Consider the following 72,089-nt stretch of genomic DNA (forward strand, 5'->3'; position numbering starts at 1 on the left):
TACTAACAATTTAGTAGTGTATATAGAGGTGTGTGTGTGTGGGTGTTGCTGCTACCGCAACTCCCTAGACGCTGCATGCACGCGCTTGTCTTTTGTGGCGCTTAGTTGTGGTGACCACCCACTCCCTATTCTCCCACTCCCTCACTCTCTCTTTCGCGCTCTCCCCGCTATACTAAATGTCTTCCCAAACTCCTGACAGCCTGTCACTGTCACAGCGAAATTTTCGCTGCTGTCAATTTACTGTTTCGCTGGCCGCCGTCGCCGCGTGCAACGTGTAGTGAAAATTAAACAGCAGCTGCAAGTGAAAAGAGAAATAAAATGTGTGCGGCAAAATGTTTCTAAGAAATGTGTGCGCTGTCAAGCAGTTGAAAAGTGTTTCGTTGAAGTTTTTGCGGCCCCCATTTACTACCCGCTGCCACACCCTCTGACGTGCCTCTGATGTGCTGCTGATGTGGAGAGGAGCGGCAAAACAAGCTTTTCATATATACATAGATATAAACACATTTTTACATACAGCTGCATATATAATACTTTCTTAGAAATTTTGTTTGCCGCCGAAAGTGAAAGTTATTTCCTTTTCAAGGCTCTCGGTGGGTGGCGACACACTTGCGTTGCTGCAATGTTTTTGCGGTTTTTGAGAAACCTTCTGCGTTTACATTCTTTTCGGTTCAGTTCGCCAGTCAATTGCTCCGCTCCGCACCGTTTGCAAGGTGTTGTGCATGGCAACTTTCACACATACATAGCTCTATAATATATATTTTTGCTAACCTAGTATTTCATATTTCCCTGGTAAGGACACACAAACACACTCTCATATATACATATTTCGACATTTATACATATTTTCTAAGTGGCACAATTGTCGTGACAATGCATTCCCTGATGTGCTGTGCGCATAAAAATGCTCAAAAATGTGTGATAAGCGAAAATGGCGAATGTCAGGAGAGGTGAGAATAAGAAATTGTCACAATTTCGTCGCCAATGCTGCGGCTGTAAGTGGCGCGTTGAAAGCGAAAATGAGCAGTTTTCAGTTTGAATTTATGATGCTTTAAATTTTTTTGGTGCGCATATACACATACATACATAAAAAAAATTGTCAATTTAATACAAAATATTAGCGCTTTTTACTTTTTGTAAAGTTTTAAGAGCAAAAGCGAGAAAATACAAACTTTAGAAACATACGACCTTCATAAAAATAAGTCATTCTCTTAATAACATTGGCTTAATTTTTTTAATAAAAATATTTTACACTAAAATTTTTCTATAATTAAAAAATTTTTCTAATTGCATCTTTTTTTTCAAAACGTAAATTTTTTTTGATAAATTAATTTAGTTTAATTTTATAATTTTAAAATATTAATTATAATAATTTTTTTTTTAATTTTGTAATTAAATTTTTTAGGATTAAATTTTCTTTTATAAAAATGCAAATTTTTTATTTGCAAATTAAAGAAAATTTCAAAACGTATTTTTTTTAATAAATTAATTTAGTTTAATTTTATAATTTTAAAATATTAATTATAATTATTTTTTTTTTAAATTGTATAATTAAATTTTTTTATGATTAAATTTTCTTTTATAAAAATGCAAATTTTTTATTTATAAATTAAAGAAAATTTCATACAAAATTTCAATAAACATTTATGAAACAATTTAATTTGAAAAAAGTTTATAAAAATATAAAAAAATAATAAAAAAAATATTATAATAAAAAAATAAGTTATTACTTTAATAACATCGGTTTAATTTTTTTATGAAAATAATATAAACTAAAATTTTTATATAATTAAAAAAATGTTTCTATTAATTTTTTTTTTGTTTCAAAATAAAAAAAAATGTATTTAATAAATTCATTTAATTTTATAACTTTAAAATTTTAATTATTATTATTATTTTTATAAAAAGGAATTTATTTATTTATAAATTAAAGAAAATTTCACACAAAATTTTAATAAACATATATGTATGTATGTATAAAACTTTTTAATTGAAAACAAATTAATAAAAATAAAAAAAATTATTAAAATAATTTTATAAGAAAAATATAATAAAAAAATTTACATTAAATGATGATTTGATAATTAAAATTTTATTTTAATAATTTAAATTTTTTTTCTAATGAACATTTTTTTTATAAAAACTGGAAATTTTTTTTATTTGTAAGTTTAAGAAAATTTCACACAAAAATTTTAATAAAAAAGTATAAAAATTGGTAAAAATGAACTATGTATTGGGTGCCAAATTCATTGCCTACATTTCGGATGATGTTGCATAACCGTTCTAAATAAATGGTCAAACCAGTAGAAGTTAAAAATAAAAATCCTAAAACACATTTGTATGGCTTTTACTAAATAATAAACTTCTTAACCAACAAACATTGCCTACATTTAGGGTGCCACTTGTAAAAATATAGATGACTGCCGTTTATGAATAATAAATCAGCATTTTTGCCAACCTTACAATATATTATTTCCTAATTTTAGGCGAAAAAATCAATTAAAGAACCAATTTTAAAAGAATTAGGCAAATATGTATATCCTAAATGAGAAAGGTACTAAGTGGAAATAATGCCAAAAAGGCATGCGCAAATCTGTTCTTAATGGGACACAACAACAACATACAGCACAATACTGTTCTTAGTTAAATTACTCACAGTATTGAGAGAGCTTAGAATTATTTTGGATTACAAATTTATGATTTTATATTAGATTTAGAGTCGACTTACCGATCGATTGTCATTAATTATGCGAATTTTGCTGTTTTAACATCGCACTGAAAGAAATAAATAAAGTAAATTAAAGATTATTATAATTTTATATAAACAAAAACATAAATTATTTATTAAAAAATATTGCGTTTGTTAAATAAAACACGAAACAAATTTTACCAGTTAAAATACTTTTCACAAATAAAAAAGTTTCCATACAAGAACTTGGTTTTGATCGTTCAGTTTGTATGGCAGCTATTTGCTATAGTCGTCCGATTTGAAAATTTTTTTTTGGGAGATTGTACCGTTGCCTTGGACAATATTCTATGTCAATTCAAGCGCAGATATTTTGTCAAATAAAAAAGTTTTCCTTACAAGAGCTTGATTTTGATCAGTCAGTTTGTAAGGCTTCGTCAAATAAACAGCTTCTTGGGGGAGCAAAAACGTTTTCTTAACTAGGTTATGTATATTCTTAGTTTTAACAAAAAAAAACGAATGGTTTCACGTTACAGTTCCGTATAAAAATTGTACAAGAGAAGTACATACATATATATTACTCATAAAGCTAAGCTCTTAAGGAATTTACATTTACAAAAGCAAAAAATTAAAGAGGAATGCAAACAACAATTGTCATTGTAAGTTATGAAAAGCTTGCTGCGCACATCTCAGGAATTCAGGTGTGTTTATTATCCTTTCATAGCCTTCATTTAGTATATAGAATGGAAATAGACTGAAAGCACCCTATTGCAACTGGAAATTCTACGGCGTAGTTTTTGCTTTACGGCTAGACAATTGCAAAGAAAAGACAGCACAGGAATTACACAAAGAAGGAATAGAACTAAGTCATATAAATTACTATCCAAAGGTGCACATGCTTATGCAAAAGTGTCTAGATATATAATATGTATATATGCTTGAATAAAATTATAACAATAGGACAGCGTTGAAAAAATGAGGTTAAGTCTTTGAAATGGGGTGAGAAAATAGCAGATATGACCCTTTTCGGAAAGTTTATGTGCAAAGCATATATAAGTATGTATATAAGTACATACATAGATGATATTACATAACAACAATAAAGATGCCGCGTTTATAGGAGAAAAGCTTGTGCGTACTTAGACACATTTAATTATATATCTATCCATATAAATATGTATTTGAGGAAGTGCATACAATTACGTGTGGCTGTGCATATGCTTACGCACCCTAGTTTATAAGTCAAGACTTTATTTGACGTCATAACTATATGTTTTTAAATACGCAATAAGACTTTATTTTGTATTTAAATAGCATACTTAAAAAAACTATAAAATTGTGGTACAGGTTTATTTAAATTTCTATAAAAACGAGGAAAATGCGTTAACTAAGGTTGTGACCTGCTATTATACCCTTCACAGTTGCATTTTTATAGCAAGAAGCGTATAAAAAATCTTTATCTTAATTTTAGACAATCAGTTTGTATGGCAGCTATATGCTATAGTGGTGCGATCTGAAAAAATTTTTAGCAGAATGTAGCTATGCTTTGGGTAATAATTTTCCTCAAATTTCGTGACGATATTTTGTAAAATAAAATACTTTTCCATACAAGGATTCCAGTTTGATCGGTCAATTTGTATGGCAGCTATATGCTATAGTGGTCCAATCCAAAAACACATTTCGGAGATTGTAGCATTGTCTTGGATAATAATTTTCCCCAAATTTCATTAAGATATCTTGTAAAATGCAATAGTATTCCATACAAGCACTCCAGCTTGAATGGTAAAATTGTATGGCAGCTATATGCTATAGTGGTCCGATCTGCACAATTTCTTCGGAGGTTGCAGGGTTGCCTTGGATAATATCATACCCCAAATTTCATGAAGATATCTTGTAAAATATAATAGTTTTCCATACAAGGACTCGATTTTGATCGATCAATTTGTATGGCAGCTATATGCTATAGAGGTCCGATATCGGTAGTTCCGACAAATAAGCAGCTTCAGTGGAAGCAAAGAATGTGTGCAAGATTACAGATCGGTAACTCAGAAACTAAGGGACTTATAGCCTCTCTGTATATCACAGAGCGACAAACACGCAGATCATTTACAAATATATTTCATAGGGTAACCGAGGTTTCCTACAAAATTTGTAAAAAAAATCAGCGCATAAATATACACTATTCCCACAACTTCGAAATTTTTAGACTTATCCGGCTGATTTCTGTCCATTTTTTATGCATCCCAACCATTGCACCCCCATTGACCAATTAGACAACGGTTGCAAACAGTTGTAATTCTATCTTTTGGCCGTTTTAAAATTTATTGCTGACAAATTGCACACAGCAAGTAAGCAGCAATATAGCCTTTACTCAACATAGACACCGGCGCATGCGCGCTTTCAATACAGCCCCCAAAGCATGGTGGGGGGCAACCAATCCATACATATGTACATATTTGTATATCAGGCATTTCCGTGTGCAAAATTTATTAGCAACTAATCGAGCGCATTTGCTAGCAGCAACTATGCGTGAACGCAGCGGCAACATATTGAAACTGAAAACCCAAATAAAAGCGAAACCCTCGCTTCGGCTGCCAAGCAGTAGAGATATTCGATTTAATTCCTGGAAACGCCTCGAGTTGAGCGCATGAAAAAAAGAAGACTGGAACAGCGCTGAGAAGCGCAGCATGAGGATCTAAACAAAAAGCCGCCGCAACAAGCAAAACCCACCAGCAAAAGAAGACTCCGAAGCAAATCAAAAATAAATAAGCGCAACAAAAATGATATACATACATACATATGTACATAAATATGTGTGTAAACAAAAACAAAAAAAGTTTTCGAAAAAGTGTGTCCGAACAGCAGTTGCATTCACACAGCAGCAGCAACACTGACGTTGGCACCGTAAGCCAACAACAACAACGAGTTGACTTTTGGGCGAAAAGGAAACTGTTGTTGTATTATTGCCTAATGCTTTTGCTTTAATTTAGATTGCTTGCGATGCGCTTTAACCTTGACAATTTTTTGCAGCATCTCCACCAGTTTTTGTTTGTTGTTTGCTTTTGGTCCACTTCTTTTTAGGGCACGCACGCATCTTAGAGCGGCTTATGTTGCTGTGATGCTCTATGCTCCATCGCGCCGCAATTCCAGGAAATTGCAGGTGACTCCATTCAAATGCTTTTTACTGTTGCTTTTATTGCCAGCACTGTTGTTTTAGTTGTTGTTGTTATTATGCCATGTTGCATACCTGTGCAAGCGAGCGGTTTCGTTGACGCTTGCGCTCTGTTGCGGCTGAAACTGAAGTTGAATTCAACCGTTTCGCCTAGAGGGGCGTGCGCAGGGGCGAGTGGCATGTTGCGGATGCGTTTCCGCGAATTTGTTCAATCATTAGAAAGCAAATTCTCAAATTCGTAATTCATAGCTTGCTGTTGTGTGCCAAGTGAAGTCAGTCGAATGCGGTGCGGCCAATTGGAAGTTGTTGCAGTTTTTATCGTCAGTGTGCAAGTGATAGGAATAAGGCAAAGAATTTCTACTTCAGTACAGGGTGATTTAGGGAATATGAAATTTTTTATAAATAGTTGTAGTGACATTTGAAGAAAATTATCAAGGAATTACTGTATAATTATAATAAATATATGCAAATGTATGTATGTATATACAATTCTTCCAAAAAAAAATCGAGAAAAACTAAATTTTTTAATTATTTTTTTTTTTTAATTTATTTTTTTTTAATTAATTTTTCAAAAACATTTTTTATATTATTTGTTTTAATTAATTTTTTTTTTATTATTTTTTTTTTATTAATTTTTTTTTAATTAATTTTTTTTTAATAATTTTTTTTATTAATTTTTTTAATTATTTTATTTTTAATTTAATTTTTTTTAAACTAATTTTATTTTTAATTATTATAATTTTTTTTATTATTTTTTGTGCTCTTCGTTTATAATTAGTTTAACCCCACAACCAGTTGAGCTGCTGTATTGATTAATAAATCTATTTCTATACTCTTTTATTTATAATAACAATTTTGCCATGGCTTGCATCAAGCCAAATGCCATCAGAAGCATTTTAAACGTGAAATAAATTCAAAACCAAACAACCCGTAAATATAAATAACATTAGTCAAACGCGAAAAGCGCCAACAGAACTGCGCTCATGGCATCATTGCAATGCGAAGCGTAGCTAAAAACTAAGCGAGAGTGCGCGCGAGTGAAGCAAAAATTTATGAATTCACTTTAATTGTTTGCCAACGCCATTCCGAGTATAAATCATATAGAATAATTCAAATTTGCCGCCATTCATTGTTGTTTAACGAGTTTAAGTCAAATGCGCGGCGTCGAAATAAAATCTCGAATTTTATTATTTCAACACTTTGTCACGCCAGCCAATACAAATAATCGTAATAGATACAAGTGCATGTGTGTGTGTAAACAAATATTTATGCATTTTCAGAATTTATTAAATAAACATGCAAATTGCGGTTATAGACAGACATGTATATATGCATTAGTTCTTTCATTTTTCCCGGAATCCCAAGTCATCCGCACTGACCTCAGATTGCATTCACTCAAAATAACATTAAGGTATTGATTTTGTTATTGTTTTTGTATTCGTAATTGCCAAATTCTGCATAAAATACAAATACCAAGCAATAAAACTATGCAGTGACAGATTGAGAGAGAGAAAGAGTAAAATTTATATGCAGCAACATTTTAAAACAACGATACTACTCTTGTCTCTAATATTTCGGGATTTGGTGCCTCTAGTATTACAACCTGGCAACTGACAACTTTGACGTAAAGTTTGACATTTTTGACATACGGGCGCTATTTCTGTTATTTACAGTAATTTAAAATTTTCATCTCAGTCAAAAGATTGAATTAAATCGAGAACGAAATTTCTCTCTAAATATGACAGCACAGAGCACTTTTTATTAAGGCGTTCCATATCATTGGTTATAGAAATCTTCAAAGTGTCCTAAAATTTTTAAAAGTTTCGTTAAACCATTATTGATGAGGTTTATTGGGCCTAAAAATTCACAAAACAAGTTCATTGAATATTTTGTAAAATATAGAACTTTAAAGATGAATTGACTCATGTGAGATGTGCAGTCACTGTGCGCTCAAAGCTAGTAAAGGAGTGTCTGTCCTTATTAGAAATAGCATCAAGCTACTTCAGCATCAGACTCTTTTGGGTATCGCTGCCAACATCAAATCAGATGAGCTAGCCAGAGGCTGCACCCTTGTCCCGCTCACATCAGAACGGGATCGCGTTGGATTTCAATTGAAAACTTGCAGTTTAGCATTGGACCAATGGACCTTGCATGCACTTATCAACCGGCTTCTGTGCAACTGCTAGATCCTTTTGGCCTAAAGAAGAGCACAGAAGATCTACGAAACTACTTGTTCTGAGCAAATTTCATCTTGCGGCAATCAGGGGGTTCTTAGTGGACACAGTCCAATGGCATTCATATGTGGTATGGCTAAAAATATTTTCGGACGCTAGTCGTGAAATTTGAATGGAGGGGGTGAGTTCAGTTTTTGTAAGGCTGAAAATTGTTGTTATTGTTGTTATAGTGGCAAAAATCTGCCGAGTTGACAGTCCTTGTTGGCCGGATAAAAATTTCTGTCCGTTCCGGTTACGAAAACCAGACAGTTAAAGAAACGGAGTACGGCTGAGACTGAAACATCTCGATATTATATTCGGCGAACCAAAAGACATAGCCGTAACTTAACTGTCTCAACAAATCTGTGATAGGCTTAAAGCCCTTTGTCGATTTGTAAGAGTCTTATGATCCAATATACATATGTATATGAGTTTTAGGTACCATTTGGACTGGCGTCGAAGTGATATCCCTATCCCTATGTTCCCTATCGTAATCTCAATCTAACCCTAACCTAACCTATGTACAAATATACTGAAATAACTCAAAACTTCAGCTAATATTTCTAGTCATAGCTCTACAACGTCCATACCAACAGATTCCAGCCAGATTTTAACCAACCAAGAACTGTCCTTTCAGTAAAAAAATTGTCTCTAGAAAATGCCAAAAATATTGTACTAAAATTCTTCGCCTGCTGCGTTGAATTAACTTTCCAAAAAATAAATTTCAAAGTAAAACACTTTAGCGTCTGCGCATTAGTTTTTTTTTAGAAAATGCACTTTTCTAATTGAATTACGCCTGCTAGGCAACTACACTAAGCACACTAAGCAGTCTATGCGTTTCACACAATGCTCATATGAAATGAATTTTATGCCTTCAATTTGCATTAATGATTTTCTACGTTTCATTTTCATTGCAGCTTTTCGCCGCGTGCGTTTGGACGGAATACCCGAAGATAAATTGACGCGTCATTAAGACCACGTATACGTGTGTGAGTGTGTGTGCAGTTAAAAACGCACGCCAAACACAAAGAAAAAGGAAGGAAGCCAGCAAAAGGGAGGTGAGGACCACATCGACTCAACCTTTGCTATTGCGCAGGCGCACAGCACACGTGTCGACGAATAAATTGCGTAGTACATTCGCGTTTGTAGTTAAGGAGGAGCAGGAGCAGCAGTAGCGGCGCATTTTGGTGTAGCGCACGCAAGCCAGCACTACAAGCCAGTTAAATGCGAAGAACGCCCAAAAGCAGAAAATCAACAAAATTGGAAAATTCCCTTTGGCATTATCAGAAATTCTTCAGAGAACTTAAACAACGACGCATAGACTTTATGCAGCAAAAAAATTATCGAAATTTTCATTTTGGCAACATTTATTCGGATTGCTTTGTGGCAGTAAAACAACAACAAAAAAGTACACGAAACGTAGCAACACGAAGGCAAGTAGAAGCGCAAACGCAGACGCAAAAGTATAATTTGAAGCAAAAGCAAGGGCAAGTGCAAAGGACAGCGACAGTTGGCGGTGTTAACTTCAAGTACGAGCAACAAGCGCGCAGTTTACGCAATACGAGCCACAGTAGCGCAAGAACAACAACAACGAGTACGACAACCGACGAAAGCGCTAGAACAGCATTAACGAGTGGCAACGGCTGTAACAATTCAACGACGTTGAACAGCAGCTCAGTGACGGCAACGACGCCGACGCCGACGACAACGCCGGGTGCGAGTAAAACGGATACGGATACAGTTACGTTGACGAACGCAACACGCAGGCGCGGAAATACGCCGTTAAAGCCTATGCCGTTACTGGCTCACCTATTGCACATGTCATTGAGTTTAGCCAACGCAGCGCAGCTGTTAAGGCAGGTCTGAAAGAGACGCAGCAAATTAAGCAAAGCAAAGCAAAGAAGAAGAAGAGGTCGCAATTTTGGCAAAAGCAACAACAAAAAAAAAACACTCAGGAAAAGTGTTGAAATTGAAATTATTTTTGGTCGGAAGCAAGAAAAAAGAAACGAACGGGGAAAAGCAAAGTCCTCGAAAGTCAACAAAATAACAAGCTACGCATGCGCATGGCTTGAACCAAAGCAGCGGCACACTTAACATTTTGGAAATAGTGTCGAAATTTGTGTGGCAATTAATTGCCGCTTTGGCTGCTGGACAACAATTAGCTCCTCATTTTCGGGCTAACAACACAAACATTTGGCTGTTTTTACAAATACACATATACATATAGCTACGTTCTTAGCGTTAATATACTTAGTTTTATTGTTTCGTACCGGTAACTTGCAACAACAACAACATTCGTGTTTAATTTTGAAGCGTTGTTAGTGCTTTAAAAAGATTCTACAACAAATTAAGCGTTTAATTTTTAATTAATTATATTAATCACTACTACTTAAAATAACACAAAATGGATCCACAACAACAATTTTGTTTGAAATGGAACAGTTACTCGTCCAATTTGGCCATAACATTCTCAAATCTATTCAAATCGGACGTATTGGCGGACGTGACGTTATCGTGTGATGGTGAGTGTGAACAAAAAGCTTTAAAATATTATTTAGATTAGAATATTTTTTTAGTTATGTATATTTATTTTTTTTTCGAGTTGAATAATTGAAGTTAGTTTTAACAAAATGAATGATATATTTTTTAGAGTACTATCTTTCAAATTATTAAAAAAAAATCGCAAAATTTTTCGGAGAAAAATATAGTTCAATCAAATCGAACTAATAACTGGTATAATGCTAAGAGAGTGACATAATCAAATGGATATTTGAAAACAAGTCTTTATATCATTTTACCATTAAAAAAACGTAACCATTTTCAATTCGCCAAACTTTTGACCGAGGTGCATCGAACAAATAACTGGTATAAAGTTAAGAGAGTGGCATAATTAAATAAAGATTTGAAAAAAATGCTTATAGCATTTTAAGATTGATAAAGCGTAATTATTTCCGTTTCATCAAACTTTGGGGCGAGGCGAACGGAATTAATAATTGGTATAAAGAAAAGAGTGGCTTAATAAAATGTAGATTTGAAAACAAGTGCTTATACCATTTTAACAATTAAAAAACCGTAACTATTTTCGTTTCGCCAAACTTTGGAGCGAGGCGAATCGAACAAATAACTGGTATAAAGTGAAGACAGTGCCATAATCAAATGGATATTTGCAAGAAACCATTCTAAAATTAATAAACAGTAAATATTTTCGTTTTGCCAAATTTTGGAGTGAAGGGGAATCGAACAATTAACTGGTATAAAGTTAAGAGAGGGGCATAATCAAATGGAGATATGAAAACAAGTACTTATACCATCTTAACAATAATAAACCGTAACTATTTTCGTTTCGTAAATTTTTGGGATGAGGCGAATCGAACAAAAAATTGGTATAAAGCAAAGATAGTGGCATGATCAAAGGGAGATATAGAATCAAAAGGTTATATAATTTTAAGAGTAATAAGTAACCTATATAAAATAAGGAGACTGGCATAATCTAGCAAATAAATAATTTTACAAGTAAGCAGAGCTCAAATATAGCGTGCTGAGAAGTGAAGAATCGATAACTCAGCAAAAGAAAATTTAATAGTCTTCTAAAAATCAAAATTTATTTAAAAAATTGTATCAGACGATTTTAAAAAATTATATCAGACGATTTTTTAAATAAACTCGGAGTTTAAAAGTTTTTAACTGATTCTTCGATTCTATAAATTTTGAAGTCTATTTTATACCCATTAATTATCCATTCTTATGCATTAAAAATACCGAATAATATGGCTACATATTTATAAAAATATATAAGCGCACAAATACATACATACATATGTATGTAAGCATATAAACATATAATTTCATTCATCACCAGTGTGACTCACTTTTCGTGGAGTTCATTATTCATTCACTTAAAAGCAAAATACAATTGAAAAAAGCGCGAAACACGCAAACAAAACAAAACGCCGCCAAACATGCGAAAAAGAATCGCGAAGAATTAAACAAACCAAACAATCAAACAAATCATGCTATCTACTATCTTCTCGTTGTTTCTGAAGCGACCATTAAAAGCAGTAACAAAACTAATAAATAAGCTTCAAAAGTACCACATTCCTTTACTTGTTCGGAAGAACAGTGATGACACACACTCATACATAAATACATACACAGACAATAAAAAAAGAAATGAAAAAAAATTTTTGTAGTTTTTGATTTGAGAGAATTGAGTATTAAAAAATTGCGCTTAACTAGAAGCTTTTTTTAGAAGTATGTTACGATTTTTGTTGTATGGCATTTGTATGGTTAAATATATACATACATACATATACACATATGTATAAATCGAAATATGTATACTACGGCGTTATATAAGAAGTTTTGTAACCTATAATAATTAATTCTTACTCTATGGTCATGGAAGTTGTGTCTAAAAATAATCAAAAAATCAATAATCATTTATTTTAATTTAAAAAAATTATTAAAAATTGTTTTAGTTGATTTTTACACTCTGAACAACGTCGGAGATTCTATAAAAACAGACCATAACCAATGCATTCATCTTCGTCTATATATACGCGAACTAGTTCTTGGTTTTTGAGATAAACGAACTGGAATTTTGCACATGTTCTTTTTCCTTTGAGAAGCTGCTCCTTTTTTTGGAAACACCGATGTCGAAAACTGATAGCATATAGATGTCATACAAACTGATCGTTCAAAATCAAGTCCTTGAATGGAAAAGTACTACATTTTACAAGATATCTTCACGAAATTTGCGTCAAGTTATTATCCAAGACAACGCTATAACCTCGAAAAAGTTGTTCAGATCAGACTACTGTAGCATATAGCTGCCATACAAACCGATCGAACAAAATCAAGAAGATCTTTGTATATCCCTTTCGGTTATAAGAAATGACCCTGAAGAATTAAGGCTATTTTTTTATTTTTTTTTTTTTGCAAAAATATATATTTTTTTTTAGTAATTTAACAATTTTTTTTTAATATTTTATTTTTCTAACTAAGGAATTTAATGCGTAATTACATATTATAAACGCGGTAACGAACAAATTGGAAGAAAAAGCATATATTCAAATACTCCAGCAAATTTCTAAACTCATTTTGATTGTTCCCTCAACTGCTCAACCTACAGCAAATGCCCGAACTCTCTATAAATTATTGTTCAACCTTACTTTATTTCTCTATTTACTCCTTACATGTGGCGTTTTCACAACTTAAAGCTGCTTTATAAGAAAATCGTCATTTATACAAATAAATACGCACAACACAAAGCATTTCAATAAATTCTTCCTACAGCATCTACATACAGTACATATTTTATTTTTACTTCCTTCATCGATTTTCACAACACACATTGAAGATATTACACGCTAGACGCTGTAACATTAACATACATAAGTTTGTACACGATTATATTTACTTTTTAAATCCCGAGTCTTATGGTACTTACTTAAGCGCCTGCTTGTATGCTACGTTTTATATGTATTTGCTGCATACCGTCGTCTAACTAATAACTGAGTGAGGGCATAAACATACACATACTCATATGTATGGAAATGTATTATATATAAAATAAAATATGTATATGCATATGTGTGTGTGTATGTATCACGTGCATAAGCGTTTATTTCATTTGTCGGGCTTACAATTTTATGAAGGTTATTAAATATACTCACACATACTACTTGATATTTGTGTGTGCGTGAGCATGTGCGCGACTGCTATACGAGCTGGCGTACGAATAATAGAGATTGACGACACCAAGAAGTAACGTTGTCAAACATAAACAAACAATTTCGCAAATATATGAGCTTGTGTATGCGTGAATGTGTGTGTGTATGAAACACGTAGCTACTTAGCGGTAGATTTTTATGTGTTTTTTGTACTTTTTTTTGTGTGATAGCAGATGATACAAATACAACACAGCAACATTGTAGGAATGTCGATGGCGTTGAGGCGAGTACCGGTGTACGCAAACGGTATAAATAAAATAAGCAATAACTAAATATTGTCTGAGGGAAGTTGTCTGAGGTCAGGTTAGCCCAGCATTATTATTTGTGTTTTTTTATTGTTATTATTATTACTTTTCGTTGTCTTTCTTTCATTATGGTTATGTTTGTATGTTTTGATGTGCGTGTGTGTATATTTAACTTCGTTCAACGAATATTCATTGTGATGTTTGTGTTATTGTCTGCTGGTAGTATTTCCTTAAAAACATGTCTTACGCTATATACATATGTATGTGTTTGTGGGTGTAGTTTTAGTGTGTTATTGAAGTATGTAAGTTTTCCTACAAACATATCCTTAAAGTCTTTGAGTTCTTAAGCACTTAAACTCGCTACATCAGTAAACACTTGTTAGTCGAATTATATGGAAAAAAGCTTCAAAAGTTGCCAGACGAGTATTCATATAAACATTTGTTTGTCTGTAATTAAGAGAGATTACTTTGAAAATAATATAACGTAGAATTCAAGTTATTGACTTGCTAGAGCAGATTAGTTCACAATTAGCTGGTGCTTAAGTGGACATTCATTTATAATGTAAAACTGAAATTATTTTTTTTAGATGAAAAAATACTTATATTCTTTGGTCATCCAAAGAAAATTTGTTGAATTTAGTATTTTTTATGGAAAAAGCAAATCATTATATTATAAGTGTTAAAGAGAGAGAACGATTTCCTTGTCCCAACTAAGGACAAAAGGGTTGATCCATTTAATCTTTTTTAATTTAATTATGTCAGAAACTTAAACTCTTTTAACTAAAATAAATACGTAATAAAATAAAAATAATGCAATAAATGTGAGCAAATAATAAAAATTATGAATAATAAAAATTAAACACATAAATAAACACTTCCAACAGCACTTTTTTCCCATTAAAACTGTTGACATTGTATTCCGCCCCTCAGCAGTTGAAGGAGGATAGCATTAGTAAAATCGCAAAAAAACCAGAATAAAAATTCGAAAATTTTTAGTAAGAAAAATCGACAAAAAAATCCAAAATAAAAACTTGAAAAATTTTAAAATGCAAAATCGAAAAAAATGAAATAAAGACTTGTAATGTGGCTTAGTTAGACTACAAAGACTAAATATTCGAATTTTTATATCAACCACAACGCGCGAATAATAGAATAGCATCCATGATAGCACAGAAAGAAAAAAACTTAAGCATTATAAAATCTGCTTGAGGGTCTAAAGGGGTTGAGCCTATAATATAGAATGTGCATATACATATGTATGTTATGAGTGTTTTAATATACAGAAAGCTTACATGAAAGACGCTGTGCTATTTGGATTATATACTTAATCATTGTTGTCACAGACATGCAGAGACAATGTAGATGAAATTTAAATGTCGCCCCAAATAAATGAAGAGAGTAAAACTTCAAATTATTTGAAGTAATATTTTAATTTTAATTTTATTTAGTTTATTCTTTTAATTATTTTATTATTTTAATTTAATTTTTTTAATCATGTATTTTTATTGTTATTTAATTTTCTTTTAATTATCACATTTTTTTTATTACAGTTGAACTTCTTTAACTCGAATCATCATAATCCACAAAAGGGTTCAGGTTATGGAAGGAAATTTGTTGGAAATTTGCCAATTCATGAGTTTGAGTTATGGAAGTTCAACCGTATTTAGTTTTCTTTTAATATTTAATTTTTTGATTTAATTTTTATTGAATTTTTTTATTTTTTTTTATTATTTTTTTTATTTTTTTATATATTTTTATTTTTTTAATTTTTTATTTTTTTTTTTTAATTTTTTTATTTTTTTAATTTTTTATTCTTTTAATTATTATTTAATTAAGTATTATTTTTTATTAATATTTTTTAAAATTATATAATTATCTCAATTTTGTTTAAATCTTTTATTATTTAATGTATATTTTGTTATATAATAGTTTTTATTTTTTTTAAATAAATAAATATTTTTAAATATTTTTTTAATTATACCCAACTTTTATCATTTTATATTATTATACTTTTTAGTATTATTTATTTTTCCGATTGAAACTCAGTGTAAAATGTTTCACTAAATAAGTTTACATACATACAAATGCATACTATATACATGCACACATATGTACATATATGCAATCCATGTCGGTTTAAATATTTTAATTGCAAAAGAAAAGCTTTTAATTTCAAAAATGTGAACATTTGTTGCGCCTAAGGCAACACAAAAAGTTTGGTGGACACTTCATTAGGTTGAATGCATTCATAAAGGAAAATATATAAATACAACGATTACATGTATATTTACATATACATATGTATATGTGTTTACATGTATATATTGCATGATGATGAAAAAGCTCAATGACTTACTCTCATCTCATCATATAAAGAATATTCTCAAAAATTAAAAGTGAAAATATTTACTTATAATTACAATAATTAATTATAGGAGTATAGAAAATATATAAAAAGTTCGAATAAATAAATTATTTCTAAATTTTTAAAAATCAAATTTCTACCAAATTATCGAAATTTAAAAAAAAATTTTACATATTTTTTTCCTACTTTTTTTGTATCCAACGAAATGAGTCGGTACTCATATACATATGTATGTATGTACTTACACCCAAATTCATTTGTATGTATGTATGTATAGTTTCACAATAATTGCCTACATTGTATTTAAGGCATATACCATATTCGACTAAAATTAGCCAAAATAATCTAATCAGTATTTGGCGCCAGAATAAAATGATAATATATTTAGGGAAGAGAAAATATGCTACACACATACATAAATATATATGTATGTAGATACACAAATCTAACCATATGGCATTTAGAAGCAGTAGCATACATACATATGTATGTAAGTTTCAATGTACATATATACACAGCACAACAATAACATCATAAAAGTTATTTACGCTGATGACATTCCATTGCAGCGAAAAACTGTGTCAAAAGATTAATTTTGCAAAAACAAAAAAACAAAACGAAACTAAGTGCCGTTTTTGGCAAAGACGGTAATAAAAACTGTTTGTGAGACATACTTGTACGAGTATACATATGTATGCACGAAAGCGCTTTTTAAGTACATAATGACAGTGCAATATAAAAAAATCTTTTTAGTTTATTGAAGTTTTTAAATATTTTTTTATTAAAAATCTGAAATGTTGGTGACATTAGAAGTTCGTGAATTTTATTTTTTTAATGTTGTAGTAGTCTTCTTTAAATCGAAAATTTATAAAATATTTTTTTTTAAATAATTTTTTTAGAAATATTTTATAAAATATTAATTATTTTTTTGGAATAAGTACATACACATGTTTTTATTTAAGAATTTAAATAAAACGATTTCTCTTTCCAAAATGCCTTGCAAATTATTTTTATAAAAATATATATAAATATAGTTATAAAATATAAAAAATATAAATACAGATTTACAAAAAATAATTGTATAAAATATATTTATAATAATTTTATAGAAAGTAAATTTTATTATATATTTTTTTTATAAAATTTTTCAATAAAAATATAATTTTAATTTTATAAAAAAAATAAATAAAATAAAATTATTTTTTGAAATTATTTTTATAAAATTTATTTATATTTTTTTAATCGAATTAATTCTAAATAAAAAAATACTATTTTTACTAAGTCAAAAAAATGCATATAGGTCGAATACAATTTTTGTTTTTTAATCAAATTTTTAAAATAGTACCCATGCACACGAAATCAATATCTCAAAATTTATAATTTAGCTAACAGAAAAATAATTATCAGTTAATAAATAATTTCCCGAAAGTTAACGAAAAACACACAAAGCAACCCCTTGCCTTTGGACAGGTGAAAAAAAATATGGACGCCAAAAAGTTGACATTGACGCCTTGTTTTCGTTACGATTTCTATCATTTCTTGGAAAAAAATATTTGCTTTTAATGTATTAGTGTGATTTTTTAGCTTAAAATAAACGAATGCAGTTTTCTGTTTTTTTGTTAATATTTTTTGTAGTTTTTCAAATGTAATGTCGAAGCAATTGTGATTAGAGCCGAGTATAGTGAGGGCATATATTAGATAAGAATAGTCAATAATTGTACGAAATTCATAGGCAGACACAAAAAACTTAATATTTATCAAAAAAATGATAAGTATTTGGCACACATATACTACTAGTACATATTTATTGTGTATGTATGTATATGTATGCATTTATATCAGCACAAGAGCCGTGATGTGATTAAACGGCTCTCGTGATTTGCCGGGCGCAAATAAATTCACGATATTTATAGTGCCATATGAATATATAAACATATGTATGTATATATGTACTTATAACATACATATATATATACATACATACATACTATATATATCGTCCATCAGACGCACTTGTTTATTCGGCACTTAAGTCCTGCTTGCTTATTTCCCTGCGTTTTTACTCTGCTATTTACTAACACAAAAATAAAAAATAATCAAAAAATATGCAAAAAAGGAGGACAAAAAATACACGAATTTGCCGCAGACTTTTTTCGTCGATTATCAAATTGACCCACTTATTGTTGTTGCATTTAATATGCGAAGGCTATAAATTGCTAAGGCATAGAATACGCGAAAAAAATAAAAGAAATAAAAAAAAATTAAGAATAAAAAAATGTGGTATTAGAACAAAAAATGAACCGGGGGAATTGAAAGAAAAATTTAATCATGGGAATAAAAAAAAGGCAGCGAATTTGAAGTGCAAATTTTTGTAAGATATATTTTTTTTTGCTGCTAAACTGGTAAATAGCTGCCTAAATAAAATTTATTTTATAAAAACTTATTAAAAATTTAAATATTTATTTATAGTATAGAGTGCTTATAAAATATTCACGCGATTTTCTGACACTAAAGGCGTATGAAATATTTCCAGAAAGTTTCAAAATTTTATTGTAAAAAGTTGTGATTCTTGAGCTACATATATACAGTAAAAGAATACTATGGGTGTAGCCACGCCCATTTTACAACATTTTTTGCACCTCACATCTTCGTCCCCACTTTTTACCCCTACATGATGGTACATATGAGATTTTTTCTCTGAAGAGTATAAAAAAAAATAAAAAAAAATAAAAATTTTGTTTATTATTAAGCACGTAAGATGGCGTGCGAGCACACCAACAACAATTGCGAAACTATAAATTTAATATATAAAAATGAATCAACAAGCAGAAGAGCACACAAATATATTACTATTAGTATATACACATGTATGTATGTAAGTATGTATGTATGTATATATTAGCGTTTTGAGCTTCTAGCCAAAAATCTGTACATATGTACACACATACATATGTGCATAGTATCTATGCGAATGAGAGGAGCTAACACGGAAGTGCGCATTTAGAAACCGCAAATGTTATGCAAGCGATTTCGAATAGAACTCGATGCGAAGATAATTCTATATAGTGCATATGTTATTTTTTAGAAAGATCTTGCAGTGAAGATCAACATAAATACTTTATATGTATACATATTTATGTATATCTGCTCATAAAATTATATTTTAGTCAAGAATTTTGCTATTTTGGGTGCACTGAATACATAGTTGACTTCAAAATTATTAGAATATAGTCTAAATTATCTTTATTTCTATAATTTATTTTTTTTATTAAATGTTTTTATTTTTGATATTTTTCTTTTAATCTTCATAAACGTTTATACCTTGAACAGGGTATATGTGGATTAGTTCCCCAGTTTCTGAGATATCGAACTTAAATTTTGCACACGTTCTTTTTTCCCTAAGAAGAGCCTAATTTGTCGAAATTGTAGATATCGAATCACTAGATAGATTATAATCAAGTCTTTGTGTGGATAACTTTTTTATTTGGCGAGATATATTCATGATATTTGGCATAGATTATTATCTGAGGAAATAATACAATCTTCAAAGAAATTGTTCAGATCGGACTACTATAACATATAGCTGCCATACAAACTGCTCGTTCAAAATCATATGCTTGTCCTCATGAAATTTTGCATACATCACTGCCTAATGCAGTGCTACAATCAGCCAATAAATTGTTCAGTTGTGACCACTATAGCATATAGCGCCCATACACACTGAACAATCCAAATACAGTTTTTGTACGGAAAACTTTTTTATTTGACAAGATATCTTCACGAAATTTGGCGCAAATAATTATCCAAGGCAATACTACAATTTCCGAATATATTTTTCGGATCGGACAACAATAGCATATGGCTGTCATACAAACTGACCAGGCAAAAATAAGATAAAGATCTATTTATACCATTTTATGCTATAAAAATGCACACGTGAAGGGTATTATAGCTTCGATGCAGCTTTTTGTTATATAATTTTAATTTTATATATTTATTATTTTATATTCAAAGTTTTTCCGATTTACTTCACCAATAATTCAATAAATATTCCATAAAAATTCCTTTTACTTCAAGTTGTAAACGCATATGTTTACATAAACATACATATAATTATGTATATACCGTTAAAAGTAAGTGAGTATAACCATACAACCGTTAGATACACAATATTCTGTGTCGTCTGCATTTCTATTTGTCTATCAAGGTGCTCAAGTGCATTGATAATACATTTTTCCTAACTCGTTGTTATTGTAAAACATATCTACATAGACATACCAATATATACTACTTGTATATACAAATGTATATAAACATGGAAACGCTGCCATAATAAATATTGCAGCAGCAGTCTCAAGAAACATGAAATGTAACATGTCACATTCATTTTCACCAGCCTCACACCCTTAACTCACCACAAGGAGGCGAATGAAAATGTGTACAGCTGCTCAATCTTGAAGATTTTCCCAAAAGAGTGTAACAGAAAATTGAAAAGCAAAGCAAGGAAGACAAATTGCTGGTTATTTTTGTAGTATAGATAACGGTTAATGTAAATGTGTATGTATATGTATGTATGCACCCTTACAACGCACCAGCATACGCCCCCACCTTAAGTAAGCATAACTTTTGCCATTTCGTGTCTGGCACTGCCTCCATTTACTTGTGTACATACTTTTCTACCTCCTGCTTTTTTACCGCACCCCCTTCTTTTCTTTCTCGTTGCGGTTGTTGTCACCAACATCAACGTCAACGTCAATATCTTTGCTCTTAAGTAAGAAGTTTTGCCGTGTAATGCTCAAGAACAGCCACACCAATGCCACGTAGCGCGGTTGGTGGGCGGGGTGTGTTCTTGACTCCACTCTCCACTGTGCTGTTTTTTTTTTCATTTATCTGATGACACATTGGCCAACAAGTGTCCCATAAAGAAATCAAGTTCAGAAAAATAATGTGTCATGGAGTATGTATAGATGGGAAAATGCGCGGAAAAATGTGCGTGGCAAAAGTAAGGCAACAGTGTGGGTTTTTCGAAAAAAAGTAGACAAAGCAAAAGAAGGAAATATATTTTTTTCTTAGCGATTTTCCTGTGAGTGATATCCTGTTGAACCTGTGAACTTTTTTAACTCAGATGTGTTCTATGCTAAGAAATTTAAGGTGCGGTTGGTCTCTTGGTCTGTCTCTAAATACGCGAACAAGTCTCTCAATTTTTGAAATATCGGTCTGAAATATTGCACACGTCCTTTTCTCTCAAAGAAGCTGCTCATTTTTCAGAACGGCCGATATCGGACTACTATGTCATATAGCTGCCATACAAACTGACTAAGCAAAATCAAGTCCTTGTATGGAAATCTTTTGTATTTGACGAGATATCTTCACGAAATTTGGCATAGGTTATTGTCTAAGGAAATAATGCAATCTTCAAAGAAATTGTTCAGATCGGACTACTATAGCATATAGCTGTCATACAAACTGAACGATCAAAGATAAGATAAAAATACTTTCAGACTCTTTTATGCTATAAAAATGCACCTATGCCACCAAAGTTAATGGATATCTTGTTTTTCTAGCTATATACCTCGTCCATATATTATATAATATACATTTATATATACATATGTAACGGGTGATTTTTTTTGAGGTTAGGATTTTCATGCATTAGTATTTGACAGATCACGTGGGATTTCAGACATGGTGTCAAAGAGAAAGATGCTCAGTATGCTTTGACATTTCATCATGAATAGACTTACTAACGAGCAACGCTTGCAAATCATTGAATTTTATTACCAAAATCAGTGTTCGGTTCGAAATGTGTTTCGCGCTTTACGTCCGACAAATTTTGTTCAGCGATGAGGCTCATTTCTGGTTGAATGGCTACGTAAATAAGCAAAATTGCCGCATTTGGGGTGAAGAGCAACCAGAAGCCGTTCAAGAACTGCCCATGCATCCCGAAAAAATGCACTGTTTTGGTGTGGTTTGTACGCTGGTGGAATCATTGGACCGTATTTTTTCAAAGATGCTGTTGGACGCAACGTTACGGTGAATGGCGATCGCTATCGTTCGATGCTAACAAACTTTTTGTTGCCAAAAATGGAAGAACTGAACTTGGTTGACATGTGGTTTCAACAAGATGGCGCTACATGCCACACAGCTCGCGATTCTATGGCCATTTTGAGGGAAAACTTCGGACAACAATTCATCTCAAGAAATGGACCCGTAAGTTGGCCACCAAGATCATGCGATTTAACGCCTTTAGACTATTTTTTGTGGGGCTACGTCAAGTCTAAAGTCTACAGAAATAAGCCAGCAACTATTCCAGCTTTGGAAGACAACATTTCCGAAGAAATTCGGGCTATTCCGGCCGAAATGCTCGAAAAAGTTGCCCAAAATTGGACTTTCCGAATGGACCACCTAAGACGCAGCCACGGTCAACATTTAAATGAAATTATCTTCAAAAAGTAAATGTCATGAACCAATCTAACGTTTCAAATAAAGAACCGATGAGATTTTGCAAATTTTATGCGTTTTTTTTTAAAAAAAGTTATCAAGCTCTTAAAAAATCACCCTTTATATCATTTTATGGTTTGTTTATCTTCTTCATACCCACTATTTCTTCACAATGCCTTACTAACATCTCTATAGTAACACTATCTACAGTTATAAGCGCTTCTTGCTTATATACACAAGAGTATACATATATAGTATGTATGTGAAGCTACATTCGCCATCATTACTTGCAACTTTCTTTACAAATACTTCTATATACTTGCGTATGTAGCAACATCTTGTCGGTAAACGGCGCGTAGCTGCCGTTGTTGACTTGGTCGCAGCTGCTACTGTTTCAATGTTATCACTTTTTTTGTCTACTTCTATTGCTTCTTATGTGTAGCAAAATCGGCTAGCTTATCGCTGTCAGCATTATCTGCAGCCACCCACTGCCAAGAGTCGCTATTAACTTCTGGTTGCCTTTTTGTGTTGCTACAGCTTTCTTCATTTGATCCCACTTTTACATTACTTTTGACTTTTTCATGACCAAGGAAATCATTTGCAGTATATTCTATGCGTGTGTGTACCTATTCTGTGCTACCTTATAATTTAACGCCCACTTTAATTCACATATACATATATACATATGTATATATTTATGTAAATGTAAGGATACATGGGTTAATTATATACACATTTTGATACATATATGTAATTGTATACATATTCATTTATGTATATATTGTATGTACATATACAAATTTATATTTTAGAAGTGCACGTATGTACATATGTATGTACCTGCATCGAACTGTCGGCATTTGTCTTGATTTTATGGGTTCAAGGTCTTTAGTTCAACGCTGTGTCGGGTTGGTTGGCCGCTTACCGCCTTTTACTTTCAATTGCTACATAATTACATACATATTTATACGCATAAGTACATTTGAACTGTAAACGGCATTAAATGAGGTCGCTGTTGGCTTGAAGTTCCGTCGAATTCTCTTAGAATAGAAGTGTATGTATAAATGTATGCATATGTAGATATAATATTTTAGTCATAAATCGTTACATATGTATGTATGTATATACACATATGAAGCTATTATGATCTTCCACATTACACTGCAACTTTTTTTAATGCCAAATATATGTTTGTAAGCCGAAAAGTATGCTATGAGATTTTATTATCTTATGAATGTGTATATATAGCCAACAATAAATACAAATGTATGTATATATGTATGTATTTAAATATCAACAAGTTGGCAATAAATCAAGAGCAAACAAAAAATCATGAACCTTTCTTATGTAAATCAATAAAAATAATATAGAAATGCTTTAAGTGCCTAAAGGTATACTTTAAATTATTTCTATTTGGCAGTATAAGTTGTGCAATGAAAATTGATACGAGAGAGTTAGGTTTATAGACTAAATAGGAATAAAGATAAAGAGAAGAGAATCGAAGAGATAAAGAGAGCGCGAAAGGCTAGCTTAGGAAACCGAGGGAAACCAAACTTAGCTTATGACAATTCAACTATCTGTATTTTCTTTAATATTATACGCTGTAGTTCATTATTTTTCATTTCTATAATCATTACCCCCAAGTAATTTCTCTTTTTAATTCGAATTTCAGGTCGAGTATTCAAGGCACATAAATTAATATTGGCCGCCTGTTCGAAGAAATTCGCCGAACTGTTCGAAAGCACACCCACAAATGGACAATGCGTTGTCATATTGGAGGCTACGTCCTCCGATAATATGGCCGCACTGCTCGAATTTATGTACAAAGGTGAAGTTCATGTGTCGCAAGAGGCTCTAAATAGTTTCCTGAAATCTGCGGAGAATCTGCAGGTAAGCAAAATTTTTTCTTTTTGTTTTTGAACGCAAACATAACCCATAAAATTTGCTACGTTTGCAGGTGAAAGGACTCTCCACAGAAACCGGCCGCTTGGCCGCCCAGCAAGCTCAACAACACATCGATGCATCGCCACTCGACTCGCCCACCGGCCGACGCAGCATGCGCAATAGCCTGAGCGGTGCCGGCGGTCTCGGCAGTGCCGTAGGTGGTAATCCGCTCAGCAGTATAGGCGGTGGTATACCCAGTGGTGCCATTATCGGTGGCAATATGGCCGCTGCAATGGCTGCAAATGCGGAACGCATTAGCAACAGTGGTAATGGCAGCGGTGCCAGCGGTAACGGTTGTTCCGCTGGTAGCATTATCAGCGGTGGTGCACATTGTAATGCTACAGCCAGCGGTGCAGGTGCTGCTTGTGGTGGTGGTGCTAGTGCGAGCGCTGGCGGTCCAGGTGGTATGGGTAGCGGCGCAGGCGTTGCACACCATCTGAGCAGTTCGAGTGGTAATCTGAAACAGGAGTGCGATTCACTGATGCAAAGTAGTACCGCTGCAGCGCTGGCCGCCGGTATACCACCTTACGTACCGCCCATATATCGTCCAATGTCATTTGAACCGCCACGCAAACGTGTCCTCCGCAGTCCATATGCCGAGCACGAGGTGCGCGGTAGTGTGCTACGAGACGGCTCGAAGAATTCATCTTCGGAGTGTGCGAGCCCAATCAGCAAACCGCCCTATCATCGGCCGTCGTCGAGTGCTTCGTCGAATGCACCAACCGAGGCGGACACAATGCAATCGGAGCGCACATCACCGAGGTGAGTGGGTGGGAAAAAAGTTAGTAAAATGAAAATGCAAGCAAAATGTGAGGTAGTAATATGGGAATGTGGATCGGTAAAAAGCTGAGAGTTTAAGGTTTTGTTTACCCTTCTATTTGCAGCCGTTATGAGAATCACAGTCCGGGCGCCACAGCTGGTAATGGCAATATGCCGAGCAATTTGTCCGGCAGTCTAGAACGAACAGTGAAAACGGAACGAAACAATGGCAGCACACACGAGGCTAACGATGACGATCAAAGCGAGCACGACGAATCGATTGATGTGAGTGTGGCTCGAATTTTATAATTGGCATAACGGTTTAATGAGTTTGTTTGTTTACTTTTACACAACAGAATGGAGCCGAAGATCTGCGAGTGAAATTGGAGAATTCCAACTATTCGCCGCCACCGCCACAGCCACCTACCTCGAACGCATCGTCCACAACACCATCCGCCCTTTTGGACAATCTAAAGAATGTCGAAGCCGGTTTGCCGAGCAATTTGGCAACCTCCATAGCGCCAGAGGATATGTTGAATGTTTGGAATGCGACGAAATTGAATAACAAAAACAGTGGCATGGTCAATACAGCGGACGGTAATATAAATATAGAGACTTTTCTTATAAAAAAAACTAATCAAATATTATTAAGTCTGATACTAACACCTTAAGTGCCGCAAATCGAGCTTATTGCGTTGGCTGCGTATCTGTATAGCATACTTTTAAGCGTTTTCTAAATTTCTCGCTTCTGACAAATCAACTAATTTTTCTCTCTCTCTCTCTCTCCTGTGCCCAAACATAATTTAGGTAAGAAGCTGAAGTGCCTGTATTGTGATCGCCTCTATGGCTATGAAACAAATCTACGCGCACACATCCGCCAACGTCATCAAGGCATCCGCGTCCATTGTCCTTTCTGTTCGCGCACCTTCACCCGCAACAACACCGTGCGCCGACACATTGCACGCGAACACAAACAGGAGATCGGCTTGAACGTAGGCAGCAGCGGCATTGTGCCCGCTTCCGTCGTCGCTGCGGCTGCGGCGGCGACCGCGAATCACTCGCAATAGGATGCGGCCGCAACAGCGGCAGCAGCAGTAGTCATGAGTGCGCAGAAGGCAGCAGCAAAACAACGTAAACGAAAATCATTGAAAATGGCATTGGAAAAGTGCATGCAACGACGCGACGCGGCAGCTAGCAGTGGTGGCAGCGCTAGCACCGGCAGTGTCGTCGTCGTTGGCGGCAGCAACAACAACAACAAAAGCAGTAGTGGCAACATTAGCGACACCGCGCACAGCAGCAGCGCGCACGCTAGCGCCACTGCCGTCGGCGTTATAGCCAGCACATCAACACGTGCGGCTGAAGAACGCAAACAACAGCAGCAGCAACAACTCATACAGCAGCAAATCGAGTTGGAGCAGCGAAAACAGCAGCAACATCAGCAACGTAAGCAACGTCAAGAGCGGCGACGTCATAGCACAGCGCGTGGACGTAGCGCTAGTGAAAGCAGCGCAGTGGTGGAACAACATGAGAATACGGTGGCAGCAACAGAGGAATCGGAAGAGCCAGGCGCCAAGCGCGAGAGACAAGAAACGTTGACAACTGTGGAAAGTACAACTGAGGGCGACACCTCATTTATGGATACGACTGGTAGCAGTTGCGCCACAACCACTGCCACCGATACATCCACCACAAGCACCAACAACGTTACCACCAACGAACGGCACAATAACACAGCCAGCACTATCGACTCATCGACTGGTGAGTTGGCTGACACCACTGTGGAGCGTTTGGATACAACCAGCGAACTCGAAGCAGAGGCGGATGAGTTGCCAACGACCACAGGCGCCTTGACGGCAACTGTAGTGACGCCCAAGAAAGCTGGTAGTGTAAAGGAAACTACAAACGCCGACGCTGTTGCTAAAGAAAATGTTGCTGATACGACACCAACCACAACAACAACAGCAGCGCTTGCTGCACCCACTACAGCCTCCAATGAGGCTGAGCAAAACCCACCGGTACAAATGGAAGCCGACGAAGCTGAAAAGGACGTCGTGCCCAGCATTAAGTCCGAAGCTGCTGCGGACACTGGCGCGGCTGAAACGCAGGTAACCACAACTCAAACAACAACAACAACAACAGAAAAAGAAACTGAACACGCTGAAAATAGTGAAAATTCTAACGCTAATGCTAAACCAACATCCACAACAACAACAACAAATGCTGCTGAATAAATGTTGTTGTTGTTAAGTATAAGAGACAATGCCAGAACATAATTGGAGGGAGAGAGAGATATGAAGAAGAATTGAAGATTTTCGTTTACGCGCACTTAAAAGGTGAGCACGAAGCTTTTGCACTGAGGCAAAGCTTTGGCTGCTCACATATAAGAAAAGAAAGAAGAAGAATAAGATGAAGAAAAACAGAGACTACTGTTGCAACCGCTGTTGCGCTCGGATGATGTATGTATATTAATTACAAAAACAAAAAGTTTATGATTAAAAAGGAGAAGAAGAAGAAAAACAAAAAGTAAATATGCAAAAACAATAATTATAATGAATTAATAATTAATTATTTTAACGAATTAATTATGATGTTAAATGAAGTTTGTGTGTGTGTTCACACTGGACACACAACAAGCTGCTGTGAGTTAATTTAAATTTACATTTTAATGCAAAATGCAAGAAAACACACAAAAAGAATTCAAGTGAAGCCGAAGTAAGCAAGTAATGCAAGGAATTAGCCTGAAGCCTGGCTTCATTGTGCAGGCAAGTGATGAAAAGCCAGTAATTTTTTTTTTGTTAATCTAACGCAAGCAAGCGCACTGAAGAAGCACGAAAGCAAGCATTTATTTTTTTTTTTGTTTATGTTGTATTTGTAAAAGAGAAAATATTTATTTAATGTAAAACAAGCATAAAAAATCCGTCAAACTTTTACAAACGCATACGCTGAATTTTGCAATTGAATTTTTATGTTCACCGAAAGAAGCTATACTTGCAATAAATACAACAACAATTGAATTTATTTGTTAATTAGTGCAAGGCGAAGAAATAGCCGGTAAAAATCGATGCAATGAGTAACAAACAGTAAATTATTTCATAATTACACAAAAAATATATCCGAATGAAAAATTGTTTTCAGGGTGCTACTTAATTAAATGCAGTTAAATAGTAAACAGCGTGATATCTAAAAACAAAATAGTTAGGCATATAGTATTTTTGCAAGCATGCAGGCAGTATATTACAAGAGTTGCCTTATGCGAAGAATTTTTATAGATAACTTTTTTTATCATTTTATTTTTGAAATGTTTTTAATAATTTAATTTTATTTAATGTAAATTTTTGAAATTAATTTTTTTATAATTTAGTTTTCTTTTTTTATAATTTTTTTATTATTTAATTTATTTTTATAATTAGCATTGAACATATTTAAAAATACATTGAATTATGACAAAAATTAAATTATAAAAAAACCTAATTTTTTGATAATTTATTTTGTTTTAAAAAATTAATTTTTTTAATAATTAAATTTTTCTATAACACATTTTTTTATAATTTAATAATTTTTTTATTTTAAAATATTTTTTATAATTTAGTTTTCTTCAATAATTAAATTTTATTATTATTTTTTTACTATTTAATTTATTCTAAAAATTAAACTTTTTATTTACTATTTTAAAATTAAATGTTTTTATAATTTATTTTTTTCAAATTTTTATTATTTTTTTAATTTTTATTTTTTATTTTTATTTTTTATTTGTATTATTTATTTTTTTTTACAAAATAATTTTAATTGTTTTAATATTTAAATAGTAAAATTTTCAAGTGGTACTAGTGAATTTTGAGTTTATTTCCATAATTTGATTTTTTTTTTATTATTTTTTTTTATAAATTTGCTAATTGAATTATTTACCATAATTTGATTTTTTTTTATTGCTTTTTTTTATGAATTTGCTAATTGAACTATTTAAAAAAAATACTTTTTTTATTTATTTTTATTTTTAATATTATTTGATATTTTTTTTATTTATTCTTTCCATTTTTAATATTTTTCAATATTTTTAGTTAATTGAATTTTTTTTATTAAAGCTTTATTGTTTTTAAAAAACTATTTTTATTCATAATATTATGTTTTTATTTATTTATTTATATATATTTTTTTTTTAATTTTTCTCCCTATCTTTATAATTTTTCTCATATTTTTATATTATTTTTTATAACTTTTTTATTTTTTTATGATATTTTCTTTTTATTATCTTTGTATTTTCAAAAATTTTTTGAATAATATAATTTTTTATAATTTAAATTTGCTTGCTTGCAAAAATATTTATACCACATATTTATTTTTTCGAAAAACAGCCATACACATCGACATGGTACACAAAATTGCAAGAGAAAACCAAAAAAAAAATCAGTAACTTCAAAAGTATTAAAATATTTACTGAATTGTTACAATAATTAGCAACACAAACCATGGACAAAATACAGCATTTTTATTAAAAGATAATAACAAAAGAAAAAAATCAAAAATTTACGCAAAAAATTAATGCGGAAGTTTGAACGTTTTTGATTGGTGTTGATATATAGCAGCAACGATTATATATACCAATGTGTATATAAATTTTTAAATTAGTTTTTCAGCATAGAAAATATGTTTACAGCATTTTCTCAACATAACTAAAAAAATTAATACTGCATGACGCTGAAATACAGCAATAGCATATAGGTTGTGTACAGTTTATTTTCTGTTTATTTTTTATTAAATTCAAACACTTTTACACAGTCAACAGCAAAATGGCAATAGTCCAGCAAGACATAAGCAACAAATAGTACCTTATTTAAAGTAAAATCAAAGTGAAACTACAATTCTATAGCGATTTTTTACAAAGTAAGAGAACGCAACAGAAACCAATTGAAGGCAATAGCAGTTAAAATAAGTTAGCAAACAAACACAATAAAAACAAAAAACAAAACAAAACAATAACTTGAAATAGGGAATATGAATACAAAAGCAAAAATACAAGAGTCCTAAAATTGCAAAGCCAAATAGTACAAGTTCAACAAATTTTCCCCACCAAAACACTTAATGCATGCTACAAGTGGCCGGTGCTTGGTGGACGAAAACAAAGAGAATTTTTTTCAACTAAAAAAGATGATAATTTTTAGTGTGTGAATTTCCAAAAGTGATGCCATTGCAAATTATTAATAAAGTAGTATTTCTTAAATATATAAATGAAGAAAAAAAAAAAAGAAATTGATAAAAAATATTATTTGTTTTTGTGACTCAAAGAAGTGCTTTTGAAATGCGCACACATACATATGTATGTGTAAACAACTTATTTACAATTAAACTATGTGTATGTGTAATAACCAGCAGCTTTGCTTTATAATTTTCATATTTTTTTCTATTAACAATTGAAAATGAGTAAAATTTGTTACATATACGTACATACTTACTTCCCACGCCACAAGTGTCATTAAATCATTAAACAAGAAGCAACATTGAATATTAACGCAGTATAAAACCGCAAAGCAGAAATAGAAAACAAAAAAATAGCGCAAAATATTTAAAAGAAACACAAAAAACAAGCGACTACTCCACGCAATAGCTTAGTAATGAGACGATTTGAAAAACTTATACAACTATAATGTGCTCAAATACAAACCTACATACACACATACATACATACATATACATAAATGTCACAGTAGCCGTGTGCCGCGCTTAAAGCGTTTGCGCGTGCGCTAAGGTAAGCTTAAACTGGCCTACTAAGGTGGACACTTGCTAAGTGATGAGAGAGATTTGAGTAGCTGCCACTTTTTGCTTACATATATGCAGGCTAAAAACGTTTTTACAGTCACCTGCAGCTGCTGTGACCCATAGCAACCGCATGTACCTGCAATATTTTATGAAAAAGTTAAATGATACAAAAACAATGTTGAACATAAACCTTATTAGAAAAAAACTGATGTTAAAAAATAGCGTAAAATAATATTAAACCAACAGAGGCGTGGATAAGTGATGCAGCAGGGCTACAGGTGGTCGCCTAAAGTGCAAATTTGGAGCTAAATTTAATGGTTGCGAGCATAAATGCAACAAAATTCAAAAATTCGCAACTTTTTTTTTGCGTTCGACGGCTTTTATGCCTTTAAGGGCACTAAAGCTGTTTTTCAAACAAAAGCGCTTTTGCACAGGCGACACACACTTGAAGTCAGCGACGCGCGGCTTATCCATGCACTTTTCATTTTCCTTAACATAACCTTAAAAAACGCTTTTGGCTTGCAAAATCACAAAAAACTTGTACCAATTTTTTTTTAAATATTTTTTTTTTTTTATCAAGCACTTTCGGAAGGCAAAATTCTCAAAATATTTTTTTTGTTAACAACAAACCGCTCAGTTGAAGGTTAGGTTCTTATAAAAAAATAAAACAAAAAATAAAATATTTTTAATTTTCTATTAATGGATTGGTAAATTGGGTGCCTATAAGTAAAAATAATAATAAATAAACTTTAAAAGAAGTAGTTAAATTTTTTATATAGTATACGCATAAATAATATATACATACATATATGACAAGCAAGGAGTGAAAGAATTTGATTAGAGCAAAACAAACAAACAAATAAGTAAATAAACAGTTGAGCTAAATAGCAAAAACAATAACCCCAAAAAACAAAAACAAATAGAAAATTGATAAATATGTAGAGGAAGAAAAACAAATTAAAAAAATAAACCATTCAAAAACGTTCTGGACAACTTTTTGTAAAACATGTTTCAGAAAACATGCAATGGAAGAGGTAAAAAAGAACAAAATGCAAAAAGCAAAAACAAAAGCAAAAAACGAAAATTGCGAAACTGTTGGGTGGCTGAAAAACAGACTGCTGATGTGAAAAACAGACTACTCAAGTTTTTCAATAGAGTCTGCAGTCTGGCTACACCCTCCAACAGTTGCCACAATTTTCGTTGTACTATTTTTGGTTCGAAACAAAATTTTTCGTTTAGGCACACCTTTGGAAAACATTTTTCTAGTACTGGTTTTCGCATAACGGGAACAATGAGCAGCGCGCACGCCAACACAGCAACAACAAGTGTCGAGCGTTGGCGTTGCTGCAACAAAATTTCAAAATTCAAAATTCAAAAATTTCAAAAATTGCAATTTTGGCTGAAGTAAAGAAAGAAGAAATGCAAAAAAGAAGCAATTCAAATAGAGAAAAGAAAAAAGAAAATAGGCAACAACAAGCAAACACAACAATAGCGTTGGAACTAAAAATAATACTTGCAACACATTTGGGTTTTTTACTGCAAGCAGGCGAAAAAAAATTTGTGTATGAAAAAAATGAAATGTAAATTAAAAACGAAGCAGAAATAGAAACAAAAACAAAAAATTAAAAAGCAAACAGGATGCTATAAAAAAAATTTTAAATAAAAAAAAGCACGCGCAGGTGAAAAGGAAAATTTTAATGCAAACAAAAAGTTGTTTAATTAATTTATTCAAAGCGATAAAGCAATAAAATGCTTAAAAATGTAAATCTTTTATTAAGCTAATATACTATGGAAAATATTAAAATTAATTAATTTTAACTATTATCTCGGTATATTAAATTTATAAATACATATATTATAAATAGAGCAAACTTATTGAAAAACAAACAGCATACGATTTGAAGAAAAAATTAAATTTAATTACAAAAACAAAAAATTGAAAAAAAAAACATTTAAATAGCAAACAAAAATCATTAATTTAATTAAGCAAGCTAGCCTTCTATGTAAAATTTTTGAAAGCAAAACAGTGTGTGAGTGTAAATTAAACGTAAACAAGTAAGCACATTATGATTTAAGGCAAAAAGCAAAACAAAAGAAAATTAGTAAAATTATTGCTTATTTAAAATTATTATTAAAATTTTGTAAAAAAAAAATACGTATACTTACAAACATTTGCTTAATAATATAAGCGCAACAAAAGTAAAATTTATAAAAAATATTTTCCACAAAAAAAATATTACAAAAATAACAAACCAATGCAATATACACATACAAACCTACATATGCAATTAGTGGTGTGCATTTGTATGCCACATAACTGTGCAAATGTGAAAATAGCGCGCAATAGACTAATTTTACAACAACAAAACAAACTAAACAGGGTGATAACAACAACAACGTTGCAACAATAGACATTTTACAAACATACAAACAAACGAACTTTACAACAAACAATAGTTTTACCATAGCAAAACATAACTATAGCAACAACAATAAGCAGTCAGGATAAGAAAAATAATAGTAAATAGTTAAATGACAGTTGAGCAAAGCTAACAAACACTTGTATATAATTTGAAAGAAAAAAACGCAAAAAACCGCAATTACACACAAACATATGTGCAGCACATTTTGTTTAATAATTATATATTTTTTTTAATAATTAATAATTTTTTTTATAATAAATAATTTTTTTTTAATAATAGTTTGCCAGTTGTAAAATGCACACCTCAAACCACCACCCCCCCGCACCCAAATTTATATTCTGTGATGTTGCACTGCCGACGCTGACTGCGCATGCGCAGCGCCGCGTGGCTTTGCATTAAAATAATTTTTGTTTTTCGTTTTTAACGACCACTTATTGCATTTAGACAGCCGGTAAAGCATAAATTTTCAACTTGTTAAGTTGATTTTTATTTGAAATAAAATAACTGTAGTATAATTCATAGTTCTGAAAGAAGAAAGCGTAAAGTAAAACTTCAAGCACATTTGTAGTTGGAAACTTTTCGAAAATTTGTAAAATAGGCTATTAGCACACATAGTACACAAACAAAGACACATACACACATAGATACAAATATATGCACACAGCAACAGTTGTTAGAAAAAGTAACGAAACAGTAGCCTCGCGCACCTCGAATCCATAGTCACTATAATTTAATTAATTTTAACAAAGCAATAGCCAGTGAATTTCTATATTTTATTCTTGCAAAGCAATAGTTAATAGGTTTTTTCTTTTATTAAAAAAAATTTTTTCACTCACTTTGAAAACAGTAACGAATTAAAAGCGTCCTAAGAATGAAAAACACACAGCGTTGCATTTCAACTGTTAGTTGACTACTTGTTTGCTTCTGGACAAAAAAAAATTTTGATTTGCTTAAATTTAATTTAATAATGTTTTTTTGTTTTTGTGTCAAATAATTGCTTTCAAATTTTATGTAAAACTAATTTTTTTTTTGTAAAAAATTTTGAAAAAAAAATATTTTAATATATTTCACGAAAAATATATTTAAAACAATTATTTGTTGTAATTTTTTTTTAAATTTTTTAAAATTTTTTTTAATTTTATTTTTTTTTTTAATTTTTTTTTAATTTCTTTTTTTGTTTTGTTTTTAATTTTTTTTATTTTTTTCAAATGTGTTTTATGAATTTTTCTGTTAAAAACAATTAAAATAACGGTTTTTATACTAACAGTTCTGAGGCACCAACAAATTTAATAGCTAGTTAGTCATTACTGTCGATTTGTTGCGACGTTTAAGAAGCTGTTTTTTATAACAAAAAATTCGTAATCATTTAACCTCAAAACAACTTGTAACACTATAATCCAACACTCGCTAGCCACTCGCCAGCAATTTGGCAAAGGCGCCTGCCGTCCCAAGGAGTCTGAATTTCATTATTTTTAAGTACGACAGGCGACTTGCTGCAAACTGTTGGCGATTGCGGCGCTAAACGAAAAAACAATAAACACAAAAATAACAAAAAATGTGCGTTTAATTAATCAAACAACAAAAAACACATAAATTATTACAAATATGTATGTATATTTTTTGTTTTATTATTAATTACATATAATATTAATGCAAAAAAAAATAAAAATAAAGAAATAACAGATTTACACATCAAATGTGTAAATTTTGTAAATTAATTTAATTATTTTTTAGTTGTCAACTTATCATAGATTTATGTTTTAATTGCATAACACTTAGTTTTTAATGAAATGTTAGTGGATAACGTTGTACACTTAAAACTTAGTTGTATTTTGTAAAGTGATTCTAATTAGCATTACAACAGGAACTAAATACCTCAAATGTAGTTTTATGTTTACGGAATTTTCGTTAAAATATTTTTTTTTTGCTTTATCGAAAAATATACATACAAAATGCATACAATATGGCCGAACGAAGCGCGTACGCTTGGCGAAATTTATTTTTATGTATTAAGTTATTTTTGTTTTTGTTATTGCAAATTGCTATTATTACAAATATTATTATATTATATTATATAACTGTGCATATAGTATATAGTAAACCTTGTTTATGTGTTAAATATATGTATATACATACATATGTATATATGTGTATATAATTTTTCCTTATTTTCTTGAAATTAAGTTTTTGCAAAACTTTAAAAGTTTATTATTTTACAAAAACAAATGCAACACAAACACATAAACACAAAAACAATGAAATAAATAGCGAAAGCGAGTATACTTGATTTGCGTTATTAAAACAGGGTTCCAATATAGACACAGTGTGGTGCAGAAAAATTGCATAGGGCGTGTGACGAAACCAAAAAGAAGAAATATAAATAAACATTGTAAAAAAATATAAAAAAATCACCCACACTTTTGTAATATTTAATAGAAATGTCCGCTAAAAAACTAAAACAAAAATAAAAACAAATAATTTAGCAAATAATCATTAACGAAACAGAACTGCGCAATAGTAACGTAACTACCTCAGCAGTAAGACTTCAGTTTAATGTATATTTTTACATACATGCATATGTACATGCGCTATATATAGTGTACTGTGTACTTTTTTCTGTGTAATTTTTAAGAAATGTTGTTTTTGAAAAAATAATTTTTTTTTTCTAGAAATAATTCCGTAATAATTGCTGTCACTTTTGAAGTCAGTTGATAATGAATTTTAATGTAAAAATATTTGACGAAACTATTATATAATAGTATAACAATTTTTGGAAATACATACATACATACAGATTGTATATGCATTTATGTCCGTTACACGTGAAATATTAAAATTAAAAACTGTAAAATCTAAAGTGTATGCAAAATAAGTACTAATAAATTTTGGAAAAATAAAACAATTTTGAATTTGTCGTAATAAATGTCCATAGTAATAGTGTTTTTTGTGGAAAATTTGACATATAAAGATTGAAGCTAGTAATTGTACAGTTAGACACTTAGCAAAGCAGACTGTATGCAAAACAATTGAGAACCGTTTAGCATAGTCGAACATAGATTTGTATGAAAAATATTGTCGTTGAGGCAAGAAATCACTGTGGTATAAGAGGAAATTGAGTTTTAAAACCACTGTGGTGAATTTCATGAAAGTGTTGCATATAATATGAGGATATAATGATACCAAACATGACCGTAAGCGTATACCAAAAATATGTTGTATACAACATTTATAACGCAATTAAGTAAGACATTGGACTTTAGATAACTTATTAGAGCTCAACATAGCAATATTGAAACTCACCACAGAGCAGTAGACAACATTTATAACGCAAAACACTGGACGATGGACTTAAGACGACTTATTAATGCTCAACATAACAGTAACAAAACTCACCACATCAGTACTGAAACTCACCACAGCAGTATACAACATTTATAAGGTTAAAAAACTAGACAGATGACTTAGAGCTCAACATGGCAGACCGAAATTCACCATAGCAATACTGAAACTCACCACAGCTTACTATTACTACAAATTTCGTCATAAACCCCTTTTGAAGCACTCGTCACTCAAAACACTGCGAACTGAAACCTTAAAGCGAACTTTCTTTTATTAAACATACTACAAACAAGCATATACAGATATACGCACACAAGCATACATACACAAATACATTTATAAAAACATAACCTTTAAACTTTTGGTCATAACAAGTAATATTTACAAAAATCAAATGCAAAAACCGACATAAGAACAAAAAAAAAAACGAAAGCAAAGCAAAAGAAAACTGTAGAAGGACACATCTAGCGGTAGCATAGCATTTAAGGCTTAACATCAGCAACAACAAAAAACATGAAAAAAATTAAAACAAAAATTTAAAATGTCAACAATGACAACTTTTCGGCTAAGCATGTATATGTAAAAAAATTATTAAAAAATAAAATTAATTAAAATTTATGAGTGAAAATATGTGTAATACAAAAAAAAAAACAAAAACAATTTCTGGTTATACGAAAAAACTTTTAAGCATACGAAAAAATAGCATAAAAATACACAAACTTTTCGAAGAAAATATAAATTTATACTACAAATACAAAAAACTACAACAATGTTGTGAATTGCATATTAAAAATTTAAGCAAAATAAAATTTAAATTAAAAAAATATAAATGGAAAAAGAAATGGCAAAAAGCAAGTACGTAAATATTTTATGGAAAATTTATTTGTAAGCACAAACATTACACTTATGGCAAACTTATATGAAAATTAAATAAGCATTTCTGCATACATACACACAAATGCATGTATGTATGGGGCAAATGCAAACCTTTTGGATGTAAAAATTAAAACTAAAACCAAATTTATATATTTAAAAATGAACTTAAATTTACGGCAAAACAGTAGAAATACGTTGGAAATTAAAAGAAATTGTGAAAAATGTGTAAAGAAAAATTTTTGGCTAAACATTAAAATTAAAAACAAAATTAAATTTAAACATGAGTTTTAAGACATAATATGCTGGTAGATTAACAACTTTGTTGTAAGCATGAAATGTAAATGCAAAAATAAAAATATTAAAACAAAATGCTAATGCATAACAGCGTAAGATGAGAATGTCAAGCGAAGCAGCATGCAAAGCAGAAATGAGAAAACGCAGCAAAAATGTGTTTTTAGTTAGGTTTTTGTAAATATTCCACGCAAAATTTGTAAGCAGTACCCCTTTTTATCCCTAAGTCACTGTACACACAGACACACACACACACATAAGCATACTACAAATTACAAAAATTACAAAATTAAAAAAAATAAGAAATTAATAAAAAACAAATGTGTTTAGCAACACAAAACGCTATGTTACCAATGTAAAATGTAAAAATTGTACTAAAACTTAAATTTTAATTTTAAATTTAAATTCACAAAACAAATAAAGAAAAAAATTATTAAAAAAAAATAATAAAAATTAATAAATCGACTAATGCATGTGTATAACGAGTTGAAATGAAATGGAAACTTTGGAAATAAAGTGAAAAATGTAAACAAAAACACTGTAGTTTGGCGATACGAAATTCAATAGACGAACAGCTGACGAAAACGATAACATTGATATATAAACTGTCTTAAAGCGGACAGAAAGAATTATATTTTTGTTATTTTGCAATTTTTGACAGCATAAAGGCCAAGTGCGATCTTTCTTTTATAGCAGAAATAAAATTGTGTTTTTTTTGTAATTACTGACGGCATAACGATCAAGAGCGAGTTGGCATAGTGCATGAACTGCGGCAATGAATTATTTGTGAGTATATGTGACACAATTGGGAAGAAAACTCGTTGGTAAAACATTTTCACGTATTGGTAAAAACATTTCAAAGCCAAAACTGGTAAAAACATTTCAAGACCATAATCGTGGTTGCCAACACATGTGAACTCGCTCACATTGTATAAATAAAAGCAGAGTTGAAGAGATGAAATGCGCATGCTAACTGTAAAAAGATATGATTTTTTTAACATTTCAGATTTCTACTTAAATTAAATTATAATTTTCAATAAGGAAAATTATTTTTTCTTTCACCCATATCCACCAACATAAACCAAAAATATTACAGGTTTATTTTTTTACACTTAATATTCTTTAAAAAATTGGAGAAATGTATTTGCTATTCAAAAATATGAGAAAACACTAACTTCAGCTGCACCGAAGCTATTATACCCTACACAAATGCAAAAGGTTCATTACAAGACCTTGTTGTTGTTATAGTGGCCGATTTAGCAACCCTTGGCCGGATAAAAATCTGGGTTCGTTTCAATTACGTAGACCCGACTGTCCGGGGAATGGTACAAGACCTTAATTCCGATGTCTCAGTTTGAATGGCAGATACATGCTATAGTGATCCGATTTCTTTGGTGATTGCATTATTTCATTGACAATAACCCATGCCGAATTTCTTAAAAATATCTCGTCAAATGCGAAAGTTTTCCATACAAGCACTTGACACCAATCATTTATTTTGTATGGTAGCTATAAGCTATAGGAACCGATATTGACGATTTCGAAAAATGACCGCTTCTTAAAGAAAAAATAACGGGTGCAAAATTTCACCTGGGTTTCTCAAAAACTGAGGGTTCTAGTTCAAGTATGGACAGACAAACGGACTTTGACTAAAACTTCTTACTAATTTTGGCTTATATTTACATAAAACTTCATTAAGGGCCGCCTAAAAGTATGCAATTACATAATAAACGTCACTTGATTTGACTAAACTTCACAATAGGGATGTCAAGATTTTTTTACACAAATTATAACAGAATAAGAAAATTTGTTGGTCAATTAGTCGATGATTAACAATAATATTTTTTGTTTTGGTGCGCCAAGTTTTTTTTAATCTTTTTCTACAATTTCAAATATTTATTTTTTTAATGAATATTATATATTAGAATCAACTATCTTTCAAGATTTTAAAAATTAATTTAAAAACTCATTGCATACATTGAAATAAAAAAATGAAGCTCCAAAAAGTATACTAAAGTATTTAATTTTTTATTTTTCAAGTATACTTTAAGTTCTAAAAGGTTCTCTTAGGCACTTATTTTTTATTATTCCATTTTAATTTTAAAAATTAATTAAAAAACTCATTGCAAATATTGAAAAAAATTCAGCGCTAAAAAGTATACTAAAATAATTATTTTTTAATGTTTTTAAGGATTCTCTAAGTTCTATAAGATTCTCTTAGACACATAAGGTTTAACACCATTTTCAAAATATTAAAATTAATAAAAAAAACTGATTAAACTTATTGAAATAAAAAATGGAGCCCCAAAAAGTATACTAAAATAATTTATTTTTATACTTTAAGGGTTTCTCAAATTTCTAAAAGGTTCTCTTAGACACATTAGGTTTAATTCCATTCTAAAATTAAAAAAAAAATTAATCAAAAAAACTCGTTGCATACATTTAAATAAAATAATTGCCAAAAAGTATGCTAAAATATTTTATTTCAATATTTTTGAAGAATTCTATAAGTTATATAAGGTTCTCTTAGGCACATTAGGTTTAATACCACTTTCAAATTTTTAAAAATTAATCAAAAAAACTCTTTGCATATATTGAAAAAAAAATGTGCGCCTAAAAGTGTACTACATTTTTTAATATTTTTTAAATATTCTCAAAATCCCATAAGTTCTCGAAAATACATATATCAAGTCTGATTTTTGTATTACTTCTTACTTATATTTTTTTGAAAAAATTAATCAATTAATACTTACAAAGCAAGAATTTAAAAATCAAGCATTCTCGCATTTCTTGTCTTCAACTTTTAAATAATAAAATATTATGAATGAAAAACGACCAAAATTCAGTTACGCGCACTTGGTCAGTAAAGATTTTTAATTAAAAAAAAAACGTTCTGTCAACAGTAAATCTAAGAATTTAATTGTCAAATGTATATAAAAACACCATTTTCGAAAAAAATTGCAAATAAAATAAAAATTTCGAAACGAAAAAATATGTTTCAAATAAAGTAAAAATTTCGAAATCGAAACTTTTCATAAACAGTTCAGAACAGCAATGAGTGAAATACGCCAAATATTGTAATTGTGCTTCAAAACGTACAATATTGAGTGTTTTGAAAACTATTGAGCAAAAAATAAAATTAAAACTCTATATTAAAGTAATCAGTGTGTGTAAGTCAAGTGGTAAATATTAGTAAATAGTTTCCGAAAATATAGATGAAGAAGCAGAAACAAAGTAAGCATTATTATAATTAAAATAGTACAAAATAAGCTAATAAGCAACGGTATTTGACTTTTTCGAAAACCTTTTTGTAGCATTTTTTGTATGTATTATTCAGACAGCGAAAGGTTAGAGTGGAGGAAGGGGGTGAAATTTTCAGTTTAGCGCTAAAGTCACACGGTAAAAAATTATGAGATGGAAAATAGATAGAACAGAAAGAAGGACCGCTAGAAAAAAGCAAAATAAATAAAAATGTGGAAGATAAAAACTATTAAACACAAAAACTTTTTGGAATATGATGAGTACAAAATTTCAGGTAATATTTGCTGATAGCAAAGAAAAAACGAAAAAAGAAAAGAAAACAAAAATTAATTGAATAAAAAGCGGAGTGGCGAATTAAGTAAATTAAAAATATAAGTAAAATTTTGCGTAAGCGTAAATAAAACAAAATTGTACAAATTTTTTCGGCTTAAAATAAAATAATGGAAATTTTTTTAAAGAAATTACAAAACAGTGTGGCATTAGTGTGACATTTTGAGTAAATTAATGTTAGAAAACCAAAAAACAGAAAATTAAAAAGAAATGAGGTTAAGTATAACGAAGTTGTGTAGAATTATTTTCGTTTCGGATTCAATTTTATAGATTATTTTTACGAGTGTATCAGTTTTTTCTATATTTTTTTTTTGGTTTTCGATATTTTTTGGAATTTTAGTAATATAACAACAACAAAGTTGCACTTGAGTTACACATGTCTGAAAGACAATTCTTAAATTGCCGTTAAACGATTGTTCTGAACTGCAGCGAAGCAAACGAAAAATAAAAAAATAAAAGCAAATAACGGGATAGTACAGCGTAATAGAAAAAAAAAAGAAATAAACAAAAAATAATTTTTTGACTAAAAAATGTAAGATACAGCATTTTTTTTATACAAAAGCAATTAACGGAAAAGCACAGTGTGAAATAAAAAAAGAACTTATTAAACAAAAAAAAAACAAAATTATAAAGAAATTTTCGTTGTATCTTAAGTAGAAAACAAAACCAAAAAAAAATCAAGATACAAAAATTTGTTTGTAATTATTTTTTTGTTTAAGATACAACAATAAATTTTTTTTTTAAATTTTTTTGTTTATAGATTTTCCTTTCTTTTACACTGTATCTTACATTTTTGATTAAAAATTGATGTTTTGTTTACTGAGTTTTTTTCTGTTAAAATTTAAGATACAACAATAATTTTTTTGTAAAAATAAAATAGCGCACTGTACATACAGACATACATACGTACACATATATGTACATAGATACATAATAAGCAGTTTAATGGAATAATTTTACGTAATAAAACATAAACTCCACAAACTCAGGGCATTTAAGGAGACTCACAACAACACATTGCATTTACAGTGTAAAAAAATAACAATAAGTAAAACATAAATAATGTAAAATTATAAAAAAGCATTTGCAGCAAAAAAATATATAGAAATTAATATTTGTATGTTTGTAGCTAAATTATAACAGTTGATTTTTTTCATAAAAATATATATTTTTTGTAAATTTTTATATCTAAAAGTAATAATTTTATCCAAAAAACTTTTTCTTTATCCAAAAATAATTTTTTCAGATTATTTTATTAAAAAATATATTTTTTTCCTAATTTTTTTATTTAAAAAAAATTGTACTTAAATACAATAATGTTTTTTCGTATTACTTAAATACAATTTTTTTTTATAAATTTTTTAAATATTATTTTTTTTCATAATTTTAGTTTGTAAAATTACAACTGCATTACATAATTATATTTCATATTTCCCTGCTCTTCATTAATATTAATTTTTTTTTCAAATCAAATTAAATTTTCAATTGAAACCTGATTTTTCAATAAAAAAAAATATATAAAAAACAAGTTTTTGTATACGATATGAAAAATACTTACATACAAATATTGATTATATCGAAAAAAAACAGTAGCGAGATAAGTCAACATACAATTTTTGAAAAATTAAGATGAAAACTGTAAGATTTGAAATTTTTACCGTGTAAAATTTTACCAAAAATATTTTCTAACAAATGCCCAGAAAAAAAAATAACAATTCGAAAACCCGTGTAACAACAACAATAACAAAAACGAGCATAATATAATAATAGTCAAGCATACGAATGCAAAACTCTCAGGAATTAAATGGGTAATTAGACATAAAAAACAGTTTTGGAAAACTTGTAAAAAATCTTCTAAAAAAAAAAACAGCTCAAAAACATTTATTGGATTCGCGTGCAATACTACTCAAAATAATGAGTACTACGAGCAGTGGTGTGCAGGAAATTAGACACGCTAAGAGTAAAGGAATAAATTTTGCGCCTAAAAGTATGCAGCATATAAGACATTGTATAATTTTCACAAAAGGGCATGAATTTTGTTTCACCAGTTACCAAAATAGAACAAAATACGTAATAGACTATAATATGAATGGGGAAAAATACATTAAGAGATAAAAATGTGCGGGAAAGGAAAGCAAAGAAAGAAAAATAAAAGATGTTAAAGTGGTAGAAAAAGAAAATGAGTTAAATAAGTAACAAGGAAACGAAATATCTTGCAAAAAGGTAGAGTAAACAGCCAGCAAGCTATCATGGAAAGCAAACGAGATATTATGACTAAATTTGGTATTATGTAAAAAAATAGATATGGACTAAAAAAATTGAAGGAAGCTTAAAAAAGAAGATTAAAAGATGGGGGTGAAAAAACTAAGAAACGTACATTTGCTTGCGGTATGAAACCGAAACTCCAAAATAATAAACTAAATGTAAAAGAGACGAACAGCAGTCAACATAAGGAAAGAAACTGCCTGTTTTCGATTTGGCATTACGAAATGTGTCTGTAAATGTAGTCAATGTAATAAAAATAAATAAAATTAATTTTTTTCTAAAAATATTAGTCATTTTTAGTTAAAAATTCATTTCTAACCTAACTTTTAAACTACAAAATACACACAAATAAAAAAACATATTTAATAGACACCTAACAACACACACACACAAGCAAAACAAATAATAGTCAAATGGAAAAACGGAAAGAGAAATATTAAAACTGTGATTGCACTATCTAAAGAAAAAAGTGAAAACATGTGAAAATACGTTAAATAAATTATGAATTATATTACGTAATTAAAAATTTATTTACAATAAATTACATTATGCTTAATAAAAATATTGAAACACAGAACAAGAAGAAGAAAATATGTAAATAAAGGAAAAATGGAAAAAATGAAAACAGTAAAATAAACGCTGGTGTAAAAGGCTTAAGCAGAAGGCATAATAATTTGAAAATTAAAAAAAAAATTAAAATATTGTGCAATATTTCACGTTTTTATATTTAAAAAAATATGATTATGGCATTTCTTAATTTAAAAATAATAACGAAACAGAGTGCATACAATAACTGAAATATGCAGAAATTTTGCTAATTTACGCAGAAAAATATTTACTGAAAAAAAAATTATGAAATTATTTTTTGTAGCACTCATTTGTTTGAACTTTAAAGTCTGAAATAATGTATAAAAATTAAAAAATTTTGAAAAATGAAAGGTCTCAACTAATTTTTGCGGCTCGATCATAAATACTTAAATTTACATTTATATTTACATTTTACAAATACATACATATGTACATACGTAAGTATGCTTTCAACGTAAAGGCATTTCATATTTGAAAATATATAAAAATAATATGTGAAGAGAAGCAAGCCAAAATATTACAAACAGTCCATACATTAAATTCAAAGCTCTGTAGTATTTAATTTCAATTCAAACTTTTTAACACAAATAAGTTTAGTTTTCCTTTAAAAACTTTAAAAAGATAAATGTATACAATATGTAATGAAAAAGTTCTGACAAAACAATTGAAAAATTTTGTATTTTATTTGTTATTTATTATTTTGAAATTCTGAGCAGCAGCGCATTAATTATTGCTTCGAAAGAAATACAAAAAATACGAAAAAACAAGTGTACGGAAATATATACTAAGTTATAAAAAAATGTCACACACATACACACAACACATTCGTATTATACTTAAAAAGGTATTTATGAAATTATAATATACATACATACATACTTACAACCAAGCGAGGTGGCATTGAACAGTATGAAGATTAATGTATGATTAATGTAAAGGTAATGGAAAATAAATGAAAGTACTCACTTACTAGCAGTAATGGATGCAGAATTCAATAAAATTGTTGCTAAAAAATAAAAATACAAAAATGTTTTTCTATTTTACTTTTTAGAAAATTCTAGGGTATGCAAGTTTTTTCAAAGTTTTTATGTCCGAACAGTCTAAACTTATTTTAAAACCAGCGTTGGGCATCTCTCTCTCTCTCTCTCTTTCAAGTCAATACCCCATGAGCTCTAAGAAGATAACTCGAATTGGTATCATTTTAGACACACTAAACTCATTTCCAAAAAGCCATACAAATCCCTTAAAGTCACGCGGTCAACAGCCTACGAATATGGCAACCTTAAGTATCAACAAATGAAATATGAACTTGGCAGCACTGCTTTCCAGCTTATTGGCAAAATTATTTGAGCATTCTATTAATTACATAAAATGTAATAAGCAAAATAAACATCATTTACACAAATAGCTTTGCTTTACCCACAAAAATGTTTAGAAATATAATCGCATTAACTTAAAAATGCTGATAATTATTTATTAAAGTACTGTTGCCACAACAAGCCAACAGATGTCGCCCAACGCCAATTAGCTGAATAGCTTACGTGACTCCCTCGCAATTTGACGTTTGGTTTTTGCCAAATTTTGACAGCACCAATTGCTTCATAAAAAAATTTTAAGCGAACGTTTTTGTTTTCACAAATAATACATAGAAATTAAGTTAAGGATACAACATGAATTCGGCGACGAAAGTGAGTAAAATAAAAAATTGTGCGGTTTTTTCCAGCGTTGTAGGTCGGCTTGAAAAAACAAATTTGTAGCGACTATTGATATAATGCCAATAATTAGGCGGCATAGCTTCCTTTGGTTGATTTTCGGCGCGCGTATTTTGCTCAAGAGTTAATAGATTCATTCGTGCCGAGGTGTGCAGAGATGTTTTCGTGGACGGACAGTATTTATTTCGGTTTTTGTTTTGAAGTGTGCTTCTAAACAATTGACCCTCGACGCCGCACCTCAACGCTGGGGACCCGTTAGTGGGTTGGTTATATCGTTTGGAGTATTAAAACTTGTAAATTACTTGCAGGTTGGCGAAATATTTACAGCCGCTGGCCAAGCTTTTAGTCGTTTGGGAGATTTAACAATGCAATTGCATCCAAATGCCGAATCGCCATCAGGGTAAGTATGTTGTTAAATTGGAAAAAATTATGTTTTGTGTTTACTTGTAAAAGTTCGTAGTAGTTTTATATAATTGTGGAAAGGTAAAATAAGTATTTAAGTGATGTGAATATATGTAAACCACTTTAATATGCTCTGTAAAAATTTTAATGCAAACTCTAGCTGAATAAATATGTATGTAAATATGAAGAATATTCAACAAAATATTAAATAAAAATTTAGACTAGTGCACTGGGCCTATTATTACAATTACAAAATTTTTTATTAGCAAATAATAACGCATTAGGTAATATTTTATATAGTTCCTTGAAAATATCCAAAAGAATTAGTATAAAATTCACTTTATCAGAACTAATTTCCTTTCGCCAACAAAAATTTCTATGCAAATAATTGTTTAAAAAAGTTTAACATGCTAATGTTTGCCTTGTTCTCTCGCTATATTCCATGTCCATCTTTAATTATCAACAAAAATAAACGCGCCCTTTTAATATAATTTCAACACCACCTGCAGCAAGTGGACCGAAGAGGAGATAAATATGCTACACTCATCCATACTACGTTTTTCAGATGATTTGAATAAAATAAGCTCAAGCATTAAAAATAGAACAGTGTAAGTTTTACAATATAAAATTAAAGTCATTTGGAAAACCTTGTATCTTAGTAAGGATGTAGCGAGAGGGCATCAACAATCAGACTTAAAATTATCTAAAATGTGTACTTTTTCTTAAATAGATCTCAAATACGACAAGCACTTAAGAAGAAGGCTTTCGAAGATGCCGGTATACCAGCCAAACAGGTGCCTGTGCAGCAAGTACAACATGTTATACAGACCGTGCAACAATTGCCAACACAGCAGACGCATGTTGTAAAACAGCAAACAATACAATTGAATACAATACAGCAACAGCACCAAAATGTGAATGTAATAACGCAACAACAACAGCAGCACCATCAACCACAACAAACACAGTCAGGCACACCACAAACAGTGCATATACAACACGTTCAACGTATATTGCCCGTGCAGGCAACACAGGTGTCACAGCAGCAACATCATCCCCAACCAACATTAACTGCGCCACAATCGCTACAGACATCACCCAAACAAATTATCATACAACAAACCAGCGCAGCAACACAAATCATACAACAACCACAGACTACCACAGTAACGTTGCAGCAATTCCAACAATTGCAACAGCAACAAAAAGCATTGTTGGCCGTATCAGCAGGATCAACAATGGCTACTGTCACGGAGAATGTGGTTTTACAACCTGCTACGTCGACGCAAATGGCGCAGGTGGTGCAATCCGTGCAGCAACAGTCGGCGCAGCAGCAAACAACGTCGCAACAAGCTTTAGCGGTGGCTAGTAGTGCTGCTGCCATAACTGCTGTGGCGCCGACGACAGCTATGGTCCCAGCTACAGGTGTTGTAAGTGGTGTGGCTGTAACGACTACCGCACCGCAAACTACAAGTTCTATAGCTTTGAAATCTGGTCCAGATGTGATGATGACACTGAATCGTATCAACACACAGGAACACGAAGAAGAATGTCTACCCGCTGATGTGGTCAAATTGGATTTTGCCAATGAAGAGGTAACCGGATGAAATCTAGAGAATGCGGTGGCGAGTGATGTTGGTGTAGGTGGTGGTAGCGGCAATGGCGATAGCGTGGAATGTGTGACGGTCGAAGATGATGATTATTATTTTTTCAATTCAAAGAATTAAATAATTTACGTATAAATTGAGTACATTAATAGAAAAAGAAACTGTTTTAATGAATTATATTTTAATAGAAATTTAATTTATTGTAGTTCGTTATGCAGAATTCAATTGTTTGACCAAACATTAATTAATTTAGTCTCATGTGCAAGTGGGAATTACGCATAACTCAATATACAGTTGTATTTAAAAATTATTCTTTATAAAATTAACATCATCTATATTTAAGTTTAATGCAATCATTAGTAAGGCTTATACAAATAAGTGCCAAGTTTATAAAAACTTTAATTCTCTAAAGATTGTAAATTGCACACCTACACTTTAAATATCTTTTTATTAGTATCTCTTCGGCAAACATTGTAATCACCCATGAGTATTGTTGTTCATTTTTTCTATTATTTAATGGCGAAGGCTGGTGTGCGTTTGATATGTACAAATTGAACAAAGGCCATCATAGGCTTAAAAAATCGTAACAAATATTTCTAGAACCATGTAAAAACTTTAATAAGAATAAAGTCTTAAAAATTGGCATTGTTGAAGGTACTACATTTTAAGCTATTTTACTTAAAATAAAAGTCATAATTTTGTATAAAATAAACATAAAATCTTTAAACTCATTATGTTTGAATAAATGGAAGATAATATATAATTAATATAAAATTGCAAGTTGCAATTAATATACAGATACAAAAGGTAATGTTCAACGAGCTCCTATAATATGCATTTTATAAGTTTATATTGTTTAAACTTACCAACTAAATATCAGTAATTCATCTATGAAGCCAGAATAATGTTATTTAAATATATTATCGGAGGCTTTATTTATTAATATGTTTGCAACTGCAGCTTAACAATTTTTTGCTTGTATTTTTGCCAGCAATAAATTTTATCACATTTCACTTCACTGATTTACACATACAGTATTTATTAACAAATGTTAATTTGCTTAACAAGCAATGATAAACACTTTTATTGTAGTTTCTGGTCGCAGCTTGCCCGTTACACTTCGCGATAACTACCGTACAACGTTGAATGGCGTTTAAATAAGCATATTCGTTTTGAATGTAATAATATAATTTTCTATTATTACGATGCCATTATGTATGTATTATACGTTCCTAATTATATTTTAATCATGTATATGGTTTTTGTATTTTATTTCTTATTCCGCGAATGCACTATTTTTTGTAAATGCTAGTTATTAAAGAAACTAACATTTTTCCCGGACTGCGGCTCAGCTTCGTTTTCACATTGCAAATGGCGGTTTGCGAAATTTTGGCTTACTTGCTTTAATATAAGTATGTATGTAAGTGCATATAAGTACATATAATATTTATAGTTTATATGTTTCATATAACGACTTATAGCTTAAAAATACGCGTTATAGGTACACAATAGTAAAATATTATCACAATTTTTATTAAATATTCAATTTCACACTTATCTTTCGCAGTCGCAGCTTGCCCGTTACACTTCGCGATTACTACCGAACAACGTTAAATGGCGTTTAAATAAGTATATGCGTTTTGAATGTAATAATATGATTTTCTTTTATTACGATGCCATTTTGTACATACATATGTATTACACGTCGCTAATTATATTTTAGAGATACACACTTTTTTTTAATTAAAAACAAGTATTTACCCACACAATGGGACAAAATTTTAACAATTATAGGCACCAATCTACTTTTCCTTCGATTTATGCATGCCAAATCTTGCTCACTGCACATCACGATTACTACCGCACGATGACGAATAGCGCATAAAGTATATTAATATCAAATTTTATTAATCAAATACACAGTTTTTGTATTTCATTACTTATTCCGCAATTCCACTATTTTGTTTCATCTGAAATTTACGCGAAAAGTTACTTTTATTAAACGCAAACTTTACTCTGTTACTTCGCGTTGGTTAACGGCAACTCAACTCGTCGGCGAAAAAAGAACGGATACTGACGAGAAACGTAAAGCAAAAGAGGAAATAAGGTTGTTGTCTTTGATAAGAATTTGAGTGCAGGCAATGAAAAAACTATGAATTGCGATTTTAAGTTTATGTGCATTTCATTTTGTATACGGTATTAATATGTATGTATGTTAATTACTTTTACGCAAGTAAAATGTATATTATCGTATTTTTGTAAATATTTAGTATTGAATTTGTATATATAAAATATCATAAACTAAATGAGTTTAAATTGACGAAAACATTTTGAAATATACATACACCCTGTTTTGAAGTGATGGCAATGAAAATTGTGGCTAGTTTCTTATACACGCCGCAAGGACTACCGAATACATGAAAATGATGCTCATTGAGCTTTTGTTCGAAATTCTTGGAAATTAATATTAACTCAAGTCTTTTCATGAAGCACAATATTTGAATATTATAAACTCTGTTTTTGCAATAAAATTTTGAAGGCATTAACACACAAATTCACTATTTTATTTCGCGGCGATAAACGACCCGTCAGCTTGTCGAGGAAACAAAACGGAAACTGACGAGAATGCAAAACAACGAGAAGGAAGTAGGGTTGCACGCGCGAATACACATATTTTGAAACTACAAACTATATATTTAAAATTTTATTTTTATAATAACAGTTACAAATTGTGGTTCCATATCTCTGAGGAGTTTATAAAGTTGTAATTATTTTTTTTAAAGCAGAATTTCATTATACGAAGTACAAAATTTTGTTGAAATTCCTTAGAGGAGGAAATCGAAATATATGTCCCGTCCAATTTTACATAAATATATCCTTTATAAAATATTCGATTTAAATAATTGATTTAAATAATTTTATAATTAATTAATTAAATTGGCATTCCTTTGAATAAAACTTAAATTCAAATGCAACACTGTTCCGTTTGCTCTTGCTATTGTCGTTATCCGTTTTAATAACGAGTAAATGCAGCATTTATTGAAGAGGACTGGAAAATATTGAATTGGCTTCTTAATTTTAACATAATGTAATATTTTAATAATTTCTTAAGCATTAATTATTTATTTCCTTAAATCGAAAAAGTGGAAAATTTAGTTTAGTAGCTTTTTACACCCTAAAAAGATGAGCTCATTGTGTTTACACGAGTGAAAACAGAAATTTTTAAGAAATGTTGAAGATCACATGCGATTTTGTCCCCAACAAGTTGCTCATTTATCGGACCAAATCAAGATAAAGTTCTATGTATACCTTTTATGATATAAAAAATGTACCTGAGAAGGCTATTATAGCTCTATATACCTTTTATGGTATAATAAATGCACCAGTGAAGGCTTCGGTGCAGCTGAGTAAGCGTTTTGATTTAAAGTGACAAGTTTAAACAATTTCTTTGGTGTTTTAGCTGCTTGTATTTTTTTTTTTTCGAATGAAAACTTATATTTAACATTGGATTATATAAACATTTGATTATATAAATAATATGCATATATGTAACAATTAATGATATTCATAGTAGTAACGATATGGATCTGAATATTGACTAACACCGCCAGATGCTGTCGGCTGATTAGGTTTGTTCACCGGACGTATTAAGTACGTGCTGCGTCTGCGTCCATATTAAAAAATAAATATTAAAATAAATAGTATATAAAAAATAATTATAAAATTTTTTTCCAGCACTCACCGATTATGATCACCTGCATGTACCTGAAAACTGGACTCTTCTTGATGATCCTGTGAGAATAGTTTCTTTAACGCAATAATACCGGCAATTGTCAGCGCCACTTTGCTAATGACCAAAGCTTTTGTAGCGATCGCCGCCAAAGCCTTAAGACCAATGGGTCCGGCAATGCCCATGGCTGTGAGTAATGCCGCAATTACATATTTCACATGACCGCCATCCTTATCCTTTTTCTTCTTATGGCCACCACCATTGTCGCCACGTCCTTGACTCATATCCATTTTTAAAGCATGCGTACGTGTCAACTTATCAATTTTGCCCAGCAGTGCACGATCGATCGAACTCAATGAGCTGAGCGCGCGTCCGTCGGCTAGCGAACTGATAATACTTTCTTTCTCGGTGCTATTCTGCTTCTCCAAAACAAGACCGTCCACTATTTTGATAGAGTCCTGTTCGAGTGCACGCGAAAGCGCATTCAGTGCCTTTTGTTTGAGACAACCGATGAAATCATTCTTCTCCTGACAATCTTCATAAACGCGTCGCGCTATCATAAATTCCGGTCCAAACCAACTGTTGGTGGTTGCGGCACGACCTTGACGCTTCGCGAATTGTGTGTGTTTGGCTTGCGTCTGCTGTGGCTGATTATGGTTCCGGCGCTGTTGCGTCTGTTGGCGATGGTGGTGTCGTGCGGTTGCTGTGTCCAGTATTAAACTGATCGCGATCGCTATGAGTAGCCACTCGATTGTGTTGCTGAGCCGCATGTTGCCTGTATAATACTTTCAAGGAGCGAGGTGTAGTTTTGCTCCGAGTATCCTTTCGTCCACCTGCTAATCCGTTTCACTAATCCACCTTGTTAGCTTACAATCTAGCTCAGCTGCTGGAGTTAAGCTCAACTCTGCTCAGTTTCAACGCAACGTCAAATTCTAAATGCAACTGCCGTTAACTTTCTGCACGCTGCTAGCTTTTATAAATTGCGTTTTGACGTCTCGACGCTTTCCAGCAGCATTCGAAGCACTCGCTCGTAAAGAGTTGGCGTGCCATCATGCCATTTGATAGCGTTCGAAATCTGCGCCAACATTGCAAGTGAACATGTTTTAAGATCGCCCTCATCACACTATTCATTGGCGCTTTTAATTGCGTTAAGTAAACAGCTATTCCAGCACGAAGTTCTTCAGTTTCAGTAGCTATTGGCTGCTTGGATTTTTTAATTTCACGTTTTGGTGCGAGTGCTTTTTCAAATTCGCTGACATGTTTCTGTTATTCAACGGTGCAAACAAACACATTTTGTTTTCTTCAATGCGATTCAATAAAAGATAATCACGAAAAAGTTTGTAAAATAATCTACGCAAATAAATAGAAATTAAAAGATCGACGGCTAATCGTTTCTTTGCTTTCTTCGGTGATTTGTGCGGTCTTCATACTTCAGTTGCTTGCACTTTTTCTCTGGCGCGTCGAAACTCATAAATTAAATACACTGCCGCGCAGCTGAGTAGCTTTAAAGAATTTTCCTGATACGCAATTTCATTTAAAATACTGGTACTAAGAAACTTACTACCAAAAAAAAAACAGATGAGCTGAGTCAAAGACTGCAAAAAGCAGATTTTGCTGAAGTAAAAAAGTCCAGCATACTGGAACCCGACCAGACTATGTTTCTTCGAATGAGAAACATATAAAATAAGTTCAATCTAGAAGGCCGCGAACAATAATTACCAGAAAAACCTTGATCTACAACAGAGAATGGAATAAAGTAGGGTTTTTGAAGATTTAATGGAACGCGACCTGCTTTTACCAAAAATTACTGCAGAATGAGGACAAAAAAACGACAGAAAGTATTTTTTCCGAACTAAAAAGTTCATTCTAGAAGAATTCGATTAACTTTTGTCAGAACTCATGTGATCTCGGATATGGAATGAATAGGTCCGGGAATAAAAATTGCCAGAAATCATTTTTTTCCAAAGTAAACAAAGTTTAAACGACAAACTTTTGCCAGAAACATATGACGTGGTTCAAATAATGACAAAAAGCATTTAAAAAAGTTCAACCTGGAAAACGTGGCCAATTGTCAGAAGTAACATGACCTGCGACAAGACATTGAAGAGAATAGTGTTTTCTGAAAGCAAAAAAAAAAAAATTGCCTAGAAGAATTGGACCTCAGACAGGTCAAGAATAACGGATAACGATTTACTGAAAACAGGGCAAAAAACTTGAACCAGAAACTGGACCTCTTTTGCCTAAAATTATAATTTCCGATGTAAAAAAGTTTAACCTCGGTGGACCTGATCAAACTTTAGCCATAAATGACATTTCTTTTGCCAAAGAATGTCAGAAAGTAGATTTTCGGCTGTAAAAAAGTTCATTTAGGATGGTTCAGATGACAAAAATTACCACTATTAGAACCTGCGAGAGGAAGGATATATTTCCTGGATTTTTAAAATATTAATGGAACGATTTTCTTGACTCATTTATGAGTAATTAAAACTAAATTTAAGAAGACTTTCTTTCTTTCAGCGACAAATTTTGGTAACTATTTTGAATGGTATCGTATTCTACAGATCTGGCTCTAGCGACTATTTCCTATTCTCAGTTCTCAAAAAAAGCTTGCTGGGAAGAAATTTTCGTGGAATGAAAAGGAACAAATCGTGCTACAAAAATGGTATCGAAAAGTAGGAGATCGCCATAATTTTACTATGGCAGGTCTGTAATTATGAAGGCTTAAATATGTTTTTTAAATATTTTTTTTATAATATTTTTTTATATAAAATTGTTGGTTTGATTTAAAATCTTTAACACCTTAATTTTTTGAGACTGGGTTGAACTTATTCAGTTGACCGGCAGTGTATTTATAAACAGTATGTTTATAAAAATTGACACGCTTGCACTTGTAGCACAATTTTCCAATTAATCAAAGTTAGTTGAACTTAATTAATTAGCCACAAATCTTCGATTGTGTTTGATGTCTACTCTTACAAAAGTAATATTTATTTATTTGTGAGAAAAATAGCCACGGCAGTCATAAAGGGAGCGCCAACTTTTTTTAAATACGGCGGCGAAGAATTGATAAGGAGCATGCATCAGCTTCTTTGTAGAATAACTTCGGACGAAAGCATGCCCGACGATTGGAATTTAAGTATGCTCTGCCGAATCCCTAAAGAGGGAGACTTCACACTCAGCGTTAACTACCGTGGGATAAGGCTCCTCAACATCGCATATAAGGTTCTATCGAGCGTACTATGTGAAAGATTAGAGCCCGTCGTCAACAAACTGATTGAACCTTATTAGTATGACTTCAGAGCTGGAAAATTAATAACTGACCAGATATTCACCATACGCCAGACCTTGGAAAATACCGGTGAAAAGAAGATCGACACATACCACCCCTTTGTCGATTTTTAAACTGCTTTTGACAGAACGAAAGGGAGCTGCCTTACTGCCGCGATGTCTAAATTTGATATCCCCGCAAGATTAGTAAGGCTGTGTGAGCAATATCAAAAGCTCCGTCGAGATCGGAAAGGTCTTCTCCGAGCGATTCGATACTAAACGAGGTTTAAGACAAGGCGACTTCCTATCGTGTGACTCTTTCTATATACTCCTGGAGTAAATAATTCGAGCTGCACATCTGAAGAAGATACAACCTTCTATATATAAGAGGATACAACTGTTGGCGTATGCCGATTAGCTTCAACAACCGCTCCAGACTGGGTAGGGAAGCAAAACAAATGGGTCTGGCAGTGAACGAGGGCAACACTAAATATCTACTGTCATCAAACAAACACTCGCACTCGCGACTAGGCTTCCACGTCACTGTTGACAGTCATAACTTCGAAGTTGTAGATAATTTCGTCTATCTTGGAACCAGCATTAATAGCAACAACAACTCCAGCCTCGAAATCCAACGCAAAATAACTCTTGCCGACAGGTGTGACTTCGGTCTGAGTAGGCAATTGAGAAGTAAAATCTTCTCGACGAACAAAATCCAAACTCCATAAGTCACTCATTATTCCCGTCCTGCAATATAGTGCAAAGGCATGGACGATGATGACATCTGATGAGTCATGACTGACTAGGTCACGTCGTTCGAATATATGAAAACACTAAAAGTCTGAGAGTATCTGACGCAATACCTGCTAGTGGAAGCAGAGGTAGACCTCCATTCCGTTATAAAGACCAGGTGGAGAAAGACCTGGCTTCGCTTGGAATCTTCTATTAGCGCCAAACAGAGAAAAGCAAGAACAAATGACATGTTAAAGAAGAGAAATGTTTCGAGATAATTTGTTGATATTTCGACTCCATATCTATTTCTCTTGACTGCTTGCTAGGGAACATTAAATTTCGGAAATTGAATTTAATTTCCTAAAGAATCAACTCTCACATACAAACCTTGATAAATACCCCGAAATCATATATCAGTGATAAATGCTAAATTGCACATTTGGTCCACTAGTCCAGTAGGTGAAATTGAATTAAAAACCGTTATAATTTTGTTTTCATATCCATAACTAAGCAACTATATGTATACATTTATAGATATATATAAAGTCAGGTGTTGCTATACCAAAAACAACATTACCTCGCAGCACTAACTTAGATCGTATTTGATCGCTTGAATTTCTTCGTGCAATGAGCTTGAAGTGCTTGCGTGCGCTTAAAATAATTTTGCGCATGCGCTTGACTGGCGTTTAAAGAAATTTTCTTTGCGTGTCAAATTAATTGTTGTAAACAGGCTAGCGGCATTTTGCATGTAAAGTGTGTACTTCATAAATGTAATATATAAAATATTGCGGGTATTAGTCCGAGTGTTAAGTGTTAAAGACACTTTCAACTAAAATGTTCGTTGAACATAAACTTTTATTGAAGACAGTTCAGTACTTTCATATAAAGTAGTGAAAATGAAGTGAATTGAGAGATAAACAAGCAGGAAAGTTTCAATTCGAACGCGATTGACCATTACATACGTAAAAGGTTCAAGTACTTTTAAGCCAACTCTGGACGGATCTTGGTAGTTTTGTGTTGTTTGTATTGAGGTGAGGTTATTCGAATTTGGATTGAATTTGATTTATACCTTCTGATTAAAAGTGACTGAAAAAGTCGTAGGCAGTCAAATCTGCCTATACGCTGACTGAGCGACGACTGTCGAGAAATCGCCGAAAAGTCAGCCACAATCATGTTGGATTAGGAAGATGTATTATTAAGGTGAAAACCCCATAATTTTCTGCACTTAAATGTTTATGACGAATTGCTTCACGTAAGTACCTCATAACGGTCAAGTGGTATCCGTAATGATCGTTTGAACCTGTGGAACGAATTCATACCACGGTAACCAAAGAAAACGATGATCATCACCTTGACGTTTGATCGACTGATTTTTTCGCTTTCCTTTAATTTTTGGAGCGCCTTTCGTTACACTGTTGGACAGTTTAGTCGTCAGATTCATAAACGCATTTCTCATACTGGTGACGAACGGCTTTCCGAAAATTGAACGAAACGAAAAAAACCACGTCAACGTCGATCAAAAATCAAGGGTTGAATTCAATGAAGAGAGGGTTCACAGCAAGGATGTAAAGCACATATTTTAAGAACTCAACTCTATATCACTTTTGCATAAAAAGCAGGTTCTTTCCTAAGGTATCTTTCTGGTACCAACATGATTATTTTCAAGAACTGTTTCTTTCTAATGGATGATTCGCATTAAACAAGTTTTCGTAAAGCTTTAAACCTCATAAATTTACTTAGAAAACATTGGACCCACAATTATTATAGTAAGACTAGAGGACCCGCCCAAGTTTTACTGTGGCTGTTACATAGGTAGTACTACTAATACCATCTATATGATTTCTATTAGTTAGATTATAAATATTATTTAAGGAATAATCGCATTTTTGGTGAAGCAACTTGTGTTAGTTTACAAAAAAATGAATCATAGAGAATTTCGTGCGTTAAGAAAGAATTGTTTTTTGGGGTAAAAATACTATTGAATTTGGGCTGTGCATCAGTGAAATCAATCGAGTCCAATCGATTGTCAGCCTAGTGGACTGCATATTAAGAAACGGTTCTCAAGCGTGAAAAGACAAAAAAATCGGCTGGCAAGGTTATGGCATCAGTCTTTTGGGATGCCCGTGGTATATTATTCATCGAATGATAAATGAGCCAGTTTTAATTCATTGCATTGTGTGTTTGATTGCAGTTCTATTCTACCATTCCTAATATTTAGCAATTTTAATATTTTTCAGGAAGGATCAGTTTGAAATTGTACGCATATATGTATTCATCGTTCCCGTTTAAATATTGCATTGCTCTGTGCAATGCTTCGAAAAGATTTCTGTATATCTCAAATTTTAATAGACCTTTTTATCAACACTTCAGTTATGCCACTATTTTTTATGCCAGACCTTTTGCAATTGTAAATTGCCTGTCAAGATACCCCCTTCAATAATTATCAGGTATGAAAAAAATGTTATAGCTACCCATAGATGTATTGAATGACGCCAATTTAAGGTTTGAATATTGAATACTGCGATGGTAGCGCCATCCATCGGTCAAACATTTAAAATTAGCAATTAATTACAAATGTAAAATTAATTAAAAAAACATTTTCCAGTGGACCAAATTATAAATCTAAACCATTCTCGAATCTCCTTGAACATACACACAAAATTTCATCAAAATCGGTCCATCCGTTTAGGAGCAGTTCAAATGCAAAAACACGGTCAGAAGATTTATGTAACGGGTGATTTTTTTGTGGTTAGGATTGTCATGCATTAGTATTTGACTGATCACGTGGGATTTCAGACATGGTGTCAAAGAGAAAGATGCTCAGTATGCTTTGACATTTCATCATGAATAGACTTACTAACGAGCAACGCTTGCAAATCATTGAATTTTATTACCAAAATCAGTGTTCGGTTTCGAAATGTTTTTATCGACAAATTTTGTTCAGCGATGAGGCTCATTTCTGGTTGAATGGCTACGTAAATGAGCAAAATTGCCGCATTTGGGGTGAAGAGCAACCAGAAGCCGTTCAAGAACTGCCCATGCATCCCGAAAAATGCACTGTTTTGGTGTGGTTTGTACGCTGGTGGAATCATTGGACCGTATTTTTTCAAAGATGCTGTTGGACGCAACGTTACGGTGAATGGCGATCGCTATCGTTCGATGCTAACAAACTTTTTGTTGCCAAAAATGGAAGAACTGAACTTGGTTGACATGTGGTTTCAACAAGATGGCGCTACATGCCACACAGCTCGCGATTCTATGGCCATTTTGAGGGAAAACTTCGGACAACAATTCATCTCAAGAAATGGACCCGTAAGTTGGCCACCAAGATCATGCGATTTAACGCCTTTAGACTATTTTTTGTGGGGCTACGTCAAGTCTAAAGTCTACAGAAATAAGCCAGCAACTATTCCAGCTTTGGAAGACAACATTTCCGAAGAAATTCGGGCTATTCCGGCCGAAATGCTCGAAAAAGTTGCCCAAAATTGGACTTTCCGAATGGACCACCTAAGACGCAGCCGCGGTCAACATTTAAATGAAATTATCTTCAAAAAGTAAATGTCATGAACCAATCTAACGTTCAAATAAAGAACCGATGAGATTTTGCAAATTTTATGCGTTTTTTTTTTTTAAAAAAGTTATCAAGCTCTTAAAAAATCACCCTTTATATATATAAAGATGGAGTCATGTTTAAAAGTTCACGCAAGTGAGGAAAGATCTCTGATCGCCATTCACTTGGGAGTCATAGACCAAGTACCCTCTGGGTACTTTGAAGGCGAGCCAAAGGGAGAAGGTGAACCATACCTCAGGGTTGTGCGCCGTTTGGATCGGTAATTATGTTGGGGTTGTGCGAGAGACCCACCTTTTGATGACGACCATGGAAAACGCATTACGGATTACGATTTGAGGGCATGAATCTGAAATCTCCGGTTTCTTAACTGGGAAGGTGCCGCTGTCCAGTTGGTTGATGTGCTCGTAAAAGTAAAGGCTGACATCATCGCTGTCCAAGAAGTGAGATGAACAGGACAAGGACTGAGACGGGCGGGTCTTTGTGGCATTTACTACAGTGGCCATATCATGAGCGCAAATTCAGTGTGGGATTTATAGTGGGAGAGAGACTCCGTCCCCGTCCGTCGGTAAAAAGGAAGTATGCGACGGCTTTTCAAGCTCCTTACGTACAGCTGTAAACGAAACCATTGGTAATCGGCGACTAACAGAAGATTTCAAGACCGGAGCATACCTCCAGAGGTGATCTAGTGACTGATGCCAAGGCATACTAAAATTATGGAGGGAGCACTTCTCTAGCTTGCTGAATGAGTCAAGGCTGCCTTTATGTCGCGATGTCTGAATTTGGTATCCCAACAAAAGTAATACGGCTGTGTAAACTGACGTTGAGCAACACCAAAAGCTGCGTCAGGATCGGAAAGAACCTCTCCGAGCCGTTCGATACCAAACGAGATTTCAGACAAGGCGAATCCCTATCGTGCGACTTCTTCGATCTACTGCTAAGAGTTTTAAAATTTGAGAGGCTAGCTGTATGCTCGAACTAGTCTCTCAGTTTTTGAGTTGTCGATTTGGAATTTTGACGAACGGTCAGATGAACATGAATCAACTCAACACGTGACGCTTATCATTTATATGTTATATTATTAAGTATATATGTATATATATACGAGTATCTCCTACGTTTTCTACTGGTTTTTACAAACGTTATGGGACCCAAACCAGGATATACAGATTTACTCACACATTAATTTAATTAGCGAAAATTTTCAACCACTTTTTTCATAAAATGTTTGCCATTAACAAATAAGCTGTCAGCACTTAATGAACCACATTTTAAAACATCTTCATAAAAATAACGCTAAGCTCACAATAACGGTGATTGATGCGTTAAGTTTAATGGATAAGCGCCGAGATGCAACCACTACACCAAGGAGGTCGGCCAGTAAGCACATTATTAGCTTTCGCACTTGTGCCACACGCTGACCTATTCAAACGACAATTTGTCGCATTAATTCAATAGACGAATAGGTCGCCAGGGCAACAGCCAAGCCACTGCCCAGCAGCGCTGCGGATTATTATTAATAAAGCCACCACCAGACAACAACAGCCCAAAGTCTTGCGACCAGAGTTGGCTTGCTGCGGTGGCGCATTTTTGAAAATTGACATATTGCGCTGGTAAGCGATACTTGCAACACCCCAGCATCAGATACCGTTACTCGCCGTCAAATGCTGCCATATGTGGCACAAACAAAGCCGCAAGCAAACCGGCAGAGGCGCAAAAGAATAACCGGATAATGACACCCACTAAATTGCCGCGCACAGCAGGTTGGTTTGTTGTTGCGTTCAATCTCTGCTACAATGGCTGGCAGGACCTGGTGGCGCTTCTACTGTAGTTATCTGCCAAACAAAGCAATTTTTCGTGTTCGCGAGTGTGTGTGTGTGTAAGAATTGGTATATTGAGCGCGTTTTTGATTGATTTTTTTCTGTTACCACCAGATTTGCTACTTTTTTCTGTCCGTACCACCCCTCATCTCATGCAACTTTGCTTTCTTTGTGGCGCTGAAAGCATTGTGGCTGGTGTGACTCTATTGTTGTGTGTCCACTCTATTCTTTTTAATTTACTAACATTTTTGGTAAAGTTTATTGGTTTTGTTGTTGCTCTGGTTGTTGTTGTTGTTGTTGTTCACACAGCCATTACTCATATAACAATGAATCAAAGCAGCGCTTGTTGCATTTTCACGCAGATTGCTTTCATTATCAGATTAAACGGTTAAATTATGTACAGGGTGTCAATGTAACGGGATTATATTGATTTCAGTCATGCATACACATACATTCATATGCATACATCTGCAGGCATGTGTGTATTTACTTTTATGTTTTGTGACCAGCTTTCCGCAGTTCGAATAAAATAATTTGATGAATTAGCAAATAAAGTCCATATGAAATGTTCTTTAGCCAGTTTATTTACGCTTCCTGAATATTTGATTGGTTTTAATGCGATTATTATCATATATAAATGCATGTACGTATATTTTTGAAGTGTGAAAGTAATGCATTTCAATACTTGACACGTGCTGAGCTTTTTCGAAAATGTTCTCTAATTGGGATTTTACTTCAATTTTTGGAACGTATATTTATGCAGATGTTAATTCTTAATAAAGAAAAATCAAAAACTAGAAGAAGAGTTAACTTCAGGGGTTACATGGAGCTCCTCGGGTAAAAAACAGTATTTTTCAAAAATTTTTTTCTCATATGAAAAATGAAATATTTGATTAGAATTTTCTATTGTTACAATACACTACACTATTAACAAAGAAATTCTGAATTTTTTTGAAAAAAGTATTTTAAACTCGGCCATTTCCGCTGACCCTTCGGAAAAAAGATGCGCCCGCGTTGGTATGATAATTTCTTACAGGATCATTCAAAGTGAAAAAATACGTGTTTTAGTTAAAACCTTATCTTAGAATTTGGACGAAGGAAAAATAAAACTGAAAATTGGATTTTTGGCAGACATATTTACAAAAAAATGAAAATTTCACTGAAAAGTTCTCGGTTTTTTATTCAAATAGTTGTTATCGGAAAGAATCCTTCGACCAAGTCTTTAAGAATTGTATCTCAAAAATCTGTGTAAAATTTCATGAAGATCGGTTAAGTTGTTCTCGAGAAATCTTGCCAACCCACTTCAAAACACAGTTTCGAGAAAAACGCATTTACAGACGGTGGACTTAGCGTAGCTAGCCTCGAGAGCACAAGTTCTCAAGGCTGTATTTCCGAAACTATTACTCGGATTAACTTGAAAATGTAGGACAACATTCTAGAGGCTTTGTAGCATTCAATAAGAATATAAAAAAGTCGATTTTTTGAAAGCCGTTAACCCATGTAATCCCTTCAGCTGCATCGCAGCTCAAATACTCTTCACAGGGACAATTTTTATAGCATTAAAGGGTAAAAAATATCATTATTTTATTCATAAATAATTTTAATATTACGTTTTTTCCAATCCCCGAAATAGTTGTTAAAGCCAATTTCTGGAATAACCTTCAATCTGCGTAGCGTTTTACGTTTAATTTCTTCAATTGACTCAAAACGATTTCCCCGGAGCGGTCATTTGTGTTTACTGAATAGCCAGAAGTCACAGGGAGCAAAATCACGCGAATACGGTGGTTGTGGAACAATATTGGTTGAAAATTTCGCGAAAAACTGACAAAGAATCAGTGCAGTATGCGACGCTGCAATTCCAAGGAAGAAATACCAAAAGTTGTCGGTCTATAATTCCGACCTCTTTCTACGAATAACTTCGCGCAAACGACGCATGACACTGAAATAGTATTTCTTGTTGGCAGTTTGGCTCTTCGGAAGGTATTTGGAGAGCACCACACCTAGACAATCGAAAAAAACTGTCAACATAACATTGATTTATGACCAGGTTTGACGGTTTCGGCTCACCTTTGTCACGATATTAGACCTACTGCTCGTCTGTTTCCACGTCGTAGGCAATCGTGGATTTCACTGATGCTTCCAATATTTCAACTCTCTTTGAATAATTTGTGCAAATCAAAAACACGGCTCTTAAGGCTATTCCGGAGAATGCCTTCCATGACGTCTTCAATGCTTGGAAATCGCGCTATTATGAAAGTTTTTAAAAAATTGTAACGATTGATTCAATAAATTTGTTTAAATCGACTCAGTCCTATTACTTTCCGAATAATTGTGCGTTCAGTTAAATTTACCAAAATATCTTCGGAAGTTTGAACATCTTTTGTGAGGTATATACATATATCCCATATAGGGGTGTAGTACTGTACCGATTTTAACTATTTTTGGAATTTTATCAAGAGAAAAAGAGGTTCTCTGTGCTTCATTATGATACAACAACAGCAATATATAAGGAATAAAGCCAATTGGATGTTTGAAAATCATGTTATTAGTTAGTTCTTACCCGATACTTTCTTTAGGAAAGGATTTTCTCCTAATTTTTGTTATTTATCCCACACTTTGACCGACCTTTTTGGCAAAACGACAGCCATAGGCTCTGGGGTCTTGAGCAGTTATAGCGCGATTTTTATAATTTTTAGACCTGTAATGCCATTGTAAATCCTATGTAATATATTTGGTTAAATTTGGTTCAGTAGGACCGGAGATGTGTAGCTTCACCTTGAAGTGGTCGATCCTACACCCACAGTTCAACTGGTTGCAAAAGTATATTTTATTCAATAGCTATTCAAATACATACATATGTATACGAGTGAGTAAATATGACTCGCATTTCTTTAAATGTGTTTGATAGCCTTAACGTCCTAACCACAAAGTTTGCTCCAATCAATGACAACACACTTCATCAAACAATCAATCAATAATAAAACTGTTTTGGTCATTATCTACTTGAGCGTTAACATTTTAGCCAATTCTATTTGAATACAATGAATTGAAGGTAATAAGAGCAAAACTAATTTAGGAATGTATATAAATTAGGATATAATCCATATGTACAATTTATGTAAATTGTTTAAAATGTGATTGCATAAATAAGGAAAAGGAAAATATTAAATTTCATACATTTCTTAGGTGAGTCACGAATATCCTCGGTAAGCATAAGTCACACCCTGAAGTTATCGCTTGATAAGTCTGTCTGGTATTCATTGTTTTCATTATTTATAGGTGTTTGAGAATGGACGATTAACAGTCAGAGATCTTACAAGCATAGTTGCAATATCGGACGGATCTGTGAAAACCGGTTTGAAAACCATTTCGATACCAAGAAAAGTGAAAGCACGATTGGTTTCAAAATCACTAAATTTTCTCGAAAAACTCGCGTCGCGTCAACGTCTGTCAAACAATGCTTTCCGACTACCAAGATGTCATGAAACGTGTTATTTCTGGCGATGAGTCTTGGATCTATGCTGACGACTTGGAAAGAGACTGGCCAATCGGTCGTATATCCTGGCAAAGGTGAGCCGAAGCCGAAAAACCACGTCAAAGCAGGTCAAAAATCAAAGTTATGTTGAAAATTTTCTTCAATTATAGAGCTGTGGTGCACTCCGAATTCCTTCTGACCGGTCAAACTGTCAACAAGGTATAGTAGTCGAGTGTTATGCATCGTTTGGGCGAAGACATTCGTAAAAAGAGGTTGGAATTATGGGCCGACGACTCTTGGTTTTTACACCACGATAATGCACCTTCGCAGACTGCAGACTCTTCATGACTTTGTCGCAAAATTTTCGACCAAATCGTGCCGCAACCACCGTATTTGACTACTCCATGTGACTTTTGGCTGTTCAACAAACTCAAACGATCTCTCTGGGTAAACCGTTTTGAGTCAATTGAAGACATTAAACATTAATCGCTACGCGTATTGAAGACTATTCCAGAAATCGGAAAGGGAGATTACCTTGAGAGGGACGACATAGATTTTGAAGAATAAATTAAGAATTTTAAAGTTATGAGAGAAATCTTACTAGTTTTTGCTCATACATCATCAATATTTCTTAACATAGCATAACCATAATTTGACTTTTCAATCTGAGCTAATACAAACCACTTTTACTGAGACATGTTGATTAAAGCTTTTGCTTGGAAACTCTCATACATCGTACATACATATATTGTATTTGTATATACATACAAAGTTATGGAGAGATAAATTAAGAAAAATATTTCCAATAGTAAAACACTACCAACACAACATTTATAACTATCAAAGCGAGCTGATAAAACTAATGAAAGAAAATAACAATTTTCCAATTAAGCGCACAAAAATTTGCGCAGATGATGAAGCATTAAAGGCAAACAGGTCTCTTTGAGTATATACATATTCATGAGCTTATACACACACACATGTTAATTTTTATATAAAGGGAGTTTTGTTAGAGGCGTAGGACTTGTGCCACAAATAAACGCTTGGAAAATTTAATGAAACGGCAATATTTGGTTTGGGAGAACTATTTATCGTATTGATAGATTGATTGGTGCTGACAAGGGGAACTGAAATGGTTTTGGGCATCAAAAACTGATGTGTAAATTGTTTTAAAATTCAAGGGTACACGCTTTGTATGTTAAGTTTTGAATATGTTCTGTCATAGATGGTTGTTTTAGATTTTTAGATTTTTGGAGCATAATTAGGCTCATGATGCTCCCGGGTGGTAACCAAATTCAGCCTTATCTAGCAACCCAGTGGATTTTGTGAAAAACATGATTTTTTTCCTCTCCAGTTACCCAAATGTTCTTTAAGTTGGAGCTTTCGGAGTCGTTGAATATATTCTGCTTCAACCGGCTGATGATTGGGTACTCGCATAGCTAATGTTCTAGTGCTACATCACCCTCAGCGCACGATCTGCATTCCACCGAGTCCACTTTTCCAATTTTCTGAAGGTGCGATCTTAAGGGTGGGTGCCCTGTGAGGACCCCCGTAATATTACTAAAATTACCTTTTGCCTTGAAGTAGACGGTATTTGGCTTGTCCACAAACAACACTACTCCAAAGTAAATGGTCTAGGACAGCTTATGTATATTGGTTTCCTATCTGCCCTTGAGCGCGCCAGCTTGTTTGCCTTTATACATATATCTTTCTATTCCTATAAGACTGGGGACCCAGATGACTACTAAGGGTCAAGTTATTGCCTGATTGGATAATGTAATGCAGTGAAACTTAGTATTAGCGCTGCGGATAGTCTTCATTGTCGCAGAAGCTAATTTGGCAGCTTATGTTTTTCTCACAATTTCGGCCTTAAAGACCGAACTGTAGGCATTTAGTTTGAAGCTACCTTGTTTGTATGGATTACTACAATCCATTCTCTTCTACTGGGGAATGAAAACGATATGTTTAGTTCCACATGGGTCTCCCTTTCTCGGGCGCATTGCCTCATACCTCAGTTATATAAGTATTGGCGGGATGTCGAGGATAATCTGCAGAACCTTAGTTGACATAGTTATCAATTAATGAGGTATCCCCAGCATTTAGGTCCGTTAGATCTGTTACAGGGGTTTAATACGCTTACGAGGTTATAGCCGAGTTAACAACAGCCCACCAGTCGTTTTTTCTTTTCGCTATTTGGCGTCAACTAAAGGGTGATTTTTTAAGAGCTTGATAACTTTTTTTTAAAAAAAACGCATAAAATTTGCAAAATCTCATCGGTTCTTTATTTGAAACGTTAGATTGGTTCATGACATTTACTTTTTGAAGATAATTTCATTTAAATGTTGACCGCGGCTGCGTCTTAGGTGGTCCATTCGGAAAGTCAAATTTTGGGCAACTTTTTCGAGCATTTCGGCCGGAATAGCCCGAATTTCTTCGGAAATGTTGTCTTCCAAAGCTGGAATAGTTGCTGGCTTATTTCTGTAGACTTTAGACTTGACGTAGCCCCACAAAAAATAGTCTAAAGGCGTTAAATCGCATGATCTTGGTGGCCAACTTACGGGTCCATTTCTTGAGATGAATTGTTGTCCGAAGTTTTCTCTCAAAATGGCCATAGAATCGCGAGCTGTGTGGCATGTAGCGCCATCTTGTTGAAACCACATGTCAACCAAGTTCAGTTCTTCCATTTTTGGCAACAAAAAGTTTGTTAGCATCGAACGATAGCGATCGCCATTCACCGTAACGTTGCGTCCAACAGCATCTTTGAAAAAATACGGTCCAATGATTCCACCAGCGTACAAACCACACTAAACAGTGCATTTTTCGGGATGCATGGGCAGTTCTTGAACGGCTTCTGGTTGCTCTTCACCCCAAATGCGGCAATTTTGCTTATTTACGTAGCCATTCAACCAGAAATGAGCCTCATCGCTGAACAAAATTTGTCGATAAAAACATTTCGAACCGAACACTGATTTTGGTAATAAAATTCAATGATTTGCAAGCGTTGCTCGTTAGTAAGTCTATTCATGATGAAAAGTCAAAGCATACTGAGCATCTTTCTCTTTGACACCATGTCTGAAATCCCACGTGATCTGTCAAATACTAATGCATGAAAATCCTAACCTCAAAAAAATCACCCGTTACCAATACCAGGTGCAGCCAAGTTCTTCTGCACCTGATCTCAACAACGGAATGGAGGTCTTCCTCTTCCTTTGCTTCCGCCGGTCTACAACAAATCGAAAACCTTCATAGCCGGAGTATTCTCTTCCATCCGGACAATATGAAGTACAGCACATCGTTCTATCGACTGCGGTACTCGTCACTGTCAATGCGCAAAAGACCATAATTCTTCCGCTAAACTTTTCTCTCGAACACTCCTGAAGCCCACTCATCAGATGATGTCATTGTTCATGCCGGGGGACGGGAATAATTAGGGACTTGTAGAGTTTGGTTTTTGTTCATCGGGAGAGGTCTTTACTATTCAATTGCCTACTCAGTTCAAAGTAGCATTTGTTGGCAAGAATTATGCTGCGTTGGATTTCAAAGCAGACGGATGAGGCTATTGTAGAGCCAATAGACTATCGATTCGACCGATTTTCATCTAAAAAATACAAAACCTCCAAAACAACACCCTTTAAATAGTAATTAGCAGTGGCACAAATACAGGTGTATATCTATGAGTGTTTTGGTTGGTAACGGTACAATGGACAATGGTTATATCAGTACTTATGTATACATACAAACTTACACATTCACCTCCTCGTTGTTATTGTTGGCAAACCGAAAAGACAACGAAATGCGCAAAATTTCTATCATCGATGGCGAATTTTTGGCAAAGTACTCGTATTTGTTCATTATTCGGTTGGCTCTTATCATCACATATCGAGATGCTGTTTACTTTATGTTTCGACTGTCACACAAACTCATACATATACATATGTGTAATGTACTTCAATAAGTTTCCTACTTATTGGCGACAACATAAACTTTCATTTCATTTCCAATTTATTTGATGTATTAAATTATTTACACACTCTTGAGCAGTATTGAACTGCCAACTACATCTGTGTGTGTGTGGGTGTGCGTGTGCGCATTTGATTAGGCTTTGCTCGCACTAACACAGGCACACATGACACTCGGCGCGTACGTGGCATATTCTTATCTCTGCGTAAATATTTAATGTTTGCTCTTAACGAGATTTTTCTTAGATATCACTAAATTAATTTGGCCATAGAGATTTTTGCAGCGCTCGGAAAGAAATAATATCGACCACAACTTTCGGTGGTAAATTAAAAATAATATTTACTTGTTGTGCTTCGGCTGGCTTGTTTTGGCTTTAATTGGATTGAGTTCGTTTCATTTGGTGAACTGGTGTTTATAAATGCTGGTCTTTTGCTCATAATTTAAGGAGGAAAGTTTTTGGTATTCAAGTTTATATGAAAGTTGTTAAATTAAGGTAAATTTAGGCATAACTCCTAAGACGACTCTCGAATTTGGATATATAAGGTCTAAGACTTATAACTCAGTCCAAAGAAAGCGTCCTTAACTTTTCCCTATCAACCCTTATCAAGAGAAATCTCTCCACCAACTATTCTGTTCAGTCATGTCAGTTGACCCTTCGCTGAAATAGTTCCCCACACATTTGTATAGGAACTCAAAGGAAGTATCTAAAACTACTTTTGATTACTAAAGTCATTGGGATTCACTTAAATACTATAGTAAAAGATTTCAGCAGGTCGGTGCAACAAGCTTCATAATATTGGGAAACTCTCATTTTCTTAGATTTAGTTTTCATATTCTGTATAGTTTGCAAAACCCAGAAAAAACACCTATAAAATGATAGGCGTGACGAGCTGAGACGATTAACTATGTCCGCCTGTCTGTCTGACGATATACACGCGATCTAGTTCCTCAGTTAAAAGATATCGACCTCAAATTGTGTATCCATAATTTTGCTCCGAAACCGCCAATATCCCACCCAGCATATGTATCTTGAGACCCAGCATTCATTATTGGATAATATTTTACCGAAGAGACCACGGCCAGCACGCAGTGAAGAAAACATATAGCGGCCGTAGCTGAGAGTGTACACAAAGACCGTAGAGATTCGATTCGACCCCCTACGCAGCAACTCGGACTGGCGTATGGAACGACTTGGAACTTTTTACGTCGAGTTCTTAAATTGAAAGCGTACACCATGGCAGCTTGTGCAAGAACTGAAGCCGTTAACCTACCCTTTGAAAAGCTCCAAGAAGATCCAATTTTTCGAGCCAAATTTTGTTCGGCGATGAGGCCTATTTCTGACTCAATGGGTAATTAAACTAGCAAAATTGTCACATTTCAGACAAAGAACAACCTAAAGAGATTCAAGAGCTGTCATTTTATTCAGAAAAAAACACTGTATGGTGTGGTTTGTGGGCCGGTGAAATTATCGGTCCACATTTCTTCAAAAATGATGGTGGTGAGAACGTAACCCTCAATGGCGATCGTTATCGCGCCATGATAACCGACTATTTGATGTCTGAAATTGAAGCTCGTGATCTCAGCGACATTTGGTTTCAACAAGACGGCGCCACTTACCAATCATCGCATCAATTAATGGATTTATTGAGAGAACACTTCGATGAGCAGATTTTAGAGCGGTCGATTGCCCACCAAAATCGTATGATATCACATCGGTAGACGGTTTCCTGGGGGGGTATGTAAAGACTAAAGTATATATGGACAATCCCGCTTCGATTCAGTCCTTGGAGCAAAACATTACGCATGTCATTCACCAGTTACCAGTCAAAAGGCTTGAACAAGTCCTCGAAAATTGGACTCAACAGATGGACCATCTAAGAACTAGCCGCGCCAACATTTGAAAGAGATAATCTTCAAAAAATTAATGCCAGAATTGTTTCTTCATTGGCAAAGTCGATGTTTTCATAGTGCCATCTCAGTTGGGAACAATCCATCTAAAAGTCCACCTTCGATTTAATGAATTCGTTCCCTGTTTGAGGGAAGACAGCGACTACACATTAAACCTGAGCTTTTTTATTTTGATTATTGTAACCACGAAGAAAAATTCCCGTCTCTATAAAAAAATTAATGCTCTGGAGATTCTATTGTATATCTGCTCAAAACCATAAATATCCAATCTTAAAACTACTATCGGTAGAAGCCATAATATAGTGCTAGAGGTATCTGGGGCAAGCTTTATTGTGTTACAATTGGAGATCGAAGCGAGAGAAAAGGAATTATGAAGTCCAGTTCAGATCAGGGGAGTTTAGTAAAGGTCGAATACTATCTAAGTTTAGACAACTCGCTTAATATTATACCTAAAAACATATTACAGAAACTATGTAAGCTAAGCTTTTTTTACCTTTTATTAAATTAGTATATATTACATATAAATATGTATGTAATCCAAGTCACCCCATATTAGTCAATATTAACCACAAAAATTATGAAACATGCGCAGACGGAGTTTGTCACCCACGAAACCCACCCAACTCAACGGTTAGCTACACAAAGCTATTTACAAATATCACAATCTTATATACCTTATAGCTATATGTAGTTGTCTTTGTAATATTACATGAGGGTTGTCATAAAACATATTCATATTTCATAATTTGTCACAACATTGCGTGGGTGGAGCCACTGCCTTCGGAACAACCCCGATGACTGCATTACATACAAGTGCATTAAAATGGCGGTAAACTTCGCAGGTTAGGCATGTCAGCTTTTAAAGAGCTTTCATAAATTTCATTAAAGTAAGGTTTTCTTTGAACTATTTTCATACAAACTTACTAACTGTATAGTAGAAATGCTGTCAGTTTCCTGCTCTTCTGTTTGTTGCCGCGTGGCTACAAGTAAATTTAATTTATTAAGGACATTCCAACAACATGTTTACTCGTGTGTATCATGCTTTCGTCTATATGAGTATAAATTTGTGGTAAATTGCTTTGCTAAGCTTTCACCTGGAAAATTCTTCACATTTTTTTGTCTAGTTTGTGAGTGCTTACTGCTATAAGTGTGTTTACGGGTACTAATGTAATAACTAAAGTGAAAGAAGGAGTATAAAATTGTGAGGTTAGGGCCGAGCTTTTCATT

General features: G+C 32.7%; 3 protein-coding genes across 4 annotated transcripts; 2 read left to right on the top strand and 1 right to left on the bottom strand.

The window, feature by feature from the left end:
• The first annotated feature begins 10,451 nt into the window (after positions 1-10,451).
• LOC105227795 (zinc finger protein chinmo) lies at positions 10,452-28,351 on the top strand. Its single transcript, XM_049453728.1, has 6 exons — positions 10,452-10,590; positions 24,524-24,741; positions 24,809-25,557; positions 25,680-25,839; positions 25,911-26,151; positions 26,362-28,351. Exons 1-6 carry the CDS (start codon positions 10,473-10,475, stop codon positions 26,619-26,621), a joined length of 1,746 nt encoding a protein of 581 aa, XP_049309685.1. The 5' UTR covers positions 10,452-10,472; the 3' UTR covers positions 26,622-28,351.
• A 17,862-nt stretch (positions 28,352-46,213) lies between these two features.
• LOC105227796 (putative mediator of RNA polymerase II transcription subunit 26) lies at positions 46,214-49,208 on the top strand. Of its 2 annotated transcripts, XM_011207307.4 has the most exons (4): positions 46,214-46,369; positions 46,702-46,793; positions 47,305-47,403; positions 47,526-49,206. In XM_011207307.4, the coding sequence occupies exons 1-4, from the start codon at positions 46,352-46,354 to the stop codon at positions 48,400-48,402; spliced, it is 1,086 nt and encodes a 361-aa protein (XP_011205609.1). In that variant the 5' UTR covers positions 46,214-46,351; the 3' UTR covers positions 48,403-49,206. The 2 variants fall into 2 exon arrangements, with proteins under 2 accessions (XP_011205609.1, XP_011205610.1); XM_011207308.4 differs by lacking the exon at positions 47,305-47,403 and having other exon boundaries at positions 47,526-49,208.
• Positions 49,209-51,863: 2,655 nt separating this feature from the next.
• LOC105227797 (uncharacterized) lies at positions 51,864-53,087 on the bottom strand. The gene is made up of 2 exons (XM_011207309.3): positions 52,145-53,087; positions 51,864-52,066 (listed from the first exon to the last, which is right to left on the bottom strand). Exons 1-2 carry the CDS (start codon positions 52,900-52,902, stop codon positions 51,958-51,960), a joined length of 867 nt encoding a protein of 288 aa, XP_011205611.1. The 5' UTR covers positions 52,903-53,087; the 3' UTR covers positions 51,864-51,957.
• Between the last annotated feature and the right edge of the window lie 19,002 nt (positions 53,088-72,089).

This window comes from Bactrocera dorsalis, chromosome 1, assembly GCF_023373825.1.
Source record: "Bactrocera dorsalis isolate Fly_Bdor chromosome 1, ASM2337382v1, whole genome shotgun sequence".
Lineage (NCBI taxonomy): Eukaryota > Metazoa > Arthropoda > Insecta > Diptera > Tephritidae > Bactrocera > Bactrocera dorsalis.

Bases quoted from the DNA above. Each gene is read 5' to 3' on its own strand.
- LOC105227796 (XM_011207307.4), top strand. The intron at 46,794-47,304 runs GTAAGTATGTTG...CACCACCTGCAG, and splicing joins AATGCCGAATCGCCATCAGG to CAAGTGGACCGAAGAGGAGA. The intron at 47,404-47,525 runs GTAAGTTTTACA...TTTCTTAAATAG, and splicing joins AGCATTAAAAATAGAACAGT to ATCTCAAATACGACAAGCAC.
- LOC105227795 (XM_049453728.1), top strand. From the start codon at position 10,473: ATGGATCCACAACAACAATTTTGTTTGAAATGGAACAGTTACTCGTCC. The intron at 10,591-24,523 runs GTGAGTGTGAAC...TTCGAATTTCAG, and splicing joins CGTGACGTTATCGTGTGATG to GTCGAGTATTCAAGGCACAT. The intron at 26,152-26,361 runs GTAATATAAATA...AACATAATTTAG, and splicing joins CATGGTCAATACAGCGGACG to GTAAGAAGCTGAAGTGCCTG.
- LOC105227797 (XM_011207309.3), bottom strand. From the start codon at position 52,902: ATGCGGCTCAGCAACACAATCGAGTGGCTACTCATAGCGATCGCGATC. The intron at 52,067-52,144 runs GTGAGTGCTGGA...ATATGGACGCAG, and splicing joins CATGCAGGTGATCATAATCG to ACGCAGCACGTACTTAATAC.